The following is a 72,089-nucleotide window of genomic DNA, read 5'->3' on the forward strand; positions in this document are numbered from 1 at the left end:
AGTTAGTCCCTAAATTAAATTTATGTTGTCCAAAACCTACAGATGACATTTCCTTTATATCTAATAACAGTTCTATAAGAAATTATACATAGGCCTATACTTAAGATAAAATCCATTAATATTTCTTGCTGAATGCATATTTGCATTACTATTAAATGTTAAAAGTAACTATACAGTAGGGTCCCCTTGGATTAAGAAAAAAACCCAAGAAAATAGCAATTTAGATCAAATTTTTAAATTGTTAAGCTTCAGAAACAGGGGTTTTATATATATTTGCATAAAAATGCACATACAAAGATGAAAAAATAGAAAATTTTCCAATTTACAAAAGAAAGATAATATATATATATATGTATGTATAAAAGACAACAGCATATTCAATATATAAAAAAAATAAACTACACCCCAACAAATCAAACAACCAACCCTGGGATGGGACCGGGAATTAATAAAGTCACAGAAAGCCAACCAGTTCCTTCAGTTCACTTTCATTTAAACAAGATACATCCCTTTCATTCCTCATTGAAATTGGTTCCCTAATTTGCTCAACCTTGCGATCCACATTAGCTAAGTTGCATTCAGTGGCGTACCGTGGGTCACGGCATGGGGGGGGGGGGCACCAGCCAAAATTTTGAGTCACTTGATGAGCGCGCTCAGTTGCCAGGTATACTGACCTAATAAAGACATTTTAAGGACAATAGGAACATCTATCAAATGCAGAATTTCAGACAACCTTTCCAAATATCTATCCAGCTCCTCCTGATTTGCTAAATTCCAATCATAACACTTTTTGTTTGCTATTCTGGTTCACTAACGTCTGAGAATTCTGACACATACAGGTCCAACTGACATTTAACAGCAACATGATCTGATTAACGGTATCAATGCATTCATACACCAGCAAAGTTTTAACTAAGCTACCTGCTAACACAAAATGATCAATCAATGATTTGTGGTTACTATCTTTGCTACTGAAAGCAAAATCAAAATAACATAATTCATCCTGCGTACAAATGTGATAATCTGCAAAAAGTTTAAGAAACACCTTAATTGGAAGAGACATCCGTATTAAAATCCCCTCCAAAACAACCAAAATCAGGATTTACCTCATTCATTAAAATATCTATTAATTTCATTCAGTATTTGTTGGAATTCTACTAAATTTGCATTTTGGCATGTGTCATCACATGGCATATAAATACTACCCTACACCACACGTTTCTGATTTTCCAACATAACAATATCTGCACTTAGTCTCTTCGTATCCGATTCAGTTAATTTTAGCTAAACTTTTACATTTAAATCATGCTTCCATATTATAAATGTTCCACCGTAAGGTCTTCCAGCTGACTGTATTTCTTCTTTTATAGCTTTCACACCATGCTCCCCTCCTGCATTTTGTTAACTTATGTTGTTAAACCACCCAAATTGGGAATTATATAGACCATGCTCCTGAACTTACATAAAGTCACACTCTTTAGACAGTTCTCTTAAAAAGGGCAGTTTAGAATCATGGGCACACTGGCAGTTATAACTTGTTAGACGTGGTTGCTTTCGCCCAAAGTATCTAGTTAACTTATTTCACCATCCCTCATGCTCCAGTGTTTCACACACAATCCACAAGGCCAGATACTTTCCTGCATTACTTTGTCTTTTTCATCCACAGTCACTCTCAGTTTGTATGACTTGAAAGTAGCATTAACTTGCGACATGCACTTTATTCCAGCTAACTGAATTACTTTACCCTTTGCATACTTTATCATCTGATCATCAGTTGTACTGTTACCTAATCATGATGTAAAAAATCTCTCTTTGGCAGTAGTGTACCACTTTAAGCGTAGTGAGCTCATTTAATTTATATCAAGGCAGAGACAAGGTAAGAATATTTTTTATGATTTGGTAATGATGTATATATTGATGTATATATTTGTGTTATACTGACGTTCATGATCAAATAAGAAAGAATAAGAAAAGAAAAAAAGAAAAAGATCACGAAACAGATCACAGAGAAAGAAAAGGAAAAGATGCAAAAAAAGATCACAAAAGAAAAAAGAAAAAAAAATACAAAAAAAATCAAGGAGAAAAGAAACAGAAAACGAAAGAAGAAAAGAAAGAAAAAAAAGAGAGATCAAAGAATAAGAAAAAAAGGAAAGAAAAAGATATGATAAAAAAAGGAAAACAAATGAACCTTAAAGTATATTATATGATTAGGGTTACCTTATGTTGGGTTAAGTTGAGCTATACCTTCTGTTAAGTATATTTAGTTATGTTAAGTTGTATAAGAAATATGCACCTGTTGCACCCACAAATGTAATAACGCCCACAAATGTAATAACGCCCACAAATGTAATAACACTTTACCCACAAATGTAATAACGCCCACAAATGTAATAACACTTTACCCACAAATGTAATAATTTTTGATCGCCCACAAATGTAATAATGACTTTACCCACAAATGTAATAAATTTGAAGGGATTTTTGGCGAATCCGTTCTAAACTAAAATCCTATAGTAATGCGTTCATATAGCTCAAAAGTGCAGTCTTTTTTTCAGACCGGGTTAATAAAACATCAAAGTATAAATATAAATCCAAAGTCTTTTTTCCAGACCCGGTTGTTTAAAAAAATATAATAAAAGTCCAAAGTCGTTTTTTCCAGACCCGGTTGTTTAAAAAATTGTAATATAAGTCCAGTCTTTTTCCTGACCCAGTTATTTCAAAATTTATAATATAAGTCCAAACTAAGATACAATAATGATATTCCTGTGGAAAAAATGGGAATCGAGCTTAGTCTTTTCTCCAGACCCAGTTAATTAAAACTGGTGGAATTAATGTCTTTGTTGTTGTTTCAACTTATACGGTGTATAATGTGAATATATGCACTAAGAGTAAATTGAGAATCAAGCGTAGTCTTTTCTCCAGACCCGGTTACCTGTTATTTAAACATTATGAATAACAGTTTAAAAACAGTATAAAGACCCCATAATCTTATTAATGCTGGATATAGCGTAGTCTTTCAGCCCGACCATTTTTTTCTTAAAAAAAAAACGCTAATAGTAAGAATAAAAAAAAATCAAAGTCTAAGACCAAACAAACCTTCAACCTAAGAACCTGTTTTAAAAGAGGTTTAGAGTGTTGTCTTTATTCCAGACCTAAAACAGTTACAAAAAAAATCTTCTAACATAAGACCTTATATTCTTATTCTCGTGGAATAACACGAGTTTTAAAACGTACTCTTTTCTCCAGACCCGGCTATTAAAAAAAGTAACTGAAAAACTTCGAATCTAAGACCAAATTTCCAAAGTTTCACCCAGTAAAAATATGTCTTTTTTTAAATAATACTACTACCCCTACAAAACATTGTAATAACGCGTGGGTAAAGCAGACATCCTTTCTCCAGACTTGGTTACTATTTGAAAAATAAAATAGTTTTTACAAATATTCTAAAACGAATACCCAATAATCTAATTACTGTGGAACAACATGAAGACCGATTGTCGAAGATCGACTTTCCTCCAGACACAATTATTTTAGGAATAAAAAATCAATAAAACTCAACCCCCAACAACGAATCTAAGAACCAACAATCCTCCAAATTAATACCATGCATGTAGAAAAGCACATGTTTAGAGCGTTGTCTTTATTCCAGACCCGGTGATTTAAAAATGATTTAAACAATCCTAAAAACAAAAGACTAATATTCTTATTCTTGTGGAATAACGCGAGTATTATGCTTAGTCTTTCGTCTGGACCCGGTTATTTAAAAGATAAAGAAATATTGAAAAAAAATGACAGCTGAGACCAATCTTCAAAATTAAACCCACTTAAAATGCTTGGGCTTAGAGTGTTGTCTTTACCCCTCACCGACGTATATTATAACATTTGAAACGACCGGGTCTGAAAAAAAGACTTTGGACTTGCATTATAATTTTTGAATTAACCGGGTCTGGAAAAAAGACTTTGGACGTATATTATAATTTTGAAACAACCGGGTCTGGTAAAAAGACTTTGGATGTATATTATAATTTTGAAAAACCGGGTCTGGAAAAAGACTTTGAACTTTTGTGCTATATGAACGCATTACTATAGGATATTAGTTTAGAACGAATTCGCCAAAAATCACTTCAAATTTATTACATTTGTAGGTAAAGTCATTATTACTTTTGTGGGTAAAGTGCATTATTACATTTGTGGGTAAAGTGTTATTACATTTGTGGGCGTTATTACATTTGTGGGTAAAGTGTTATTACATTTGTGGGCGATCAAAAATTATTACATTTGTGGGTAAAGTGTTATTACATTTGTGGGCGTTATTACATTTGTGGGTAAAGTGTTATTACATTTGTGGGCGTTATTACATTTGTGGGCGATTATTACATTTGTGGGTGTAACAGCCCCCCACTTTTTTAGGGTGGTGGGAAGTATAGTGTCAGGGGATTAGGAGTAATTAAGCAGACAATAGACAACGTCACACGATCACCGGACCGGCGGGAATATTTGCACCCATAACCAATGCAGCACACAATACACACACATACCGGTACTCTAGCTAACTACATACGCCACTCAAGCAGATCACTTCATACCCAAACCCCCAGACAGGACAGACGTGTCGTGAGAGCAGTGCTTAAACATACAAGAGAATAAGGTAGGATCTTCTCCCGGTTTATATATGTGTATGACTGTTAGTGTTTCGGCCCCTCCACAATACCATTGTACGCAATACTGTTTGGGCCTGTGGCGGCTATTTTAGATATCAAAATACAGAAATGTTCTCATATATCACATAATAAATGATATATCTCTTAGTAATGATTTGCATATATTAAATCTCGATTTTCTGCAGTTTAGTGCTCATTTTTGTGAAATTAGTTTTTCCTATTCATATTGTACATAATACAATATACAAGGGCCTTTGGCGGCCATTTTGAATATCAGGAAAATGAATATTTTGTCAAAAATTAGTTTTTCAGAGAGTATTTCACTCCTGCTACACAATTTCATGCATTTCATGGCCAATGTGTGAACAATTTTAGGATTTTCATGGGTAATTTGCATATTTTGTCGGCCATATTGGATTTTGCCGATTTGCGGAAAATGCTCAAGGTTACACAAGTGGCATCATTCAGATTCGAAATCAGCACCCTCGAATTGACAAGAAACTATAAAAAAATATTGTATATATAAAAAACAAGGTTATGACTCTTCTATCCTGGACTATTAGTCTTTTGAGATATAGAGGGGATAATCCATTTAATACCTTATAAACTAGAACGCAATATTGATAATTAAATCTCGTATGTATGGATTACCACTTTAAACTATTAAGTAATTGAACGGTCGGGGTATAATAATCAGCGTTTAATATGAGGCGGGCATATTTATTTTGACATCTTTGTAATCCTAAAAAGTTTTTTTTGGTTGAAGACACCCAGATTTAACAATCAATCTTCCATGTTGGAAAATCCACATTAAATACATGGCATGAAATTGTAAAACTAGTATCAATCTTACATGAATGTGATGTTCTTACCTTTGCATGTCACAATTTTAGATAACTCAAAAAGCTCTCCGATAATTGACAAATTGCCAAAATGGTCGGTTCAAATGTAGAAACCTGGAAGTAGATCTTGTATCCAACATGGCGATAGTTAGCCACGAACTTCAACTAGTAACGTGTTGAATCTTTATGCACTCACAGATGAATCATTTGACACGGATCAATACCTACATTGTATTTTAGTAAAGAGTGGAATGGAAGGCACAGCTGCACTTCATGAATATAACGATGACGAAATTCAAATAGACTGCAAAATACAAGGTACTCGTCTATCAAGAAAGAAATACATGACATATTTGTGACGATTTTCTTTACCAGGCAGCTTCGCCAACAACAGTATGCTAGGCTCATTATCTTGTCTGCACTTTTCAGGCATTCTCCTTTGGATTATTTGACTGATTTAAATGAGCATGAATTTTCGTTGAAGATAATCCTTACTGTTTGATTGAACTCTGGCGTTAGTAGCTGAAATATTAGGCACCTTTCGCAAACCTCTACAACGCGAGATTATAGTCGGGTAACTAAAAAGTTAACGATTAATCATAGACTAGATTTTCTAGATTGATTGTACATTACAGTCAACACAATCAAACGTAGAAAACTGTTCTATAATCATTGCTAAGCTTTGCTTTACAGGCCCTATAGATCTTGCTTTTCGTTTGCAAAGCTCTTTCATACGATACCAGCATGCCATGTCATTTGCCTGCCTAAGCTCGCGGTGGGACTGTACCTGTATGATGGCTATGGACCCGGATATTTGGAATGCACTCAGAATGCAGTCAGAATTTTTTAGAATGCACTCCGAATTTCCAGGAATGTGCCAAGAATTTTCATTCTGACGGCATTCCGCCTCTAGTTTGATTAGGATATTAATTGAAATATTTATTTGTTATGAACAGATTTCCGATGTGACAGAATTCATTCCATGTCTGACTTAACTGCGATGGTGCTAATGCAAAATTTGATGTACAAAATAATAACTTCACGTCTTATTTAGACGGCATTACAAAGTCCAAAATGACTGAGTAGAATTGATTTTAGGGAATTTATCGAAGCTTTATTATAAGAGCTTAAACAATTATAAGAAATTACTATTAAGAAACAAGCTACAGGCTAAAACCCCATGCTTATTATGCGAGATTAGTGATGACTTACTTAACTATCCCATCCCAAACAAAATAGATAGGTATCGTGCAACGAATACAATATTAAAAATATATTTATGATATAAGATTTTTTTTAAAAGATGAAATAGTTACACAAGGAAATTGGATAACAAGTACAGTACCATTGGTAAAATGAATTAAGAAACAGCACAAAATTACACAATATTGAAAGTCGCTATCCTTTTTTTTCCGTAGTGATGAGTGTGTTTCTCAGTGGTTTCTTTTGCTTTTGATGCACCTTAGCATCAGCATTATTATGGAATCAAACACACATCTGCACCAACAAACAAAGAAACATGCATGGGTGCTTCAAACCACGACTCAAACTATGTTATCACACAGTACCATCACTACAATAGCAGGGGCTTGATTTGAATGGATTTTCATATCTACTGACACAGACAAAAGAATCATGTTCTGTATTAACCCTTCATGACTATTTCTGCTCGTTTTGCAGCTTTTCAATTCAGACCTCATCCAACACTTTTGAATCCTGCTCTTTTCGTGATGGCATGTTCATAACAAGCATGGTATCATTTTAAAGAAAATTAAATGATCTTTTGAATGATGTAAAATATGCATTGTGAAATATTGGGAATCAGGAGAAAAATAATGGCCAAACATGCTATCCAAGTAGAGATATTTTCATTGAACATACGAACGGGCAAGAATGGAAGGGGAAATAACTTTCAAACTTCGAGCCTGTAGTGATGAGGTACTTGTAGAAAAGCAAGACAACCTATTAACAAAAATCCCGGAATGGCGTTTGTCCCGCCCTCCTGTGTCTTTTTAATGCCCATTGTATAATTAGAAAAAAAAGGATATGCTAACAGCCGAGATGAAATCTATCGTTCTAGAAAGAATTGGAATAGTGTGGAATGGTTATTTACATATATACATATAGTGATGGATCCAAACAGGAACATCCTTAGAACGGGAGCAGCATTTTATGTTCCTCAGTAAAAAAATAAAGTATTTCAGGTTATCCAATGTAAGTGTCATGAGAGCGGAACTCTTGGCAATTTTAATGGCACTTGAGTGGTTAGACTCCTTTGATAAACCATGTTCAGTTGTTATTTTGTGCGACTCTTTGTCAGCACTGAATGTGATTGATCAATATTGCATAAAATGCACCATTGTTATTGAAATTTTATTTAAAATTCATAAACTCAGTTTGAAAGATATCTGTATTAATTTTGAATGAATTTCCTCACATTGTGATGTTTACCAAACACTATAAATGAACTTACATTGTCACGTATGACATTTTATAAAAGTGTCTGGCAAGCAGATTGGAATGCGTCTAGAAATGGTAAATTTTTATATGCTATTCACGATGGTTTTAAGCAGGCATAAGGAAGAGGTTTTTCTCGGAAAGAGGAATGCCTCCTTCATCAAATCACAGTAGGTAAGTGCAAATTAAACTATTATGTTTCAAATTAATCAGCACTCTTCCGGCCTCTGTGAGGTGTGCAAAGTATTTGAGACTATTGAACATTATATTTTATTTTGTTCAAAATATGTAAAGGAGAGACGCATTATGTTTGATGAAATTAAGATGAATGACCGGAATCTTAACGATTGTTAATTGATCCCGAATATACACGGGAACTACTTTGTTTTACATATGCCACTAACCGTTTCAACAATTAGGTGTGTGTCTTTTTTTCAAACACAAGACACGAAAGAAGGATTCATAATTCTTATTAATAACAAACTAAGAAAAGACAAGACGAAAGGATAAGAAGGACGTGAAGTTGTATATGATTTCACATTCGAATTGTTATTTGACGAAGATTTAATTTTTTTTTAAATAAATGTATCTAGTAGCCGATTGATTAGCTGGTGCCCTTTTCCACGAGCAATCATTAGCACGCACGATATCTAATTTCTATATTGTATTAAAGTGATATTTCTCGAAGATGTTTAATCTTGTAGGACCTACTAATGCAATAAGTGGATGTGTGACTAATCTATATTAATATATCATATAATCGTCACCAATTGTTTAACGTCGTATGGATCGCCTTTGCCGACCTGCTTACGAAAGTGACTGGCGCGTATAATCTGGAGAGACTGAAGAGCGCCATCATGTTCAACAACAACAAAAAAATCATTGACTTAATTCACAGCTTCGGTATTAGATGAGTAACGACGTCTGGCAGAGAATCATATCACTTGGCATTGCTAGTAAGGAGAAGACTCATCGTGGGAAGAAAGCTATTAGAAATCACTTCTTACCTGAGACTCGTAAGTAGTACAACACCATCAACTAACTTGCCAAACGAGAGAGATGACAACATTAACGACGGTGATGATGATGATGTCCTCAGTAATTATCCCATTGATGTTAAACGAAAGGGATAGAAAATTGCACACGTCAGTATATGTAGTTAATTGCCGAAAATTGATCATCTAGAAAAGCTTAGGCTCAAATAATTTGATATTCATTGAGAGTAATTTAGATGATTCCATTAGCAATTCCGATGTTGATTTGTATGGTTTTGTTATTGAGAGAAAAGATAGGAATAGGTAAGAGGGGAGGGGTATCAATGTTCATTGCTGACGAGCTCAATTACTGTCGAAGAGTGAACCTAGCATGCCTAGAGAGCTCACATATTGAATCTATATGGATTGAACTCAAGCTGCAAACGACAAATTCGATTTTCTATCGGCCCCCCACAATCCAATGTTGAATATCAGGACTTGATTGAGACAACAGTCTCACAAGCTATGAGTAATGGCAAAGAAGTTTATGTCTTAGAAGATCTTAATTACAATATGCTTGATGTTAGAAAGACTCGGTTTATAAGGCAACTGTGTATCCAACACAACCTTCAACAGGTAATTGAATCTCCTACAGCACGGATAACTGAAAAGAACCAAAGTCTTCTTGATATTGTGTTAACTGATATAACCCACTAAATATCAAAGAAAATAGAGAGGTATGGCAAAGAAAGTAGAGAGGTATGGCAAAGAAAGAGTGGTATCCTATGGGTTAAGCGACCACAGCTTTGTGTATGTAGTAAGGAAAGTTTATAGACCAATTTGCCTCATAGAATGAGCACTTTTCGGTCTTTCAAAAAGTTGGACGTAAATGCTTTTATTGGCTATCCGCAGGAGGTTGATTGGGAACCATTTCTACAAAGTTTTAATGTTGAAGACGCATGGCAAGTTTGGAAAGAACTGTTTTCAATGGTGTGTGACAAACATACTCCCCCGGGGTGGGGGGGAGGCACTCGACCAAAAAAGTGTTACGGGTGTGCCGCGGGCGAGACAACAAGCGGCCGCCTTGGAGCGGGCTTATTGTAAAAAGGAGGGTCCTCGGAACGGGCTTCTGAACTACAATTTTATGAAAACGGGGTCCTTGGAACGGATCGCCAGGGTGTGAGTACGTGCGTATGCACCCCTATGGAACGGGCATGCGTGCATGATGCAGCTAGAGCGGCCTCCGCCGGGTGCGCTCGCGCAGAGACGATGGTCGGACAGCGCTAGGCGGCCGCTTTTCACCAAATTGCAGCAGATCAATGCGACCGGAACGGCGTAACGGAAAATATGCGAAGCTTTGGAGCTGATTTCTTTCTTCTTTTTTTTTCTCGATAAGACAAAAATGCTATGCCTTGGAACGAAATTTGGGTGTAAAAATGGGGGACCCCTCCGCGGCACATGCCCACTATGCATTATATACTAAGTGCCCCCCGGTCATGCTCCTATTGTTTCCATGAGCATGATGAGAGCGAGGGGGCCAAAACCCCATGGGTAACAGATTATTTCGTACGCTATTCACAACAGAGAGACCATTTGAAAGAAAGGACAGAAAAAACTAGAATAGAGATACATGGAAACGATGCAGAAGTAAAGAAATCTTGTGAATAATTTGAGAAAGAAACTTAAGAAGAGTTACTATCAGGAACAGATAATGGAAAACAAGAATAATCCAAAGAAGCTATAGAAAATTCTCAGAACACTTACACTCTCTAAAAAGAAGACTAATGTCATTAGGAATGGTAATATTGATGGTACACAAGAAACCGATCAAGATGTTCGTGCAAAAAAATGCAATGAATTTTTCGCGACAGCTGGTATTAACTGTTTAGCTGGGATCGATCAAACATCAGCTCAAAGAAAGATGCTTAATCACTCACAGTCACAGTTCAAACTTGAACATTTTTATACGATACGAGATAACAGTGATGAATGTGAATAAAGCGACTGGCCTTGATCGCATTAGTATTAGATTACTGAAAACAGCATCCTCAGTCATATGCTGTCATCTTATGCACTTATTCAATCTTTCTATAGATTCTGGCAAAATACCTGTGGAATGGAAACATTCAAAAGTTACCCCTGTATACAAAGGAGGGGGAGGAAGGAATGACATGTCCAATTATAGACCAATTTCAATTACTCTCCAATAATAATGAAAAATGCTTGAAAAAGCAGTCAACAGTCAAATACTTAAATATCTCACGGATAATGACATTCTCACTAAAGAACAATCAGGTTTTCGAAAAGCACATTCAATGAACTCTGTATCATGTTCCATCAGTGATCATGGTGATCTCATATACAATGGAAATTGGACTGGAATGGTTTTGTTGATATGATTTTTTGCGAGAATAAATTTAATTTTCTTTCCTTTGTTTTCTTTACTACACGATATATGGGGACACTGCTCGCATATGACGTCACAAATAATGAAACATCATGTTGACATCTTTTAGAAGAGATGATGAGATGACAAGATCCCGGATCTCATCATGTTGACATCTTGTAGAAGAGATGATCAGATGACAAGATCCAGGATCTCGTCATATCGACATCTTTTAGAAGAAATGGTCAGATGACAATATCTTCGATCCATGATCATGTCATCTAATCACCTCTTCTTAAAGATGTAGACATGACGAGTTACGAGATCATGCCATCTGATCATCTCTTCCACTGGATATAGACATGATGAAATCCGAGATCTTGTCATCTCATCATCTCTTCTAAAAGATGTTGCCATGATGAGATCTGGGATCTTGTCATCTCGTCATCTCTTCTAAAAGATGTTGCCATGATGAGATCCGGGATCTTGTCATCTCATCATCTCTTCTAAAAGATGTGGACATGACGAGATCCTGATTCATGTCATCTCGTCATCTCTTTCAAAAGATGTTGACATGATGAGTTCCGGGATCTTGTCATCTCATCATCTCTTCTAAAAGATGTTGACATGATGAGATCCGGGATCTTGTCATCTCATCATCTCTTCTACAAGATGTCAACATGATGAGATCCGGGATATTGTCATCTCATCATCTCTTCTAAAAGATGTCAACATGATGAGATCCGGGATCTCGTCATCTTATCTTTTGCTATCAAGATGTCGACTTCCCGAGATAATTATCTCAACATCTAGGTGGCACTTTTAAGCTTCCATAGATTTCTGCCACCTTTACAAACAAATAGACAGTGCTCACTCAAGTGTACCATTCTGTCATCTGTTTTACTTTCATCGATAGATGAGACCCAAACCAAAAAATGGCAAAAGATTATCCATATTTTGCATCTTTTACAATTCCCAGGACCTTTTTTTTAGTGAAAACGTTTTATTGATACACACTGTATACCGCGGTTATAGAACTTTTCGAGCTAAGTGTCTGAATGTGCAGTCAATAATGCCGTACTGAAAGTCCTCTCGCATTTTCTTTATGCGCTGGTCCTTGCATGGAGACCCACCTTTTGATCAAAGTTTCAATCAGGGTTTGTGAACACCTATTCTCTATCCCCTTCCGTCTCGTTTGCTGAAACACAATGTATGCACATACTAAGAAATTTGAGCTTAACGTATTGATGATGGCTCCTATAAAAGAAATATTTGATCACGTTCCAAAGTCGAGGGACTCAGTAGCGGACCGTGACCTGGAGGAGACAAAGCATGGGGGGGGGGGGGGGGGTTCACTGCATTGTTTGTAAACAATGCAGTGCCCCCCAATGCTTTGTCTCCTCGGGGTCGCGGTTCGCCACTGTCCAGGGTATACAGCGGAATGAATAGTTTGTTTAACTTGAATCATTTTGATTTATGACAGTTTTAATTGCCAAAATGAAATCAACAACCTACAGGCTGGTGTTTAGAAAATATAAGATATTTATCCGATCCACTGGTAATGAATGTTGACCCGCTATTTTCATACTAACTATTATGATTTGTTTAAGGTCAATTTTAACACACTAGTCCATGGAGAACTTTTTACGCTCATGAATCCTATGTGTCTATTACTATGGTGACTCCATATTTGATAAAATACCAGCCAAAACTAATCAACAACAAATCTTATTCTCTGATATACATGTTTCAATCATAAAGTGGTGCAATAAACTGGACTCAATGATGGCTGTGAAATGCTATAACAGGTACAGAAATGTGAATAGTAGGACTATGTATGTAGGCTTGCCTTTGTAGACTAAGACATTTACATTCACTGTCACACTTTTTTCTAGACCCCCTTTGTGATCTTATTCATAATAGGTTATTGTGTGTATATGCCTTCAATGAGGAGGAGTTAGCGAAAGGCAAATTAAGGCACCCACTAGTGGTATTGGCAAAAAGCCAGAAAACATTGCTATGTATAGACATTGCTCTGTACGTGCGTCGTGGTCAAGTGTTTCTGACTCTCGCCTTTCAAACAAAGGGTCGTGGGTTCGAATCCTAGGCATGGCGTGTTTTGCTTCTGATCATCAAGAAATTTCGACCCAGGTGAGGTAAATGGGTACCGGCAGGAAGTCATTCATTCCTCATAAAGTTGTGCTCACCAGAATTGGAAGACTACATGTAGCTTAGCCGGGGTAATATAGGAGTGCCTTGAGCACCTAGCAAGATGGATAGATAGATGCTCTATACAAATCCTATATTATTATTATTATTTACTGTGAATAAGAGTGTGTGTGTGGGTAAGTTTGTTTTGTGTGATCGAGCGCCTTTGGAACGTTGATTATGATTTCGCCCCCCTAATCTGAAAAATCGAGAAGTGGGAGGGGGGTTGCCCACAATACCACTGTCTACATTGCTGCTTCCACTGATAAGGATGGTGGTTTTGGTGATTACAATTATTCACACAAGTTGTGATCACTATTCATCTGTACTTGTCGCGCCCGGGGTGGTATTCTGAGATCCATTTTATCTCAGATAAAATAAAATATTTTATCTCCGTTAAAATCAGGGAGATAAAATACCCTTGAAATCTCTCCAAATTGGTATTCTGTGAACAATTTTATCTTCATTTTATCTCTGTAAGACACACCTATTTTTGAATCAATATCCAATTAGAAACGCGCTTTTATAGCTCTCTCATATCATGCATATAGTCTCAACCAACGGAAATCCATTCAGCAAGGAGGTGTGGCGAAGGAGTGAGATTGCGTCAATTTATTGACCTCAATACGCTTGCACTATACGCTTGCGCGTCTTTACATAGATTTCTTTTAACAAATATGACAATACTCTCATCTTTATTTCGAAGTCTGTATCGCATCTTTTCAAGCATCATTTCAAAGACAATATAAGTCCAGAAAAGTTTTATGAAATGCTTCCTGATTGTACAGGAATAACTTTAAGGTGTTGTTCTCAATGAATATATCATTTTTCTTCATTTTCATGCCAACATTTGAAGTTAATTCACCTAGAAATATTGACGAAATCAACGTCGCAGAGATAAAATAGCCCCTACCCTCTATTAAATTTGTTTTATTTTTTCTTCAAAGTAACTTGTGCGCAAGCACATCACCCCCGTTGGAATGGCCAGATACGCGATGGGTATAGCTCTGTTGCGTTTATACGCTACATAAAATTTACATTTTTATCTGAGAGATAAAATGTCATCTCAGAATACCAATTTCATATTAAGAGATAAAATAAAATATTTTAAAGATAAATGGCCCCAGAATACGGCCCTGGGTCGTTTTAATAATATAGGATATTAATATTGCGCACATTTCCACCTTGTTAGGTGCTCAAGGCGCTCCTATATTACCCGGCTAAGCTAGGCGTTCACAGCGCACACAGCTTCTTAAGGAATTACTTCCTACCGGTCCTCATTTACCTCACCTGGGTCGAGTGCAGCACATCGTGGATAATAAAGCTGTTTGTAAATTAGCTTTCATAATGCTTTTTTCTTCCTGTTTTAGTACGATAGGAGTCCATGTTTTCCATTCCTTATAAAACCTTTTAAGTATTAATCAGTAGTACAATAATTGAATTTAGATACTTGTTAAACAGGCATTTTGCTCGACAAGAATCGGATTTCTAATTGACTAGTGGAATAAAATTATTGAGAATCCTGGTTAACGTCTTGGGTCACCAGTCATGTGCGAAATCTGGAGCTAACTTACGTAAAAATCCCATTTGCTTCGTGAAAAGCCCATTCATCTCTTTCCTTGAGAAACGAAGTCTCGACTCACATACCTGTACATGTCTGTACTTCCTTCATTTTTTGCAGGGCTACACCTTTTCGTTACCCGGTGTCTTTATAACAGCACCAGGAAATGGCGGTAAGGATGGTCCCCACGAAGATGATCACGAAACATAGGAAGACATTCGTGGTCATCTTCGTCATGTTTTGCACGTTCAGGAGCAGTGGCGATGACGACGTTTCCGTATCCATCACGCAAACGAGTGAAGAAACATGGCTGTCGAATACGCTAAATGGTATGTACTCATGCAACATAATATATTAACATATTAATTTTCCACTCAATGCAAATTTCCTTACCAAATAATTCATTCCCATAAACTCGTTGATCATGTCTTGACAAAATGGTCCCCTATTTTACGCTATAGGTAGGACACTCTGTTTAATCAATTTTTATTATCGTTTCTTACTAGAGCACTGTCAATTAGAATATAGTAAGATGTAATGTGAATAACATCCACCTGATCCATCATTCAATCATTTTAGTAACTTGTTATGATAGTGGATAGACCCAATATTTTGTTTCTTTATTTCATTCTGTACGATTCGTTTCACAATAAGAATAAGAATGTGCAGAGAATGCCCAATATTTTTTGTATACTTATTCATTCATTTGTAGTTTTATTTGTATACATGGTATCATTGTCTGTTACAAATCTACTTTCCAAAACCGGCCCTGTCCGCATATTATACAAAATGTTATGATCAAATCAGTAATATTTACGTAATTACTAGCACAATTATATATGCTTAATTATATATATTACATAATTGTGTATTTCATTCTGTTCACGTTATGTATTGTTTACAGAGTGTATATAGTCCCAATACGCAACATATATATTTCCTTCTTTAATATCCGTTTCACTTCATATTTAAAAAAATGTCGACACAAGCGCCGACATAACAGTGGTATCAAAATCTTAATTATTGAGCTATTACTAAGTAAAGTGAACATTTCATATGAGACGTTATTTGACACTTTGTGTTTATGCATACTGTATGAGTGGGTACGGCAGCCCACTCATCAATGTTAATGCTTCATTATAACTACTTCATATTGATTTCTATTGTTTCATTGCTCAATTGGTTAAATTCGCAAGACATTTATATATTTGTCATCAGTAATCGTATTCGACTTTATTGTTTTGTTTACATTTCAATGTGCGATGCTAATTGTTTATGCTTAAGGATGGAAATATAGTAGTATGCCTAGATTAAACGATTCTATGTTGAGAGAAAGGTTCGGTATATGATTAAATAGGCTTAAAGTGAAAATAGTCTACAATGAACCGGAAATACTGTAACAGTGCATGTATAATTATGATCAGGTGTTGCAAGAAATTAGATATCATAAAGTGATTGTAATCGTCTATTGGCAGGGAAGTATAGATAGCATAAATGTAGTCATATTTTTCACGGAAGAGAAAATTCCCCTACACTCTTTGCAGTAGTCGTTACACCTTCTTCATTTTATTACTGTGTGACGTTAAGTTTGTAGACCAGACCGATTGTTTCTTGAACGAAATCGAATATTTTTGAATTTATGAATAACCTTATCTTTTGCCTTGATACATATACATTAAACTAATAGGTTTTTTTTTAATTGTCAAATTGCATACGCAATCTGCCGACTGTTTATTGAGGTTTTTCATAGAACCAAATCAAACTTGAAAAGTGAAAGACATTCCAAAATAGTATTGCTCTGTACGTCAGTGTACATAAATTTGAGTTGAGCTTCCACTATGACATTGCAAATATGTACAGCGAGATATAACTCTGGATATATCAATGAATACATTCACCATGTTCACTCTAGCTGTAAAGATATAAACGACAGTGAATATGATTGAATACAATTATCAGAATAAGAGAGAAAGGGAATCACCGTGTACTAAGACAGACATGTTCTTGACGTGTATGAGCAATATGGTTTACCGAGCTGTATTATTACACACTCCCTACTTTTTATAGCAAATTCTGAGCATCCCAGGAAAAGATCGTTATTCAATTTCTAGATTTCTTTTCCCTCTTCCTTTTTTTGAACTTCTTTTAAAACTTATAAGGAACGATAACTTTAATACTAAATAGGTTCATTATTGCGGATTGAAATAATCGCTAGAAGGTATTCATTTGTCTCGCAATCTACGTGTACTATGATCAACTAGGAAATTCGTGATCACTCTCGCAAAAAGTGTTCACTGTTCATTTCCAGCGATTGATGCATTTATTGCTACGTCCCCCATACTCTTGTTAATTTATAATGGATGCTTAATTGAGTTTACATCATTGCATCCAAATTGGCTTGTATGGCATTTATATTTACTCAATTTATGGCAAGGCAAGAGGATATAGAGTGCTGTGTAGTGGTGCGTGGCTGGACTATAATATTTCTTGGAAGGCTCATTAGATCAGTCTACCAACGTTCCACACACACCCACATTCCCAAGCATACATATCCTCTTTCACACACACCCACACACCTCCTCCTTCATGCAGATCCCCAAACACACCATGACGGAAATACATATTCACGAAAGCATACACACTTTTTTTAACAAATACACCTAGTTACAAATAATGCGTAAAAGAATTTCCATTTATTTGAATGCAGGATAAAAGAGCACAGGTGTCGTAGCCGGGGATCGAGCCCCGGACTTTCCATGAATAGCCAGGCGCCTTAGACCACTCGGCCACGGCACCTTCACACACACGCGCACACCCTCCCATACACACACACCACCACCACCACCACCACGCCCATCCACTTTTCGCACATCTCCCAGATACACCTACTCTTTCATACATACACATGCACCTACACACAAACTCACACATCCTCATTCGAAAACACATCCACTCTTGCATGAGCCCTTATACGTACAAACCCTATCACCCCCACACATCTCCAAAACACGCAAACACACTGTAAAAACTGACACCAATTGGTGTTAATAGAGGACCACACCCTGAGGTTTTAAAATTAAACCCTAGAGATTAAACGTAACACCAAAGAGTGTAAATGTAACAGCAAAATGTGTTGTTATAACACATATAGGTGTAAGACTAACAACACCAATTTAACACCGGTGTAAAATAACTGGTGTGGTCCTCTATGTACACCGGTTAGCACCACAGTTTTTGCTGTGAATGATATTAAAATGATGGCAATGAAGATATCTAGGATGATTGATAATACTGAACGATAGATCACAAACTTAAGTGTTTGGTGTTACAATAGACGATAAACTACTTTGGCATGACAAATGATGACTATGTTTGTAAAAAAAGAAGAATGTGCTGCTCTCGCCATAATGAAAAGAGCAATAACATTTATTAACATAACGACGGCTAATTTGATTTATGACTATATCATCCAAAGTCAAATGGACTCTTGTTTGGTTTTAAAGTATGGGGTGTACGATTAATTGCCCAAGCAAATCAAATATTAACAGGTCAGAAACGGGCAACCAGAATAATGCTTAAAGGTAGGGTCCTTACCCCATCTGAACAATATTGTTCAAAGATCTAAAATGGTTATCCTATACCCTAAGAGTAATGTATTTTAGATGTATGTTTGTATTCAAAAGTCTAATGTATAATTTAGGCCTATGTTCTAATTGTTTTAAATATTAATGTAAATTCGTATCCCGAAAACATAACGTAAATACCGGATCTGCCATCAACCTACAATGATGTCCAAAAATGGAATATCGAATATTAGAAATGCTCATTCATTATCTCCTCAATATCAATGTTTAATATCACTTCATTTAAAAACTCTAACCACCCTCTTGAGTTTCACAAAAAACAAAGCAAAAGCATGTACGAGGTTTACGTCCGGCCCACTGTCAATGGTTCTTGTGTTTTATTTAATTTAATGATTCCAAATTGGTATATTTTTTTCTATTCATGTATACATAATAATGTTTTATGTTGTGTATGTTATCTTATATACTGTATATACTGTTAGAAAATTCATCCTTAAACTAAAAGAAGTTCCTGCAGCAGAGTCTCGAGAACACCTGTAATCTTACCAGATTGCGTAATCTTACAGGAAATTGGTATTTGGTGTGTGTAATCCTACAAATTTCCTTAAATAAAACACTCTTTTCCCCTTTTTCTAACAGACCTGATCTGTTAAATTGCAGAAAAATTCCTGTTTCATGAATTTAAAGAATGATTCTGGTATTGCTTTCTGCAAAATCTTCTTTTATTTTTCTGTAAAAGCAGGTTTCATTTATACTGTATATACTCGTTTTTATGCTCTTAGGGTAACTTTTAATATCTGCTTTTATACTGAAAAGGCACCCTATAAAAATATTGTATGAATGAATATGTAAATTAAAACAGTCTTGATGATGACGGCTGCGATTGATTAACTGTTGGTGCTAAAGGAAACGTAAATATTTTTATACTAAATGAGACTGTTAATGATTAGGTTTGTGGGGATTCATCTCCTAATCATTATACACTAATCGCCAGTGTTGCTACCATGTATATTTTCATTAAAATTTGTATCATCACAGTTATTACTGTCATTATCGTTATATCATAGGCACACCATCGTCATCATTTTCATCATCATCATCATAAGCGTCGTCGTACACACTCATATTTATCACCATCAGTATCATCACCATCATCATCGCCACCACCATCATCACCATCATCATCATTATCACCATCATCATCACCGGTCACTCTCACATGCCCTCTGTCGTCATAATCATTTACCTTTGTTATCCTTTTTTTAGAACCTGAAATACTGCGATTCAAGAAAGAAATGTCTCTCCCTCTCCCCAAAAACGTCATCCAGGACATTCACTCGTTTCTTCACGTCGACGCCTCGTACAAAGCACTAACTTTAAGTATGTAACATCTTTTTTGATAATCACTTTTAAAATCTATCACAAAATTTTGTATCGAAAAGGTAAAAAAAATCTTGGTTTTACCTTAAAGTCCATGTCTGGCCCGATAAATTTGTTTAAACTTTATTACGCCTCTGCGATCGATTCCAGAGATTTTTGTCAAGGACCTTCATAATGTGATTATAAATAAAAGATTTGTTTCATTGGAATCATAAATAATAATTTCCCATCAAACGGGTGTACAAACTGAAACTCGCATGAAAAAAATTACTCCCTTTCACAATTCATCCCTCTAAAATGTATCTTTGGCCCTTGTGGATACAAAATTAATTAATTTTGGTCGCCCTTGTAATCGTTGATAAATTCTGTTTACTCTTACAATGATTGTAAGGAATGCTCATAGACAAGAAGTTGGAATTTAAAGTCAAAATTTCCACTCCAACCGAAATATGTTTGTAAAGATGGCCTGTTATAACACTAAACTAAAAGTTTTGATTGTAAACCTTTCATAACTCATACACCATTTGGTATAACTTGAATTATAATTCAAGACAGTTTAATCTTCTATATAAAAGGAAAACAATTTATCTACGGGGCCATGGTGATGATTGTAGATGAGCAGGAAGCGCTGAGTAGCCGACGAAGTTCAAGCGACGAAGCAAGCGAAGCGGATTGTAAACGAGATCAATAGCAGCTGATTATCGATATGATTGTCCACCAGCTGAGCGCGCCCATTTATTGGCTTCGGTCACCCACCAAGATGGCCTGTTATAACACCGTAAACTAAAAGTTTTAAATGTAAGATTTTCATAACTCATATACCATTTGGTATAACTTGAATTATAATTCAAGACAGTATAATCTTCTAGAAAGGAAACAAATGAAATGAAAGGTCTGATGATCTTAAACATAATGAGCATGGAAACTGATTTTAAATGGACCCTCACCTCCTGAATGTGGTATATAAATTGCTTACTCATTTTTTTTGGTGGGGGGCATTCGCGTGATGCTCTTTACTGACTATCCTCGAGTTATTGTTCACTTGCCATTAAATTATGAAAAAGTGAAGGGAAAAAATGTCCAACCCTCCCCCCATCCTGGCTCCGCCCCATTTACGAGTGACCGATTCCATTGTATAAATCTTCTCGACCACTCGAACTGTCAGTTCCGCCTCAAAATTAATATTAAAATCCAAAGAAATCTATTTGGCACAAAGTCACGATTATCCACAAAGGGTGTGGAGTTAACAATTAAAAAAAAATAATGAATTATCAATAAATGGATAAATGAATACAAAAATACGAACATACCTTGTCATGAATGATACTTAAGAAAAAAAAACAATATGTAGATTGATTACCTAACGAGCGGAAAACACCATTGATGCAACCGAATGACCAATATGATCGAAAATAGAATTATCACTATAATTAGATATTGGTAATAGCTGAAGCCATGCACTTGTAAAGTGTTATTTCCTTTTCTCTCCATTTTGCATGTTTTGGTTTCTACTTGATCAGGTGATAAAAAATGTGCTTTCCCAGCCAACATAGATTCAGGCGGTAAGAAAATACGATTATTCTATATGCACCTTAATAATTTTTCTCCTTCATATGTCGTTCCCTCGATCACTCTCCTCTCTTGGTGATTTCAAGTTCAGTGTTGACTTTTTGGTGTTGGTGTTAGGTCCATTTTTACACGATTGCAATTCATAACACCAAACATAGAATGAAGATAGTCCAGAAAAGTCAATAATGTGATGACAATAATGTGATCTGGATCAGTTTGACAAACTCTGAATAAGTTTTGGAGCTAAAGGAAGATGATCCATACTTCAACACCAAAACCAAGGCCATCACCGGACTTGAAATCACCCTCTGTCTCTGTCTGCTTTTGTCTGTTTGTCTGAATGTCTCCTCATGTCTAATCAGGTTTGTTTTTCGTACACAGCAAAAACTGTCGTGTTAACCGGTGTACATAGAGGGCCACACCAGTTATGTTACACTGGTGTTAAATTGGTGGTGTTAGTTTTACACCTATAGGTATTATTACAACACCTATAGTTGTTACATTTACACTCCTTGGTGTTATGTTCCATCTCTAGAGTGTTATTTTAACACCTCATGGTGTATTCCTCTATTAGCACCAATTGGTGTCAGTTTTAACACCACAGTTTTTACAGTGTACCACCTGCGTAACGCATACATTCGTAATCCCGAAGCTTCGTTATTCCGACGTTTCTCGAGTCCGAAAACGAAATGAGATCCGTAATTCCGAAGGTTCGTTAGTCCGAAAACAAAGTGAGATTCGTAATTCCGAAGATTCGTTAATCCGAAAACAAAATGAGGTTCGTAATTCCGAAGGTTCGTCAGTCGGAAAACGTAATGATTAATGAACGTTATTTCGTTTTCGGACTAACGAACCTTATTTTGTTTTTGGATTAACGAACCTTCGGAACAACGAACCTTATTTCGTATTCGGACTAAGGAACCTTCGGAACATCGAACCTTATTTCCTTTTCGGATTATCGAACCTTCGGAATAACGAACCTTCGGAATAACGCCACAAATGTTCGGATTAACGAACCCTTTTACGTTTTCGGATTAACGAACATCGAGGTATAGGCAATTTACGTGTTTCGGAATTACTAACCTTCGGAATAAAGAACTTTCGGAATTACGAATTGTAACCCCTGCGTAATGTGTCTTTCCTTTAACACTTTCTACACAAGTCATGTTCTGCGATATAGCATGATCAGTAGTCTGCAGGCATAGACTTTTTGTTTCACAATTTTCATAGTGCATAATGCAGAGTCTGAAGTAGTGAGACTAACTGTGATTGGCTCTAACAAGGACACGGGCAGGGAGTTGGCGTCTAGTCTTCACTCTAGACACTGTATTGGTTAAAGTGTCAAATATTACTCTGTGCCTGCATGCAAACTAGTTAAAATGTGGGCGGATTGGTGTGTGTTTGTGTGTGTGTGCATACTGTGTAATTTTCCCATTCCTTTTGAAATGTTGGGAAACAACAGAATTATGGAAAACTTTTACAAATAATCTCAAAGCAAAAATCACTAAGGTTCATTGAATAAATCTGAAAATATGATAACTTCATTATTTTTTAATCTGATATTAATATATGAAAATAATAATTGCATTGCATTACCAAAAATAGTAAACAATAACGTAAACATTATATGGAAAATAATATATACGAATGATATGAATTTACGCAGAAGAGAACAATTATATAAATTAAAATCAAATTTAGATCATAATTCTCAGCATGGAATAATCCTAATAATAATTTCATCTTAGTAATACCATGGACCTACTTCTCAGAGTTGTAGGGTACATGGTATTACTAAGATGTTCAAAAAGCTGTTTGCTTAAATTTATGCAGCAATTATGAAGAACCAATACAACGAAAAAAGTTTGTTTTTTCAAATCTTTAATCATCAATCGCATCACTGAAATTCCCAATGCTTATATCTGGTTAATCATTTATACTTTTACATCACAAGCTGTTTCATAAATCTGTCTGATATTATGCAGGAATTATGAAACACTGAATGTAGGCAGATATTTTGTTCAGATGATTAATTAGACTTGTGTCAAATGTGATATGAAGACCTACTTTTTACCTCACGTAGGCACCGTGATTTAAAAAATCACAATTCGAATGAATTCTAATTCTAATATTGGTTATGCAGAGAAAAAAACATTACAATTAATAAAAATTCCACCCAACAAATTTAATTTTCATTATCTTAGGTTCGGACTACTCACCCAATATTACGGGATCCGAGTTCCTCCAAACAGAACGGGTGATCTTCAAAGAGCACAGATCGATAGCCCAAAGACTGACTCGCCAAGCTAATGTCCAGTTGAGACAGATTCTGGATGTGGAGAAGTCCATTGAACTTGATAATAGAAACAGCGAGTTGGATGCGGAATCGGATCGACCAAATAGAATGGGAATGAAGATCGACTCGAACCTCTATTTCCCAGGGGGGCACTGGATCCCCCTAAACTGCACACCAAAATGGAAGGTAGGTGTCCTCCTTTGCACACGTTTGTGTTGGAAGCATAAGCGTAAATATTGGTTTAAACGGATTGAGACAATTTGTGATTTAATTATCCAATTAAATTTGTCGGAGTCTTATTTATTTAGGTGAAACTTGTCTTTATCGTTGAAATCGTAATTCTAATTTTCTATCGTGTCAGAAAAGTCGATCAGCCCTTCCGAGTCACTCTCAGACCAGTCTGGACATTCCGGAGTGAATTTCAGTGCCCCCTATCCAATACACCAATGGCCTGGGATGTCGGTGACTTGTCTTTCTTCGGTTGGGGAGGGGGGGGGGGCACTAGATCGGATTTGGAAAAGGGTAGGGGTGTGTGAGTGGCCCTCCAAACAGAAACCAGATCGGAAATTACTTATGAAACTCGGTTTAAGATCTATACAATTTGCACGCGGGCCCTTAGCAAATGGGGGTGCTTGTGAACTGGAATTTAACGTGAAATGAGGGGTTTTGAGAACGGGTTGGCCAATGGAAAACGGTAGAAATGTTATACTTCGGAATGGGTTATAAGGCTTGAAAAGGGGATCGATCTCAAGGGCCGCCCATGTCCATACTCTGTCATTATAGTGCCGCCGATTTTTCTTCCCGAACTTTTTAAGACGTCATTATGCACCACTGATAATGAAAAGCACTTCTTATCACTAGTGGTCGTCGATCGCAAGTATGACCTCGCGATCTATTTGCGATCACCGACTCCATGTATAACAATGATACTTGTAGCAAGTGACGATTCCGTATGAATGACATGTTACTGATCGCAAGATGCAATCTATCCTAAGAGGCAATAACCTATAAGGGATGTGTTATTGATCACCAGTACTAATTGGTAGTAATATCCATCGAAATTGGCGATGACGTTTGTAAGCGCCTCTACAGATATCCCCACCGTTCTTAACAGTTCCTTTCAAAATGATATGTAACATAAATTCCTCCTCACCTTTACCATTTCTTACCCAAAAAGAGACCCTGGCACATCTAATTGAATGAAATTACTTTGAATTGTCATTATTATGAAATGCCATTTTGAATTGTGTTTTGATTATCTTTTCTTGGAATTGTTTTATCAACAGGTTGCAATCATCATTCCGTATCGCAATCGAGCCTACAATCTCAATGTCTTTCTGAGGAACCTGGTACCCTTCTTGAGGAATCAACAACTGGAGTTCGGAATATTTATTGCAGAGCAGGTAATACGAATGCCTACAATCAATTATATATAATTCATTTAATGATGATGCTAACGATGACGATGGTGATGGTAGTCGTGATGTCTATGACGATGATGGTGATGATAATGAGTGGCATTAGCGTACCTAAGGGGGCAGACTGCCCCCCCTGACGAGTCACAACACATGCAAGGGACGTATCCCTGCCCCCCCCTGACGAGTCAAAACTGATGCCTGACGAGCCACAAGTGGTCCCCTCCTTTGAACTTGAAGACCTTTTTTTTGTCAATTTTCTTTCTGGTGCGAAATGCCCTTTACTTGTGGTGATGACGATCCAGATAATGGTGGTGGTGATGATGATGATAAATGACGATGATGATAATGGTAGTGGTGTTGATTATGATGATGGATACGATGGATGTATTGATGGTGCTGCTGATGATAGTGAGGATAATGCTTTTTAAAGCATTGTTCATTTACTTCTAAGGCACTCGTCTTATATAGGCTTCTTAAAATTACACAGTTGGTGGAAAAAAATTATGTGTTACATAATCATAACATTAATGATTACGACAATGCTTCCCTTTTAATTCATTATTCATTTAAGGTCAACCGTTAGTTATGACTATTCTGCTTGATTCCAATTTAGGGATCGTCAGAAGCAATGAATCGAGGTTTAATGAAGAATATCGGATATCAAATGGCGCAGCTTAGTGGTACAAAGTGGGACTGTTACATATTCCACGACATTGACTATGTTCCTATGAATATTACCAACTACTACGGTTGCGACGACCATCCAAAACATTACGCTACCAGGCTTGAAGAATTCGCTTTTGGGTAAGATCCTATAAGGTTTCAGCGATTCTTTGTATCAATAAGTAGCTACCATTGTTAATATTTGTACTCTTTTCGATGTTGTGATATTTATATTTCATTTCAATAATAGATTTACGAACTAATATTTCAGAAGGTCATGTGATAAGGCCCATTTTCCGTGAGTCCTAAGCAATACGAGAAAAAAATATGTAGAGTGTGAGCATGGGTGTCGATCGGTATTCTTGGTTGGGGGGGATGATTGACACAAATTTTCTTGTGGATGGGGATATTTCAACATTACCCCCACTAAAATCACAAGTTAGGACATTTGGGAGTGGTTGATATGCATGGTGTTCTTGGAAATTCCTTCATTGTTGTAGTGTACTATACTTGTATAATTTTTTTGAAAATCCAATTTGTGTTACAAGTAAGCCTATTCTAAACTCATACCGAGAAAAAGATGACAAAAATTGACTGGACCATGTACATAGTGATCTGTTTATTGAGCATGATGTATACACAGGGGCGTCGATCCATTTTTCAGATGGGGGGGGGCAAAATTATGAATCAACGTTCCAAAGGCGCTCGATCACAAAATACGAACTCACCCACACACCCCCACACACATAGGCCTATATATATATATATATATATATATATATAACTCATGAGAAAGAGACACATATCTCACCTTCACCAACAATGCGAGCGCGAAGCGCGAGCTAAATTTTTTTAGTATGTCATGAAAACAGGAAAAATGTACCTGTTTAGGTTTGTTTGTAGTAACTCATGAGGAGGGTCGATACATGTATCTCACTAGAGAGCGAGCTGAAATTTCTTTATATTCTGACCTGAAAGCTTGATATTCTAAGCATTTTTGGTACCAATCATGATTAAGATGGGTATCGAGAAGAACAATAGATGCGAGCGCGAGCTGAAATTTTCAATATTTTGATCTGGAAAAAAGGACACTTTAATGGAAGATATATATCCAACAAAAGATTATTGCAAAATCAAAGTTCTTTTGAGGTCTAGAATTGAAAACGGGACATTATATTCACCTATCATGAAAAGTATGGGGTTTTGGTATATGATGCGAGCGCGAAGCGCGAGCTGAAAATTTTTATATTCCAATCTGAAAAGCAGACATTTTGAGTACGATTTTAAATAAAAATCGAGTTGGTATCTCAATCTCGCTTGCTGATTTCAGTGTAGCATTACAATCTTATTTTATTTTTTAGTTGCACATGCGGAATTATTGGGGGGGGGCAAAAAGATATGTTTGCCCCCAGTATTTTCATTGATGGGGCGATCGCCCCCTGCCCCCCCCCCACCTAGGATCGACGCCTCTGTGTATACAACTTCTCTCTTAAATCTAACCTGACTGGCAATATCTTTATTCTTCTTAATGCATGATGATAAAATGCAGATTCGGACCAATTAAGACTAGCACAAATAACAACCTGTGTGGCTTCTCGTGCGCTATCGGGCTTACCGTAATTCCTTTATCTTGCCACCCTTTTACTCCCGTTTATTTTTCCACCCTTTTGAATTAATGATTTATTTGAATTAATTTATTCACCACTGGTGGGATGGAACACCCTATCAACAAAATTTGATTTTCGTTGGGGTCCTTTTATGTCATGTGTTAAAGAATATCAGATACATAAACATTTCATTCTTTTTCATCTTGAACCTCCACCCATCTGTTTAATAGTCCTGAAAAAGAATGTTTTTATTTAATAACAATATACACAAATTGCGAGGGAAACAAACTGATTGATGGCATACTATAATCATCATGATCAAACTTCTCATTTTTTCATCATCATTATTATAATTTTTCTACCCTAAATTATTGGGGGGGATGATAATACAGGCCATCCCCCCACTTGAAATATTGGGGGGGATATATCCCCCCCATCCCCCCCGTGATCGACACCCATGAGTGTGAGGGTGTCAGCAGGGACGCTTAAAGCTAGATATTTTCACATCAAAAGGCCAGGCTATCACCCTCGTCAAACCCGAGTATCAATACATTCGTTGTAAATATTATTGGGTATTGCAGAGACTCTTGCCGAACACCTTCAAAATAATGTGAATGTTAAACCACCTTTAACAAAATACCTTTGGGATGAACAGTCATATCAAAGATACAAGTGGAAAAGAAGGTTTTAATTCTCAGTTCCAATTAATTTTCATGGGGTACTCTAATAGTCAATTTAGTAAAAATCAATGAATAGTACTGAAATGCTACAAAAAGTGAATTAGATGAAATGCATCATATGCAGTGAATATAAAACCAAACCAAAATTATTTTCATTAGGATAGTCTTGAAGCGTGAAGATCAAACTCTATAATGTTAAGTTGAATACATCATTCAGTGTATATTGTATATTTCATTTCATCTCTGTTATCTACATAACTATTATTTGTCTTGTCACCATAGCAACCCATACCTTGAACATTTTGGAGGCGTCGTGGGATTAACTGGGGAACAGTTTGAAGAGATTAATGGCTACTCCAACATGTATTGGGGATGGGGTGGCGAAGACACTGATTTGTATAAGAGGGTCAAGTCTGTCGAGTTAAACATTACCAAATCAGAGGAGGGATACTATCGTGATTTATGGCATAAAAAGAAAACACAGACGGAGAAATGTGTACGTAGGTAGGTAACAGTTTTATTATTGTAATCATTATTATTATAAATATTATTATCATCATTATTAATTTAATTTATTTGTTTATTTGACCAAATCACAATACAATGGAGCAGTGCTACATGTTGGTCAGGGGCCTTTGATAAAAGCATAATATTTATATAATATTGACTAGCCTTGAGGGGAACATCAAATATACTGCCAGCAAATGAATCATATTGGCCCGAGTCTTTAGACGAGGGCAATATGGGTCACTTAAGGGCAATATATTTGATGTTCCCCGTAAGAAGAGCTAGTCAATATTTTTATTATCATCCAAATCAGATATCTAGAATAAAAATCATGATAATGGTGATATTTCTTTTAAAAATAGAGTTCTATTGTGTCGGTCTAGGCTCTGCACTTTACCATTATGACGTACTTGCAAGCGCTCTGAACCAGCGTTGTCTCTATCATGACGTATATTGTTGGTGCGTGGATCCTTATGAAGCGTATCTCTTTATACGCATCCTAAAATGCCCGGATGTGAGACCAGGGAAAATACAAAGGTATATTCTGCATCGTCTCTGCATGCAAAGTAAATACGCGCGCGCATTGAGACCGAGGAAAACAATATACCTATACCCTTCCCGATATTCAGAAAATGTAGGGCAATACGGTTTTGTAAATGACCAGCTCAGATGTCTGATACGGGTGATAATAATATATAGCTGTTGCTCGGAAGAATATCATCCCTAAATGTAGCACTGCGTAGGCCTACTACTAGCTGTATATCAAATATACAAAACACACCAATTATATATCTATATAAAATCTAACTCAGTATTTATTGAAATTTCTATAAAAGAATAATTAAAGTGCTTAAACTGATTGGTGTTTTTAAATATGACTGGAGAATGATCGAAAATTAATAATTACAAAGTTGGTCTAATGGTCATTTATATGTAAATGGTATCATGTTAGTTAATTCTTAATACTACGAAGATAAAAATGTTTCCCATTTCAAAGCTGGCATGAAGCACGCGTTGTTTTCCTAAAGGTCACCTTGAAGATGCTATATCTCCTTCAGGGCCCCCATGTGGATGTCCAGAAAACTGTTAGATGTTGTTTTGCCTTTTTACACCTTTAGAAAAAGAACACTTGATCTTTATAAGAAATCACGTCAGACAAAAAAATATCAGGATGGATTTGGGGGAAGAGGCACAGAGCATTATTTGAAATATTTCATTGGGGAACTACTTCGCCGGTCTAATGCAATGTTAGTATTTTGTGTTTAATACTGAAGCATATTGTTAGTACAAATAGTGTAGGTCTACAGGCCAAACTTAACTAACACAATGCGATAATTATGATAAAGTGATGATCATTGTACATGGAACCCGGGGGCAGTTAAATATATTACTGTACACACGCGTAACAAAACAAAAACGCGTTTAAAGGGGTGGGCTTTTTCAGTTTTGAACGCAGGCCGCGTGTTCACTCGTTAGGGTATCACAAACACCGATTTTTAAGAAAAAGGAGTATAGTTTTGAAAAAGTGGTCATGGTCAATCGCAAGGTCATATGTATTTTAGATTTTTTTCCCAAGCTTTTTGTATAAAACTAGCCAAACGTGTTTACGATATACTTTTTTTCCCAAAGCTATTTCCTCGGGGTTATATTTTGGCGACAACTTGTTTAGGGGCCAAAATGTGTATACAGCGCGCAAAAAACTTGTTTAGGGGTTATTTTGCACGCAGAGATAAACTCGTTTAGGGGGTGTTTGGAAATAATTTAGGTACGCGTGTGTACAGCTATACATTTGACTTTCCTCCCCCCCCCTGGGAATAATGTGTTTGGTATATATTAACGCAATTGCCATTAAAGAAATTTCTGTCTTAATCCTTTTGTATAAAATTAGACAATTATAAGTAATTATTGAATGGTTAGAATAGTAACATTTTAGTTCGCCTAATCCCCACTTATCTCTTTCTGTTATCATCTCTATTACAGACGCTGTCTTAAAGATAACGCAGTTGGCAGGATGGGAATTGACGGCCTTTCGAAAATCCGTTATGAAAATTCCGCAAACATCTCCTTCTCCACACTCTACACACTAATAAGCGTTGATGTGCAACGAAGCGGCTGGAATCATAACTTCACAAAATGTCGCCTATTCGTCGGGAAAAGAAGCAATCACCTGTTCGCTATCGCATTCATCGTGTGCTATTCGGCTATCATGATTGTAATTTTCGCCTGCTCCATTTTTGGTCTAGCTTTGCGAGATATGAACAGTAAAGAAGACGATAATGAAAAATTGATAAATATAGGAAAGGAAAAGGGGACAGGAGAAAAGGACACCTATAAATTGCACCACCATTATTTTGATGACTTCAAGTTGAAAAATGTATGATTTGAACAAAGATCTGACATTTCAAAGATTATGCATTGTTACCATTATACCTTGAAATGAAGCCCATATAATTTGTTGTGCCTAAAATACTCTTTACCTACTTGTTCAGTATACACTTCTAAGGAAGTTTATATATTTTTACCTTACAACCGGGGACGTCCGTGGTCTAGCGCTAACCGTGTCAATCAGTCCTTCACCCGGGGGGCCACTTCCATTTACGAGTGGATACCATGCGCGACCATGGGGTCTCGAAAAGCACCCTAAACACGTATTTTCCATATTCTGAAAATGCGCCCCTTAACAAGTATTGGCGTGTGATACCCAACCTTAACAAGTATTGTGAACAAAAGGATACTCTTGGCAAGTATTCCCTGAAATGAACCCCTAAACAAGTACAGGAATATTTCATTGTTATGTCACTGTTCCCTCGGTCGTCGGTTTTACTTATACACATCATTTAGTTTAGTACGACCCCACCTTCCGCACCTCGTGCAAATCGGACTCTAAACACTCTAAACACGTAATGTTGGGGCAAAAAGGACATCCTTTATAAAACATTTTAATTTTGTTTTATCATCCCCGCAAATTTAACCCTAAACGCGTACCTTTTCTAGCGAAATAGACACCCATTTTTCATTATTTTTTGTGTTTTTGACACCCTTATCACGTTACGTAGGTAACGTGCCCTATCGTGAAAAAGACATCCTTTTTACGTGTTTTTTTTTGGTCGCGCATGGTATCCACTCGTCAAAGTAAGTACCCCCCCCCCCTCCCGGGGTCCCTCATCTCATTTCAGACCGTTTCATATCAGACTCAAGATTGTTAAAAAGTTCCCATTAATAAACTCATGTTGTGTGTGTGGGTGTGTGTGGCGCGATAGAAATCGTCCCCGGTTGTCGAAATTACGCCCGGTTAGTGGATTGAATTCACTGGTCTGTATACTCTGATTTTATGATAAGTGATTAAGGGGATGATGGTCCGGCTGTAGATATTTTTATCTTAATAAATAGAGTAAAATTCACAAAGCGAAATGCTGAAAAGTTGATCAAAATCGGATAACAAATAACAAAGTTATTGAATTTTAAACATTTGCATTATTCCAGTAAAACAGTTCTAGGCATGTCTCATGGACATTCTTTAGGTGGGCTGATGATGTCATATCCCCATTTGTTCATTTGTATTTTATTACATGATATTAGATTTATTTAGAATTTCTCTACCAAGCATCAAAACAATTGGATTGACAACTGATTAAGTGCCTTAGTTATTTATTGCCGCAACTTATTTCATAATAACGGAGACACTTCATTTAAACCTGTATGAAAAATGAAACAACATGATTTCATTTAATAACATAAAAAGGGAAGTGGGGATGTGACATCATCAGCCCACCAAATGAATATTCATGACAATGTGCATATAACTGTTTTAAAAATATTTATGAATTTCAAAATTCAATAACTTCGTTATTTGTTATCTTATTTTGATGAAATTTTCAGCGTTTTGCTCTGTGAATTGTACTCTATTCGTATAGATACAAATATTTTCAACCCGGACCATCCCTTTAAATTCAAAGATTTTGAGTGCATGAGGTCGCAAACACAAGTCCCCACTTTGACGATTAATGATAAGTGAGTTCCCCCCGATTTTCAACACTACAAGATGATGTGGGTGTGTGTGTGAGAGAGTGTGGGTTTGTATGTTGAAAAAAAAATACTATGTCTATTTATGAATATCTCATTTTTTTATCATTTAATTATCGGTGCATTACTTTAGCTTTTAGAGTTGTAATGAATCCCAAATGTAAACAAACAAAACTTTTAAAACAGTGACACTATTTTAAATTATGACACTATTTTAAATTATGACACTATTTTAGATTTTGACATATTGAGACAATGTATATTACGATAGAATATGGTAGATTATGATTATAATTACGAATTCGGGATGATAGAAATGCCAATGACTGTGACTTTCTTACCTGCCCAGTAGATACGCTCATGTTGTATAATCTACTGGAAAAGAAACCATACGATGGCAGAAGTTTATGTCAAAATGATGACTGTACGTGATGGTTTAATTTATTAGTCATTTTAATAATGCAATATACACTGTCATCTTAAGCTCTAGCTTAACTTCATTATTTTAGTGGGCCAATTAAGTCTTTTGTTAAATTATAGGTCGGACAATTGAGTAAGGAAACTTTCAGTGGAGGCTTGATTTTCAGCATTATCTCTGGTCAGGATTTAAGTAATTCCTGACACCACAATCGATAAGGAAGTGTTCGCAAATATTGATCCATTATGTGACAAGATTAGATATCAATTTTATAATGTATATTTTTTAATATGATGAAAATTGTCGAATGAACATAAAATAAAGTTGTTGCTATTCGTTTCTAACCACAGATTTAGGTAATAGAGAAGTCATACTCGAGTTGGGAATACTAGTATTAGAATAGTTATTAGGCCTGCGAACATATTAGAGGCATCTTTAATTTGCGTTTTAATTGTATATATATTCGGGCAGTGTCACATGTCTATAGGAATCTAAAATTGGTTTTTATAGCAGTCGATTGGTGTCTATCTTGCCTATGTGTAAATGTATGTTAATGAATGTAAATTTTTGTCAGGTGATGACGTCACCCGTTTTGATAAATATTTCTATGAAAGGCATGGATTCACTATTATTTAATACTATTCTACATGATGAAAGCTACATTGAATCGTCCAAACCGCCATTTAAAGCCTCTGTCTAACAAGCACATTGATACGGTGATATCTTGGATATGGATCCCAATGAAATGATTGGCTAATATATAGGCTGCAGTATCACATGACCAGTAGCTTATTCTAGCTTACAGACACATTTTGTAATGACCATTCTGTACTCGGTTCATTGACCGACCGGTCATGGTTTTGGGATAGGGATGGTTTATCAAAATTAAGTAAATAGAATCCAAATCACCATTCATAAAACACATAATACACATAAATTTGCTTGTGCGTTAGAATAATTACCCTCAGGTGTATATTTGCAACTTTCCAAACGCACTCGGCTTTGTTTCGGGCGTGGCCTGTTCCAAAGATACGTCGTGCATGCAATTATTGCTCATTCCCTTGATCATCATGTGTATTATCTGTTTACTGGGTTGATGAGATCAAAATTTTGTGTACGCATAGGGCCATGAGGAATGTATAATGAATGATTACAGATCGAGCCCTATGACGTCACAGCCCCGATCACAGAAGCTCATTTGCATATGGTAACATGATTAATGAAAACTTGCAACATGTTTAATAATTAAAGATTTGTGCGTGTAGTTTCGTAAAATTCTACAAAGTCTTTCTACTTCTCTGATAATTTTCCCTTGAGTAAATTAAAAAAAATCTCGATTAGAAGTAAATTTCAAACGTATTCAAATATGTTAATGAAAGAGTTCCTGATCCCGGAATTTTTGATAAAGCAGTCTTAAACCTAATATTATGATGGATATATATTTTCTCAAATGTTATAAATATTTATATTACCAATATCCTAAGGATAATAAGGGCCCCTAGTTGCCTTCAAATATTTATATTTCCTGGTGAAATAATATTTGTACCAAATTTTACACACAAACCTTTTCCGTTTTACTCAAAAGGTTTAGTCGTTGGGACCAGCATACAGCATTGCCTTATCTGCTTAATGGTCGATCTTTTAGAAGACACCCCCCCCCCCCTCACTGTCTTCCTCGGAGCATATAGGTCCATGCTCGGATGACCGAGAGCGGCTAAACGTCACACAATAAACTGTACGGTGGCTTTTATTACTGTTTCAAGAACTTCACAATATTAAATGTAAAATACATGATGATAATGACATTTAAAGCGGGTTTTCAATATTTCTGTTATTAGTAACTATAACCATAGTTTTTGTGATCATGCCTTTATACGGTCTTTTCGCTCAACGACGTGAAAATGTGTTGTCAAACATGTAATCTCCGTCTAACGACGAAGGTCAATTGAGAATATATATGAAGAAGTGTTTGTTTAAAATTGGTGAACCTTAATAGCAGTACCATGACAAGTTTCAGAGCGGACGAAAACTTGTAATTATGTCGTTTTCCCAGAATCAAGGACTAAACTGCACTGCAAAAACTCTGGTGCTGATTTAACACCAGCCCGGAGTCCATAAGAGACACTGGTTTGGTGTTGGTCTAACACCAGATTGGTGTTTATACAACACCAATTAATATTCAAACAACATCGGTTTGATTCCAAAGTGAAGTTGTTTCAATACTTCTCTGGTGTGGACATATAATAGATTCCGGGCTGGTGTTAACTCAACACCGGAGTTGTGTGTTGTTTATTAGATTCACCGATTTTCCACAAAGCCTTCTTCGTTGTACATTTCACAATATATTTGAAATGTTCTTGAATCCTCCATATGTTGCTACACTCTAAATACAAATCAGTCAAAAATGACTAGTTAATAGGGTCAGCTGGGTGCAACTGTTATTCTAGTCATATTTGACTATTTTCTAGTCATATTGTACTAAAAAAGAGTTATTTCTGACTAGAACATATGTCAGAAATGTGAATATTAGTGATTGCCATATCAGTTGTTCCCAGCTGACTACTGGTCTAGTCAATTTGACTGATTTGTTTTAAGAGTGTATATAATGCGAAAACTCTTTAAAGGCCAAGTCCACCCCAGAAAAGGGTTGATTTGAATAAATACAGAAAAATCAAGCATGAATAACGCTGAAAACTTCATCAAAATCGGATTTCAAATAAGAAAGTTATGACATTTTAAAATTCCGCTTATTTTTCACAAAAGAGTTCTATGCTCAACTCGGAGATATGCAAATAAGAGAGTCGATGATGTCACTCACTCACCATTTCTTTTGTTTTTTATTGTTTGACTGTTACAATATTTCAATTTTTACGAATTTGACAATTAGGACCCGCTTGCTTGAACCACAACATTTTTAAATAATGGAATTCCATGTCATCAGGGAGGAAAGACGAGAAAATCAAAATATTTCATATAATAAAATACAAAAGAAATAGTGAGTGAGTGATGTCATCAGTCCCATCATTTGCATACCTACCAGGATGTGCACATGTTTTGTGAAATTAAGCGAAACTTTAAAATGTCATAAATTTCTTATTTTACATCCGATTTTGATGAAATTTTCGAGTTTTGCTTGTTGGATTTTTTTCCTTTTATTCAAATCATTTTTTTTTTGGGGGGGGTGGACTTGTCTTTTAAGAATTTCTCTTGAATGTCGAATTGTATCGTGTAAGTGTCGTTTACGTTCATCGAAGCAACTGAAAAAGGGCAGCTTTTGATATGTTTCACTGAATTTCACCTTGCTTAAATGAATGCAATACGATGTGAATAAACCTACACATTTTTAGTTAGCAATTGTTTGTATTTTATTATACGTAATAAAATATTCTGAAAATGTAAAAAAATTATGTGTGATTAATAGTTTCATATGTTACATATACGAAGTATTGTAAAAGCAATTACATTCATTTATTTAGTTATTTCCTCTTTAAGGATATTTATAGCTTAGAATGATCAAAAAGAACATTCCACAACGTGTTTGTAAATAGCCTTTGTTATGCAGGCTTCTGCCTATTGAAAGGCCAAGAAGTATTGTTATTTCTGAATAGAGATTGTTTTACAATAGACAATGTTAACAATAGACTTATATTGGTAGTGCATATAAACAATAGGCTTAGCTATTTTGTTGACACATGTTAATTTCACTGAGGTCATTCAAGAGTCTTCCAGAATGTGATTACTCCAGAAAGAAGGAGAATGTACTTTTTAAAAGACAATACCAAAAGCTTCTATAATAGTGAATACTAGAAGTCTCTAGAATAGTTGTAATTAGTATACAAGGTGGCAGTTTCTTCAAGGATCATCATCATATCATACCAGATCACTTCATAAGATCATATCAGATCAGAACTCAGAGTTTCACGCCAGACTTTATGTCAGAGCAGACTTTATTTCCACCTGGAATAATTATCTTCTGTGGAATTATTTGCACACCATCAATGAACTGTTTGCAGTTATTTTGAGAGAGGAATTCTCAGTTCTCATCGAGATCATCAACCTGTTTAATGAACACTTTTCAACCCATGGATTGCTGAAATTGACTGTTAATCATCAACATCGTCTTCACGGACATTTCAACTCATTACAGTGACTCTTGTTATTCATCGTGCTTCAACATCAGTTTCATCATCGCCATCATTGTGAACTTTTACTTTTCGCCAGCCAACTTGGACTTTAATCTGGATACTATCATTTGGAATACCGTAATTGCCAGAACTGATTTCAAGAGACGTAAGACCATTATCATCATGATCATTTATGATTTGTTTGTGTACTATGCTTAATTATTTCCTGTAATGAAAAAAGGAAATCAATTTCAAATTATTTTATTGTTTTCGTTGCAGTATCGTAACACATGTATCGCCTGTTTTCTTTGCAAGTCAGCACTGTTCTAGATGACTGGCGTAAATCATTGCTTCACACCTTTTGTTCGGGGGGGGGGGGGGGTGTTGCACCCACAAATGTAATAACGCCCACAAATGTAATAAAACTTTACCCACAAATGTAATAACGCCTACAAATGTAATAACACTTTACCCACAAATGTAATAATTTCACCCACAAATCTAATAATGCACTTTACCCACAAATGTAATAATTTTTGATCGCCCACAAATGTTATGAATTTGAAGGGCTTTTTGGCAAATCCGCTCTAAACTAAAATCCTATAGTAATGCGTTCGTATAGCACAAAGTGCAAAGTCAATTCAATTCAATTCAATTTTATTTATTTTCATATATTTTTATATACTAAATAGGTTCATTATTGCGGATTGAAATAATCGCTAGAGGGTATTCATTTGTCTCGCAATCTACTATGGTCAACAAGGAAATTCGTGATCACTCTCGCAAAAAGTGTTCACTGGCTTTCTAGGAAATTTGTGATCACTCTCGCAAAAAGTGTTCACTAGCTTACAAGTTCACGAGCTTTCGAGTGCCGCTGCAACTCTTTATCAAGTGACAGAGATTGTCCGATATCGTACTCTATTTATACTAGTCTCCAAGACCGTACGCACAAACGCGAGAACAATAGGTGGGCACTGATCCGTTGTGTGATTGGTCAGGAGTTATGCAAATAAGCCGGGGGTATATGCAAATACGCCGTGGGTCGGCAATATGCAAATGAGACCAAAATTGGCGGGCTCGCTAGTTTCCCGTGGGCGGGGGTTGACTAGCTGAGCGGTCCTTCGATTGGGGCCGGGAACGATCGGGTCGGCGTGCACTGCCAGGTAAGGGGGTATTGTGCTGTCGGATGGTTCGCATCCAGAAATCGGGGATGTCGATCCCGCTGTCTCTGTTGAAGTTGTTAGGACAAAGACGTATACTAATAGCCTCCTTAATCCTGCGTGTATACCAATGTCTTTCTTTGGCAATGCAATGTACACCCTCCCAATCTGGGTGGTGTTGCTTCTCCCAAGCATGTTCTGCCACCGCGGATGTGTCGGTTCGCTGTAACCGAACATCGCGCTTGTGTTCAGAAATGCGTTCAACTATCGGTCGGGCTGTCTCTCCGATGTAAGACCCGTTACATCCCTGGCAAGGAATGTTGTATACTACGCCATCACGTCTGTGATCAGGGATAGGGTCTTTGGGGCGTACAAGCTGTTTGCGTAAGGTGGTGTCCGAGCGGAAAACCGTTCGGATACCGTGACCTTCTAATCGGCGTTTAAGTTGGTATACACGCAGAATTAATAGACATGCACCTATTGCTTTCTACAATGACAAAAGCAAATGAGAGAATAGCTTGTGAGGAGGTGACTGGATTGAAAGTGAAGGCTTACTACAACTCCGAGAAGGCAATTAGTCTTCCTCCAAGCTATACAATAGACTTCATACCAGCAGATCGACATCATATTCCTACTCCTGACACAGCGAGATCCTTCAAACATTTGTCCAGGATTACTGATATGATTGCTCCTCTTCAGGATGTTGAAATTGGACTCTTGATCGGCTACGACTGTGCCATGGCTTTAGCTCCTCGTGCTGTCATCCACTCTCCTGATGAAAGAGAGCCCTATGCAGTCCAGACAGACCTTGGTTGGAGCATTGTTGGGACAGTGAACGCTGGACATGTTGATAGTCACAATGATTCTATTTGTGTGAGTCATCTTACGACTTTACGAATTGTACCTGAGGGGGTACAGTTGAAGTGTCATTGCTCGGAAGCGATCCTCATGCATCCAGTCACTACGAAGGAAGAGATTGCCCATCTTCATGCTTTCCAACTTCCCGAGGCTGATTTCACTCCCGATAAGAAGCAGGAACCGTATTCACCGAATGACTTGAAGTTTGTTAGGCTTATGGAAAGGGAGATTCCGGAAGAAGCTACTGTCGTTCCTAAAGATCCTGAAGTGAACAGCAACACTCATGTCTCAGTAAAAGAGGTAGATGAGCTCGAGTTAGGACGATTTGATCATCTCTCTAGATGGTATCGAGCAAAGAGAGCTGTGGCGAACTGTCTCCATCTGAAATCATACTTACAGAGATGCTGCCATGCAAGACGAGATGGGAAAGATGTCAAGCAGAGAAGGAAATCATGAGACTGATTCAGAGGAGGACATTTGATGAAGTGAAATCATCAGGGATCAGCAAGTCTCACATCGAACGAGAAAGAAGGCGTCATTACAAGGAGACCAGTCGCTTGTATCCTCTTGACCCATTTATAGATGATGATGATGGCATCCTTAGAGTTGGAGGACGTTTGAGGAGATCTGACCTCTCATTTGAAAGCAAACATCCTGTCATCCTCCCTCAAACTCACCTGACCATCTCAATCGTATTTCAGCGTCATAATGAATTCTGGTGTCGATGGAAGAAGAAGTTTCTTTGTCACCTTCAGTCGCGACAGAAGTGGATCAAGCCACATCGCATCATGAAAATAGGAGATGTATTGATTATTAAAGACGATATCGCTCCTCGCAATGTTTGGCCTCTTGGAAGAATCGTTGAACTATATCAATCAAAGGATGACTACATTCGTAAGGTTAGGGTCATGGTAGGAGACAGAAAATTAGACAATGTGGAAGAACGAAGTAACCCAGTGACTTACCTTGATCATCCCATCCACAAGCTAGTTCTTCATCTTCCGAGTGAAGACCAGGAATAATTCCCAGCCAAGGAGCCAACGTGACTCATTAAGAAAGACTAAAATGCTCATACAGAATCTGATAATTTTCAAGTTAATTTGATGATTCGATCTGGACTATAATTCACCAAAACTTTCTTTGAGAACTCTGGAGCACAGTCTGAACTCTAGACTAATCATAAGATATGAATACATCAATCGTGGGTTATGGAAACAGAAATTGACTGTGTTAAAAATTTGAAGTAAAACTTAGATTTTACTGTCATTTTAAACATTCTGGGTCTGATTTAAGACTATGCTGCTTCGTAAATTTCAGACAATGAGTCTGATTATTGCAGAATAGTTGCTTGATCATGTTTTTTCATACACATTCATAAAAACGTTTACCAAAATTCAATTCGATCGAACATACATTGGTCTGGAAATTAGACTAATTCTCGTCATTTTCATTCAGAAGAAAATTAACAATTTTTATTGCATACTGTCAAAGTTTTATAAAAATGCAAAGTGGAGAACAAGAAACCATGTTTGTTTTCAGTTGTATTTAAACTTATCAAAGATGACTTTGTGTGTATTTTAGAATATTTCAATATTTTCATATGTATAATGAGCAGGAAGAACGCATAAGTATATATCATAGAATGTTGAAATCTTCCAAGGAAGAGTGTTGAATTATCTAAAACATCTAAAGTTTTGACTGAATTCAAGTTGAATTCATCTGAGCTATGGTACACTATGCAATTCGTCTTTCTATTATATTGATGCAGATTATATACACGTATCTCACATGCATCGAGGTCTGAATCTATATATATGAAGTCTGAAGTTGAGATTATAAAATTTAAAAAGACGTTTGTCTTCCCTTTTGGCAGAAGCCTTTTTTGGTTTAGATAAATATTCCATGAAAATAGAGGAAAGGTACAAATATTGGAGGTTAAGTTCGTATTCTACCAAAATGATTTGTTTCTTGATTATGAATACTTATTGATTTCTTGAAGTAGTCAAATTGTGTGAACTTGATGTTTTTATCTATATACAAACAAAAAAAAGGTGAAAGGCAGAAAAATAGTAAATTGATGTTTTTGTTTTAGATTGAAAGCCTTTCGAGTACTACGACACTTTCGAATTGGATTTACGCTTGTAAATTATTGTCAAAATTCAAGATGACATTTTGCGATATCAATATTTCATTATCATGTTTTGAAAGATGTAGTTTGAGTTTCTCATCATTTGTATATGGTACTTAGTGTATCATCTTATGGTTGATGGTATAGTTTTACAGCCAAGGAATGTGATTTCGTGAAAATTTTCTAGGAAACGTTCATGTATACTTAGTCTAGTAGCGTAAATTTATCTTTTAGAAGTATACATGTATGTATTCTATAAAGTACTTAAATTTAGATTTATTCATTGCAGATGTTTTCTTGAGGAAATTAATGCCTAATTTAAAGGAGCCATGTGATGAAAGTACATCTGAATTGATAAATAAGCGCACCAAAATTAGCGCAGAAGTGATTTAGCACTTTTTGTATATATACTTTCACTATTGCACTACCTGATTAACATATTTGTATCTAGCACTCCCTTAGTCAATGTGTACACTTACATAGCACCATGACAGTGCATTTGATTTTTGGACATTGGGTTGTGTGAGGGACCAGGATTTTGCCCTTCAAAATCACAAACATCCTGGCTCAGAAGACATTCAATTTACTTGAGAAAGCAAGCAAAGAGGTTAGTTGATGTTTTATTTGATATATTTTTAATTATGGTCTAAGCATAAAGTGAGATTTTAGAGATCTTTTTCTTGGTTCATAATGACAAATGATAATGTGTATGTAGTATGTATAATGTATGTACAAACTATAGCAGGCTCATCGATCCCATTCATAATCAAATAAGACTCAAGAAACTACATTTTGTACTACATTTATTATACATGTATGATATATCAAGGATGATTGTTGATTTGTACTTTTATTATAATTGTATTGAGATCAAAGCTGAATGTTTGTAGTTTGAAACCTTTAATGAGTAAACAATCATATGTATAGTGGAGAGAATTTGGAATCTAGTTTATATTAGACTATTTAGGTCTTCCAAAGATTGATGTTGCTCTAGTGATATTTAAGATGTTTCATTTTGCTGGTATTTATGATTCCTTTTTCTTTATCATTGACTCCACAGTTTTCACGGATTAAAGATATCAATCAGATTAAAGGAACGAATTGGTTTGAAAGAAGGATTAAAAGTACCAATTGGATTCAAAGGATTAAAACGACCAATTGGATTGATTGTATGGATTTGATATCAGATTAATCGATTAAACAACGAAATCCTGTAGAGGCCTTTGTTACGCTTGTCTTTTGTTGTCGACCTCACTACAGCCACATCCTCTTTCATCTGATATTATTTAGGTTATTTATTATTCACGCATGGGTGAGCAAAACAATTTGAAGAAAGGATACCAAAAACTCATTTGGCGGGGGGTATCTGGGTTTCAAAGAGAAAACCACATTTCTGAAAAGTTCGATATCGGCTCTTTAATTTGGTGCCTCAATTACAGAAAATGGTCAAGAAATAAAATAGTTCTGGTCATTTGAAATAAGGCTTGTATTTCCATAATTTCATGAGATAAACGTGTTTTCACCGGTTTCCTACAGAAGCCTCCGCATGGTGAACAAAAGATTTAATGCGTGGCTGATCGTCAACAAAACGGAGTGTCGAGTGAGTTTGAAAGCCAGCCTGGAGAACCTCTTCATTTTATGAAATTATTGAAATTCAAGCCTTATTTTAAATGACCAGAACTTTGTTATTTCTTGACCATTTTCTGTAATTTAGGTATCAAATTAAAGAGCAGTTATTAAACTTTTCAAAAATGTGGTTTTCTTTTTGAAACCCAGATACCCCCCGCCAAATGAGTTTTTGATATCCTTCCTTCAAATTGTATTTGCTCACTCATGCGTGAATGAAAAATAACCTAAGTAATATCAGATGAAAGAGGAGATTCTAAGCTTTAAATTGGTAGGTCATTTGTCTATTTTATTTATGATTAAGTAATGATAAATGATCGCCAAATCTCGGTTTTCGTTTTTTCTGGAACGCACTGTATAGTACAGCCAATTTTATTTTCTTGCTATGATTTCGAGAAGAAAGAGTAGGCTTTGCTCTTTCAGCTACATAATGAAGTGTTGGTAAATCGAATCTCCTTCAGGCCGCTGTATATGTTACCCCACAAAATATTGGCTTTTGTTGAAAAGTCACCATTTGGAGTCCCCATTGAAGCAAAAAAGGCGTCTCTGATATATAGTTCTGCCACTTTTATTGCCTTGAATCCACTTTGAGAGGAAACAATAGGCTTTGCTCAATCAGCTACATAATTTTGTTCTGGCAAATAAAAGCCTACCCCTTCTGGGGGCTGTCGAAATCAGCCCCCTCACCCCTTTGTGTTATTGCCTATTTATTGGAAATTCACCATTTTTGAGCCCCCATAGTTCTGCCACTTTTACTGCCTTGAAACCAATTAAGGAGGAAGGAATATGCTTTGCTCTATAAAGAAGCGCTGGCACATTGAAGCTTACCCATCTGGGCCGCTGTCAAATCACCCCACCCCTCTTGCATCATTGCCTAATTATTTGAAAATTCATAATTTTTGAGCCCCTATTGAGGCGATATGTACTTCTGCTGTATAAAACACCCGATTTCTCTTTCTTGAAACCACTTGGAGAGGAAAGAGTAGATACCCCTTTTTCAGCTATATATAATGAATTGCTGCCATATCGAAGCCTGACCCACTTCAGGGGACTTTAGATATTACCCCACCTTTTTTTACGATTTTTGCCAATTCATTGGAAAACTCGCCATTTTGGAGCCCCCATTGAGGCAAAAACATGTTTCTAGTATATAGAAGAGCCACTTCTTTATATGTAGCTGTTAGAGGAAAGCCTACTCTTTCCTCTCCAAGTAGTTTCAAGGTGGTAATAGTGGCAGAACTATATATCAGAACCGCCTTTTTGCCTCAATGGGGGCTCCAAAATGGTGAATTTTTCAATAAATAAGCAATAATGAAAAAGAGGTGGGGGTGATTTCAACAGCCCTCGAACCTCGAATGGAGATAGGCTTTTATTTATGAGCATGTCTTTATGTGTAGCTGTTAAAGCTAATCCTATTCTTTTTCTTTCCAGGTTTTTTCAAGGGTGAAAAACTGCAAAAAACATCAGAAATGACTTTCCGCCTCAATGGGGGCTCCAAAGTGGTGATTTTTTTCAATAAATAAGCAATAATGCAAAAGGATAGATTATTTTGACAGCCTCCTGTAGAGGGTAGGCTTTTATTTGCCTGCAGTTCTTTATATGTGGCTGATGAAGCAAAACCTATTATTTCCTCCCTAAGTGGATTCAAGGCAGTAACGGTAGCAGAACTATATATCGGGAACGCCTTTTTGCCCAAAAGGGGGCTCCAAAATGGTGAATTTTCCAATAAATAGGCAATAATGCAAAATGGATTGGGTGATTTTAACAGCCTCTCGGAGGGGGTAGGCTTTTATTTGCCTGCACTTCTTTATATGTGGCTGATAAAGCGAAACCTATTATTTCCTCCCTAAGTGGATTCAAGGCAGTAAAAGTGGCAGAACTATATATCAGAAACGTCTTTTTGCCTAAATGGGGGCTTCAAAATGGTGAATTTTTCAGTAAATATGGTATAAGGCAAATGGATGGGGTAATTTCAACAGCTTCCCGGAGGGGCTGGGCTTTTCTTTGCCAGCACTTGTTTATATGTAGCTGATAGAGCAAGGCCTACTCTTTCCTCAGCAAGTCATTGTAAGAAAATGCAATTGGCTTTACTATATAGTAGAAACGCACTTTTGCCTCAATGGGCGATTCAAAATGGTGTAATTTCCAATAAATATACAATATACATGATATAGAGGGGGAGGAGTTGACTTAGACAGCCCCTGAGAGGGATGGGTTTCGATGTGCCAGCGCTTCTTAATAATATGTAGCTGAGAGAGCAAAACCTACGCTTTTCTCTCCAAGTAATTGCAAGAAAATAAAATTGGCTGTATGATATAGAGACACCCTTATGCCTCTGCCTCAATGGGTGATCCAAAATGGTGAAATTTTCAATAAATAGGCAATATACATGATATAGAGGGGGGGGGGGGATGACTTAGACAGCCCCTGACAGGGCTAGGGTTCGATGTGCTAGTAGATATTTATGTAGCTGGTAGAACTATAACTCTACTCTCAAAGCAATAAAACACTTTAAAGAACAAACGCTTCTTTGCCTCAATGTTGGACCCAAAACGTTGAATTTCCAAATAAATTGGCAACAATAGCAAAAGGGGGAGGGGTGACTTCCCCAGATGTGTAGCTGGTAGAACAAAGCTTACACTTTCCCTCTCCAAGTGGTTTCAAAGTAATTAAAGTGGCTGTACTGTACTGTATAGCAGAAATGCTTTTTGCCTCAATAGGTGCTTAAAAAATGGTGATTTTCCGATAAATAGGCAATATACAAAAACATGATATAGACAAGGGGAAAGAGGGGGGGGGGGGGGGGGGGGGGGGCTTTGACACCCCCACCCTATGAGAGTGTTAGGCCTTGATGTGCCAACATTTTGTTTAATGTAGCCGATAGAGAAATGCCTTTTGTTAACTATCCAAGTGATTAACGAGCGGAGATAATATTGCATTTAACTTTTACTATACATTGTACATCTTACACATGTTATACGTGTTAGTCTATGGAAATGCATACAAAAAGCGACATTTCTGAAATTGAAGTATTCAAGTTGATACCTCATAGATTTGCTAGGTAAAATGATACAGAGTCGGAATTTCATTCACATGATAATAGTATATCAATTAAGTTTTCTGGAACATTTCAAGGTAATTGATTCATTTTTCTTAGAATTATGTAAAATCATGTATTTGCTAAATTTTCAATTTTTGGGAAAAAATTACAAAAAATGCAGTTTTCTACTTAAAATCTCAGCCAAATGACCTACTTATCCCGTATAAATGATACCAATTTGTGGGTAATTTATTTGTCTTTCATATGACACTAATTTTGTGGCAATGAATTGCCCATGTCAAAATCTATGTACAAAAATTCAAATGTTCTGAAAATTTGGCGGCCTTTTTGAAAAAAGCGCCCTCACGGGTTAATTTTCAGGATACAGCCTGGTTATCTCATATATTCATATTTAGCGTAAGAAACTGGTCTAGAAGCACTATATGAAAATTTCTCTTTTTTCGTGTGCCACCTTGCTCAATTATAACCCGGACTAAAAGGGAATGGTTGGAGCATTAGGCTCCATCTGTACAGTCTTTGGTTCTTTGTTTTGAATTTCTCCAAAAACACAAGAGGATTGTGGTCTGTATAGACTGTAATCTCTCCATTGGTTACATACACCTCAAACTGCTGAAGGGCTAGTACGAGACTCAGGGCCTCTTTTTGAAACCGATTGAGTTTCTTAGAGAAATAGCACACTGGTTTTTCGATGCCTTCTTCATCTTCTTGGAGCAATACTGCTCCTACTCCAACATCACATTCATCAATTGCTACTTTGAATGGCTTTGTGAAGTTTGGAGCTGCCAAAACAGGCTCATTCACCAAAATGGCCTTTAATTTCTCAAATAATCTCTGACATTCGTCAGACCAAACATACTTCACTTTTGCCTTCAGCAGGTTTGTCAGAGGACTAACCACTGTACTGTAATTTGGAACAAATTTCCTGTAGAAGCCACTCATACCTAAGAATCTGAGCAATTCTTTCTTAGTTGTGGGAATTGGGAAGTCTAAGATCTTGGCTTGCCCTTGACCAACCACATGACCAAGATATGTGACCTTTGCCTTGGCAAATTCACTCTTCATCAGATTCATTACTAGATTGGCTTTGTCCAGCCTGTCAAACAGTGCTCGCAAATGATTCAGATGATCATTCCAAGTATCACTGTATACTAGGATGTCGTCAAGTCCGGCAATCTCTTGATTTGCCGACCTTTGGAAGGTTGCTGGTGCATTTTTTATTCCAAAAGGCATGACTTTGCATTGAAACAAGCCTTCAGGTGTGACAAAGGCTGATATCTCTTTGGCTCGGCCAGTCGGTGGCACTTGCCAATATCCTTTAAGCAAGTCTATCTTTGTGATAAAGGCAGAATTTCCAACCCTATCAATACAATCTTCCAACCTAGGGATTGGATACGAGTCAGTCTTTTTTAGTTACTGCATTTAAATTCCGGTAATCAATGCAAAATCTCTGAGAGCCGTCTGGCTTTGGAACCATTACAATGGGAGAACTCCAACTACTCTGACTCGGTTCGATTATGTCATTATCTAACATAAACTGTATTTCCTTATTCACCATTTCCAACTTGCTGGGATTGAGCCAATAAGGATTCTGTTTGATCGGTCTTGCATCAGCTACGTCTACATCAGGTACAGTTAAAGGTGTACGACTTGTTTTGTCTTTACACACATTTTCATATTCTCTTAACAGGCCAGATATATCATTTCTCTGATCTTCAGACAGGTGTTTTAATGCCTCATCCATATTTCCTAACATCTCTGAGTTAGACAACTTTACACCCCATGGTTCGTTCTTAGATACATCTGTATATAACAATTCATTATCTGTCTTTCCATAGCATTCTTCTTCATTAACATCTACATGCTTTTCTTCTTCTTTAACCTGTGTTATACCTATTGGCTGACTAGCCTCTCGTTCAAAGTATTCTTTCAACATGTTTACATGACAAACTCTTTGAGACTTTCTTCGATCAGGGGTACTGATCACATAGTTGACATCATTCAGTTTTTGTTTGACTATGTAGGGACCACTAAACCTAGCTTTCAAGGGCTCACCTTGCAAAGGCAACAACACTAACACTTTGCATAGGCGGATCCAGGGGGGGGCCCGAGGGGCCCGGGCCCCCCCTATTGGCGGAGCAAAAAAAAGAAAAAAAAGGGGAAAAGAAAGGAAAAAAGAAAAGGAAGGGAAAAGAGAGAAAAGAAGAAAGGCAAACATAAGAGGAGGAACATGATTGAATAAAATAACATGAGGGGAAGACTTTGAAAATAATTTTTTGAAAAATCTATTTGTTAGGATATAAAATTTTCGCTCGCGCTTCGCGCTCTTTTGTCTTTTAGGGGATTTGCACATCTTGCTCAATATGGAGCTTGAAATATCAAACTTTGAAGTCAATATACAAAACATATTTCAGCTGGGAAATTGAACTTTCATTATTTGTTTGATTTACAAATTGATTTTAAAAAAGTGCTCTGTAAAATGTCTGTGTTATGGTCTGAATATTATCATTTTCTGCTTGCGCTGCGCGCTCGCAAAATTTGATTTGTCAGGTACCTATTATTTTCCTGTATTCCATAAAGTTCTCAAAAAGTTCCCTATTCAGGTCAGATTGTCAAAACGTATCAGCTAGCGCTGCAATGCACGCTAGCATTTTGATTAGTGAGTTATGTATATCCCAATATTAATTCTAAATCAAACTACTTTGATGACAGTTTATCAAAAATTTCGGCTTGCAATTTCCGCTCGCATTGATAGATATCATGCATCTTATGCATAATTCCAAAAGTGCTTTAAATTTCTAGTTTTCAGGAAATAATATTAACAGATTTCGCGCTCTCATGCTTAGAAAGAGAAATAGGAAGATAGTCATCATTTTCTTATGATGACATAATGCCCTTATAGAATGTCCCGGTCCTATGTAAAAACTCAAAGTAATAATAATAAAATACATCAGCTCTTTTTTAACTGTGATCCATCACAATTCACAATTTTCCCACAAAGGGTTTGCAATACAGAGCTTAAATTTACCTTTTAGATCGGAATATCATATATTTTTAGTTCGCGCTTTGCGCTCGCTTTATTGATTTTCATGATAAGAAAGGTACTTAGAATACCCAAATTCTAGGTCGAAATCTAAAACACACGTTCAGATACGCAGATTGTTCTCTATTTAAATCATTGTGCAGTTTCAGATCACAATATCAAAAAGTGTCTGCTCGCGGATAAATAACTTATCCTTTTCATGATTTACAAAACATGAATAGAGTGTCCAGAATTTTTTCCGCTCGCACTTCGTGCTCGCATCAATAAAGTTTAGTTTATATACTTAGAGTCCTTTCAAGATTACAAAAAGTGCTTAGCATTTCCATTATTCAGGTAAAAAGGTCAAAATTTTTCAGCTCGCGCTTCGCGCTCGCAATATTTGAATGTTGAAATATGTAACGTCTTCATGGCTAAATGCAAGCAGTCCATAACAGGTACAATTTCGACAGTTCAAAACGTATACAAAAATTTTCTGCTCGCGCTCTGCGCTCGCATTATTAATGTATGGAAGATCCCTGCTTATATACTCATCCTTTTCATGATTTACAAAACTAATTGAATAGAGTGTCTTGTTCAGTAGGTCTAAATCTCGAATTTTTTTGCTCACGCTTCGTGCTCGCATGTTCAATTATATACATATTCTGTTAAGTTACAAAACGTGCTAAGAATTTCCATTCCTTAGGTAAAAATGTCAAAAAATTTCGGCTCGCGCTTCGCGCTCGCATTATTTGATTTTTAAAAATGTGCAACGTCTTCATGGCTAATTGTAAGCAAGTATTTAACAGTACCTTTTCCATCACTTCATTTCTGCTCACTCTTTACGTTCGTAGTAATTATTAACTTGCATACACATCTTTTTTTTTCAGGAAAACAAACATTTCCCAGAATGTTCACAATTTTAGGAAAAAGTACATAAGATTTCCAAAAAATAGCTCGCGCTTCGCGCTCGCATTATATAAATAAGGGTTATGGTATTATACATTTATGTTTCATAAGAATAAAGCTAAAAAGTGACCATTAGGACTACCCCTTCAAAGAAACAAAAAATCCCGGCAAAAATCATATTCGAGCGGCCGATCGGGGAAAATATGGCTGAAAAAATTCCGGGCCCCCCCCCCCCCCTATTGCCGAAGGCTGGATCCGCCCCTGCTTTGTCTCCAGGCTTGAAACTTCGGTCTTTTGCATTTTTGTCAGCTTGAGCTTTCATTTTTCCCTGCGACTCTTTCAAGTGTTCCTTAGCCACATCACAAGCTTTTGAGAGCCTTTCTCTAAACTTTGACACATAGTCTAGAAGGTTTACATCATCATCCTGAGCTCTAGGGGACCCCTAACCTCATGACCATAGACCAATTCAAATGGACTGAAACCTGTGGACTCATTAGGGGAATCCCTAGTTGCAAACAGTAGGAATGAGATCCCTTTATCCCAGTCATCGGGATAGTCTTCACAATAAGCCCTAATCATGGTCTTCAAAGTCTGATGATAGCGCTCTAACGCTCCTTGGGACTGCGGGTGATAAGCAGAGGACTTGATCTGCTTTATTCCCAACTCCTTCATAACTTGCTGAAATATTCCTGACATGAAATTTGACCCTTGGTCAGACTAAATTTCCTTAGGCAAACCATACCGAGTGAAAAACTGCACTAACACCTGTAACACTGTCTTGGCAGTGATACTCCTCAAGGGTATCGCCTCTGGAAAACGTGTAGACAAGTCTATAATCGTCAGGAGAAATCTGTGACCCGACCTCGTTCTGGGTAAGGGTCCGACACAATCAACAAGAACCCTAGTAAAAGGTTCATCAAATGCAGGAATGGGTATCAATGGAGCAGGCTTGATAGAAGGCTGTGCCTTACCAATAATCTGACATGTATGACATGTCTTACAGAAATGCACAACATCTTTGTGCATCTTAGGCCAATAGAAATGCCTCATAATTTCATCTTGTGTCTTCCGAACACCAATCTTCATCAGCTGGTCTCCGGGGAGGTCTCCATTTCCTCATCAAAATGTCATCCTTGACATAAAAGCACTCAGGAACCTTATCAGCCTCAGAACATGTTTTCTGTGACAAGCTTTTTAATTCTGGGTCTGCCTGTTGTGCCTGTACAAGGGAGGATTTACTAAACAAACTATCATTGTTAGCAACAGAGCCTTTAACACTATCCCCATTCAAATCCTTGAAAAAGGTTTCAGCTAACCAGACATCAGTACTCTCCTCTACATCAGCAGATTCCGCATCATCCTTTTCAGCTCTACGAGTCTGAGACCTAGTAACAACACAATCCGGGAAAATCCCTGGAAAATCTTCCTGCAACAATTCATTTTCAGCTACCTCAACGGGCTTCTCCGAAACCACTTGAGATGCAACAACTCTATCTCCAGCCAAGTCGTTACCTAACAAGAAATCAACACCTTCCATGGGTAATTCTGGAACGACACCAACAGTCACAGGACCACTAACTAGGTCACACCTTAAGTCGACCTTATGCAAAGGAACCGACATGAAATTTGGGCCAATACCTTGAATTAAGACTTTGGCATTCTCTGAACTCTCCGGGTGAAGAGCCAAATCCCCTGGCACCATCAGGGACTGTGCAGCCCCTGTATTCCTACGGATTACACTGACCTACCAGCAGCACCAGTCAAGCAAGGGGATACTTCACCATCATACAAAAAGCTTCTAAAGGTTTCATCAACCTGCTTGACTTTATCAGCAAATACCAGAGAAACACTCTCAACATCTCGATTGGGCTCTGATGGGAAAAACTCCATCGAGGGAACACTTGTTTGTTTGACAAAACCCATGTCGTTCTTAACCTCGGTTGGCATTCCAACCAATTTCCAACATGATTCTTTCAAATGTCCCGATTTATGACAATGAGAACAATTTTTGGAACTACGACTCTCAGACCTTTTGGTTGATTCTGTGCCCCCCACTAGCCTGATTCTTGTTAGTGTCTTTGTCCTTGCTTGCATATTTTCCCTCACTAGGTTTATTGTGGGATTCAAATGACCCTTTTCCTTTCTTTTTTCCAATAATTCTTGAAAGGAGGACTATCTCCACTTCCCTTATGTGTGACCTCAAATTCATCAGCCACTATGGCTGCTTTACTGACTTCAGTAACTCGATGGTCATCTAAGTGAGATTTAATGCCAAAAGGAAGACTCTTTTTTAATTCTTCTAGGAGGACAACTTCCCTAAAGTGAACAAAATCTTTGTCAAATTTCAGTGATCTATACCACTTATCGAACATAATCTCTTGTTCCCTAGCAAATTCAACATATGTCTGGCCTGATTGTCTTTGCATGTTCCTAAATTTATGTCTGTACGCTTCTGGTACCAACTCATGTGCATTGAGAATTGTTTCTTTTACTGTAGCATAGTCGCATGATTGCATTTCAGAGAGTGAAGAATAGACTTTTGCAGCCTTTCCAACAAAAACACTTTGGAGGAGAAGAGTCCAGTATTCCTCGGGCCAATTCAGTCTCTTGGCCACTTTTTCAAATGACACAAAATATGTATCAACTCCCTCTTCATCAAATTTTGGCACAAGGCAAATGTTTTTCGCCACATCAAAGCCTTGGGGAGATTTATCTTTAACAGAGTTAGTATTAGTACTTGCATGAGCTAACTCCATTTCTTTCAACTTTAACTGGTACTCCAATCTCATTTTCTTCATTTCAATGTTTTCTCTGATTCTTTCCTTTTCAAGGTTTTCTTTGATTCTCTCCTTTTCAACGTTGATTTTCTCTTTTTCCAATTCAATGTTTGCCAGTTCAATCTGTGCATCCTCTGACATATTGATAGAAGTTTCAGGCTCCTCTGTAAGCTTCATGTGACTAGCTAACAAGTCAATTATTTCTGCCTTCTTTAAACCTGGGGCTAGAGATACACCCAAATGATCACAAACTGTTATTATATCATCTTTCTTCAGTGACTTCAAATGATCATATGACAATTCTGTCATTGCAAGAAATTCTTCAACATCAAATGTAGCCATAGTGCAATATACAAAAATACAAGCAAGTAATTAACACATTAAAATATATTCTAGAACTTTCCAAAAATTTCCAAAATGTTTTCAATTCAAATTGGCTTTAGTTTCAAATTGACTTTCGTCTCAAATTGGCTTCTGTTTCCCAATTGGGGTTCGATTTCAAATTGGCTTTCGTTTCCTGGAAAACTGGTTTTAATTTTAAATTGAATTGTTTTTTTTGTGCAAATTGGCTTTCGTTTCCCGGACAAGTCCCCAAAATTATTTGTTACAATACTGCAACAAATAACAAAGAAGATTTGAAATTTAATTTCCTTTTTTTTATTACAGGAAATTGATCATGTACTTAAACAAAATAAAAACAAATAATCTTACATCAATCTCTTGAAGTGTCTGATGTACAATCCAGGGTTATAGTTCACTGTTATGATAGTCCAATATATATTCCAGGTAGGCTTGGAAGATTCCTTATTAATGATGGCGATGATGAAACTGATGTTAAAGAACGATGAATAATAAGAGTCACTGTAATGAGTTGAAGTGTCCGTGAAGACGATGTTGATGATGATTAACAGGCAATTTCCGCAATCCATGGGTTGAAGAGTGTTCACTAAAACAGGTTGATGATCTCGATGAGAACTGATAAAACCTCTCTCAAAATAACTGCAAACAGTTCATTGATGGCGGGCAAATAATTCCACAGAAGATAAATATTTCAGGTGGAAATAAACTCTGACATAAAGTCTGGCGTGAAACTCTTAGCTCCGATCTGATCTGGTATTATGTGATCTCATATAATGTGATGATGTCCTTCAAGAATCTGCCAGCTTTATGTATACCCATTTCAACTATTCTAGATCCTTCTAGTAATCACTATTCTAGAGGCTTCTAGCATTGTTTTTAAAAAAACATTCTCCTTTCAGGAGCAGTCAAATTCCAGAAGACTCTTAAATGACCTCATTGAAATCAACAACATTGCTAATTCTACTGTTTGGCAGTCTCTATTCACAAATAACAATACAACTTCTTGGCCTTTAAATAGGCAAGGCCTGTATAACAAAAAGTTTTTACAAAGACATTCTACAATGTTCTTTATCATTCTTGGCTATCCTTAAAGAGGAAATAACTAATAGATGAATGTAATTGCTTTTACAATTCTTCTTATATATAACACACTCTACCCACCCACACTTGTAATCCACGTCTCTGGACTTCACCTCAAACCTTCATCTTCGCCCGCACCTTTGACCCATCTTATTAACCCACACTTGTAATTCACATTTCCTATCCACACCTAAAACCATTATCTCTCACCCACACTTATAACCAACCGTACACATCCACACTTCTAATCTAACTATATCTATACCATCTTTATCCACCCACACTTCCAAAGCACACCTCTTTCATGACCACAATTCAAACGTTTATATCCATCCACGCTTATAGCGCACCTTTCCCATCCACACTTCTCATACACATTTCCTATCCTCCTACCCACACCTCAAAACTTCATCTCCCAACGCCTGTAAGTCACCTTTCGCAATCACACTTTAATCTATCTCTCCTACCCACACCTCAAAACCTCATCTTCACCCATACTTTCAACTCACTTTACCCATGACCAATAATTTAACCCACTTTACCCACCCACACTTCTAATCCACATCTCGTTTCGACACTTCAAAACTCAATATCCACCCACACATCTAACCCATTATTTTACCCACCAACATTTCTAATCCACATTTTGTATCTACAGCCTAAATCTTCAACTCCTACCACACTTATAACCCACTTTGCCAACCTAAAATTCTCATTCACACCTCTTAACTACACTTCAACACTTCATCTCTACCCACTTTACCCACCCGTACTTCTATTCTACATTTTCCTTATCCTTCTATCCACTCATCGAAGCCTCATCTCATCCCACACCTGTAAGCCATTTTACGCAATCACACTTTCACAATACCTACCCACACCTCAAAACTTAATCCTCACCCACACTTATAACCCACTTTACCCACCAATTTCTAATCCACAGCTTAAACACTTATCTCCTACCATATTTATAGCATAATTTACCCGCCCATCCACACTTCTCATCCACATCTCCTATCCACACCTCAAACCTTCATCTTCACCCACACTCATAATAATAATAGAAATATGGATATATATTTACCCAGGGAAACCATTTAAGTATCGAAAACTGTCCTCCCAGTGGGCCCTGCTATAATTATTACCCCGGCTTTATCTGGGCTGCCTATGCGCTCAAAGCATTCAAGGAATTTCTTCCTACCAGATACCCATTCACCTTACCTGGGTCGAGTGCAGCACAGTGTGGATAAATTTCTTGCTGAAAGAAAATTACGCCATGGCTGGGATATGGGATATAACCAATTTAATCCCCACACCTCTAATCCACGTCTCATACCAACATCTCAAACCTTCAAATATACTATGTTTTTTATTATTTGCAGATATCTGGCAGCAATATTGATTTTCGGTTTAGAGATATAAATTTTCAACTTAAAAATATTATTTTTTTGTAAAATAACCATTGATTTCACATTTTCTTCTATCTGTTAACGATAGCTTAATAGGTAAAACAAAATATTAAACAGCCTTTGAATCGTTATTTTCCTTCTAGATTCTTTTCCAGCGAAACATTTATAAATGGTATATAAAGTATAATTAAGAACTATATCTACATCATTTTTTTTCTCTTGATCTAAATTAAATTTCTGATAATATAAGACATGGCTGGAAATGAAAATTTGGCAAAATATATTTCTGTACATTTTCTTTCCAAAATATTATCATTATGTTACAAAAAAAAACATATGACTGCAATCACCTTTTTGATCACAGTAAAACATTTGTCATTTTCTTTTACTTTCCATTTAAAAAGTTTAGCCTGTGTTCCCAAATATTATACCTGAACTTAAAATCAAAATTGACCAATACATTGTCCTACACAAACATTTTTAAACTTAAATAACCAAACATCTATCCAAACTTGTAAACAATCAAATACTAAAGTATTACACCAAAATTCATGTGCTCTAGATTCTTCAGTTTTTACTTGGGTCAATTCATAGTATATTTTCCTAACTGTCAATTTACTTAATGAAATAATACTATCAACCAATCTAATATCGTTATATACATTAACATTGGATCTAAATTCTGAATACTTCTTTTGTAATAAACTTGTACTAGAAAAAAGACATGTTGCCACATAACTGAATAGCTTGTCGTATACGAGTATACTGACTGTACCACCTTCCATCCTTAACTACTATTTTAGCGCTAATCTTAACTACAAGTAGAAAACCCGTATCATTCATTACGTCCCCCACAAACAAAATATCAGAGTTTATCCAATTTATATAATGTAACATTTTCCCTTTGTATAAGATATCTTTATTAAGCCAAATCATTTCTTTGTGATGATTATGCTGTATATCTGCTTGAATATTCTTTGAATAGATATACCTTTTTAATAAGAAAAACATTGATATCAAACTATAATAGAAATAAGTCATCCTGTTTCCAAAAAAACATTTGTTCTTAATATTATATTTTCAATTCATAATAACTTTTATACCACCCAGTTGCTGAAACCAGTAATCAAACATACATTTACATCCAGCGTTTAACTCATCACTCAAATATTTACAAAGCAAAAATTAATTCAAAGACGCAACTTTTGTTTCAACCTCTAACATATTTAGGCCAACCTTCCTCTATTGTGCTTACTACATTAGTCCGTTTAACTTTCCATAAGAAAAAAAAAAATTATTGAGCTCCTTTATTATTTCTTTAAGACAAGAAAAAAATTGTGTTGTATACATTATTTTCGACGTAATCAACGATTTTAATATTAAAATATTCCCTCTTAACGTAAGGTTTCTCTGTTTCCATATTAGTAACAACTGTTTAATTTTTAATTTTCTTTGTTCAGACCAATTCCTTTCTAGACTTAAATGCTTCTTTTTTACAAAAATAAATACCAAGAGACTTAACATAAACGTCCTCCTATAATATATTTCCAATAGTATTTGTCGGATTGTTGTTTCTCAGCCAAATAGATTTTCTTTTGTTTTCATTTAAATGAATTCCAGAATATGTTTCAAAGTCTCTAATGATATTAATAGCTTTATTGCCGGATATAACTGTCCTAACAAACAATGTTATATCATCTGCTAACTGCAGTATCTTAAAAGTATTCTTAACAAGATAAAAAGAGTGAATGTCAGTCAGTTAGTTATATGCAATTGTGAAGACTTAAAAAACGAATTATATGTTGCTTGGCATATGCAAGCATCAAACAGATAACTTGAAATTACATTATAATAACTTCAAAATTCCTCAACTTCACAATGTAAGATTTTGAAGCGTTTATATGGATGACCATTAGTCTTGGAACTTTCATACTAAACAAGTCTCTAATAAAGTTGCCAAAAAGATAAGGATAATATCTAAACTTAAACGGATATTCCAGGCTGAAGATAACAACATTTGAACAGATAGAGAAAAATCAGACAATCAATCAATACAATTTCCGTTATTAGATATATATCTGAAATTTCCATCTGTTATGTTTAGGATTTGTATTTTCCTTTTGTATCGTATATGCTTGTATTTGTTTTGTTTTATGTTATACAGGGTCCCAAAGTACAGTCCCCACCTTTTTTCCCATCATCACCATCATCATCATAATCACCAACAGCAAATTCTATTTCACATTCATCCTTTTCTAGTTTTTTTAAACTTCATCCTCTCTTCATCTCATCACCAACTTGCTGTCACGACACAGAAAATTTACACACAAATCACATGTCATACCAATAATCTTAAGTTTTTGGTAATATTAAATATTCCTCCTGAGTAATGACATGGACATTTTTTCTATTTTCAATACAAACAATATATCATCTGATAATAACTATTACTCAACTGAAGATTTTACTTCTAGATTTAGAGACATGGAACATAAATTCAGTTTGCTTCATATTAATGCTCGAAGTTTGAACAAAAATTTTGAGTCATTGGAATCATTACTTTTCACTTTAAACAATTTCAAATTTTCCATTATTGGTGTCACGGAAACATGGCTTCACAATACTTCACCTAACATATTCAGTTTGCAAAACTATAATCTCATTAGGCGTGACCGGGAAGAACAAAGAGGAGGAGGTGTAGCATTTTACATCAGTGAACATTTACAATTCAAAGTAAGGAAAGAATTATCATTAAAACAGAGTGAAACTTTATTCATAGAAATCACGAAGCCAAAAAGCAAAAATATAATTATTGGATTGATTTATAGACCCCCTCATGATAAAGTAAATTTATTTTGTGAAGACCTTGAAACATGCCTTCATACTATTAGAAAAGAAGAGAAACAAATATATTTAATGGGAGATTTTAACATCAACCTGTTATCCCAAAATAATGAACACGATTTATTCCTACACACAATGCATTCATTTGGCTATTATCCCCATATAGATAAACCGACCAGAATTGATAACCATTCATCAACACTTATCGACAACATTTTTTCAAATATATTAAACAGAGATATTACCAGCGGATTGTTAATATCTGATATATCGGATCATTTGCCGGTTTTTTCATTTTGCGATAACGATATTCCAAAAGAAAAAATACTCAAATCGACAATGTATAGAAATGAATCTCAAAATAACATTGAATCGTTTAAAAGGGATCTTGCAATTGAAGAATGGTTGGATGTATTTCATGAGTCTAATCCAAACATTGCTTACACAAATTTTAACAATAAATTGCAGACATTTTACGAGAAAAATTTTCCCCTGACATCACAGGTCAAAAGAAACAAGGCAAAAATGCCATGGATTTCTCAAGGAATTTTAAGATCCATACGTACCCGAAATAAACTTTACAAGGCATTTTTAAAGAACCCTTCTATTCAAAACAAAAATAAATACAAAACTTATAGAAATAGACTAACCAATACAATTCGAGCTTCTCGCAAATTATATTATTCCGAGAAGCTTTACAAAGTCAAATCAAACATGAAAGCAACATGGGAGATTATAAATGATTTGATTGGTAAGAAACCCAAAACATTACCCAAAGATAATTTCACAGCTTATAATCTTGCAATAAATTCAGAAGATGTAGCTGATACCTTTAATTCTTTTTTTGTTAACTTAGGACCCTCCTTGGCAAACAAACTTGACAGAACTGATGAAAATTTTGGAAAATTTCTTCCCACACCCATTAACTCTTCTTTATTCTTTAACCCAACAAATGTTCAGGAATTAATTGAAATAACAAAAAATCTAAAATCAAGCAAATCACAGGGGATTGATAGAATTAGTACTTCCCTTCTTAAGCAGATCATACACTATATTGCCTCTCCTTTGTGTCATATTTTCAATCTCTCAATTAGCACTGGAATATATCCTGATTCCCTAAAAATTGCAAAGATAAATCCTGTTTTTAAAAAAGACAATCCGCATGAAATAACAAATTACAGGCCTATTTCTATTCTTCCCAGCATTTCCAAAATATTAGAGAAGATTATTTACAATAGACTTTATAAGTTTCTAGATACTTTTCATTTTCTAAATTCTAACCAATATGGATTCAGGAAAGGACATTCGACTGATCAGGCGTTAATACAAATATATGATAAAATTACAAATGCAATGGCAAATAAAGAACATATAATAGGCGTATTCATGGACTTAAGCAAAGCCTTTGACACTCTTGACCACCAGATAAAACTTGAAAATTATGGAATTCGCGGAATTACACTATCTTGGTTTAAGAGTTATTTGTCCAATAGAAAACAATATGTAATTCACAATAATATTTCTTCTGATTTTCAGTTAATACAATGCGGAGTTCCACAAGGATCAATCCTAGGCCCCTTGCTCTTTTTAATATATATTAATGATTTGACTTCTGTAACACCTTTATTATCATTTGTATTATTTGCAGATGACACCAACATTTTTTGTTCACATAATAGCTTAAAAACTTTAGTAGATATAATTAACCGTGAGTTACCAAAACTATCTTTGTGGTTTAAGTGTAATAAGCTTTCACTCAATATAGACAAAACAAACTTTATATATTTCAAGCATACAAACTTACATGGTCATGATGGTAACGAATTCCCTTATAATATAAACATAGACAATATTCCTCTCAAAAGGAAAAGAGAAACAAAGTTTTTAGGTGTCACAATAGATGAAAATTTAAATTGGAATGAACATGTACGTTGTATAACTACTAGTATTTCTAGATACACAATACATATATTGGTATACTTTACAAAATGAAGAATATAATTCCACATACAACTCTTTTCATACTATACAATTCATTAATAATGCCTTATATATCGTATTGCAACATAGTTTGGGCAACATGTGCAAAAACTAAAATTAATACAATATACTTATTACAGAAAAAAGCAATTCGAATCTGTACTGATTCTCAATATTTATCACACACAAATCCATTATTCCATAAACTAAAGACTCTAACAGTATTTGACATAAATACTCTTCAAAGCTTACTACTTATGTTTAAGTACGTAAATAACATGCTCCCACCGTCATTCCACAATTTTTATACTCTGAATACATCTATTCATTCATACCCTACCCGTAACTCTTCAAATTTCCATTTAATTAACCCCAAATTGCTTATTGCGCAGAGATCCATAAGACACCATGGTCCAGATTTGTGGAACTCTCTACCAGAGCCTGTCAAACAATGTTCGTCTCTTCACTCATTTAAAGCAAACGTTAAATCTATGTTATTATCAGAATACTTGAAGTAAAATTTCTGTGTCGTATCCTTTTTATCGTCAATTTATTCCTCCTTCGTTTTAGTCATTACCAATATCTTCATCTTGACCATCATCATCTCCATGGCCTTCATCATCATCATCATCAACATCATCATCATATCACCATCACCCTCAGCTATTTGAAAGAATATGCCCATTCTGCTTTATCAATGTTATAAATGTATTAATTCAATTAGTATAAGTTTGGGATTGTCATTTTTTTTCAAGCAATCTGCTTATGATGACAATCCTTCTCCTGCAAATTGTTAACATCATATAGTCAATCATTTTTGTCTGGAATTATCTTTTTAGTAATCTTTATTTACAATTTATGCCAAAAATGCTAACATATTATGTTTATTATGTTATGAAAAATGTATTATACAAATGTTATGGATGCAGAAGAAAACAATAAATCAAATCAAATCAAATCAAATCAAAACCGTGTACAAAAACGTCAAAATTACCATAGGATTGTGATTTTTGCATGGTAAGCCCCCCCCCCACACACACACTTTGAAAACCGTTCCGCGGCCCATGTAACACCAACCCACATTTCTAATCCACATTTCATATCCACACCTAGAAGCGTCATCTTCACCCACACTTATAACCAACTATATCCACTTACACTCCTAATCTCACCGACCAGTGGTGTACCGTGGGTCACGGCATTGAGGGGGGGGGGGGGCAACAAAAATATTGAATCACTTGTGAGAACGTGAAGCGCGCTCAGTTGCAAGAAGTAATTGACCTTATAGAGGCATTTTAAGGACAGTGCCATTTATACGGATATGTATCTCTCTGATCAAATAATGCGAGCGCGGAGACCTAAAAAAGGGACATTATAAGCAAATTTTGGTAATCATGATACGTACCTGTCTCGGAAAAGAAACAATGTGAGCGCAATGCGTGAGCTGAAACTTTTGTATATATTGACCCCCACTAACAAGGACATTTTAAGGACTATATTTGAGGAATCCATTTAGAGTATACATATCTCACCAAAGTCATCTAATGCGAGTGTCAAGCGCTTGCTGATTATGTTAGAATTGGAGCGAAAGGCAGAAACACTTTTTGAAGTCATTGATTACACGCGCAACTCAATATTGCCAAGCGCGCGCATAAAATTTTGGAAATTCAGATCTAAAGAGGTGCATTCTAAGGCTTGTTTGTAGGAAATCACTGAGACCATACATATTTCACCCACCAAGTGATGTAAGCGCAAAGCGCGAATTGAAAATTTCTGATATTCAGATCAGAAAAGGACATTTTAAGGACTGATTTTAGGAATTCATGAATAGCAGACATATTTCACTAATCCCCTAATGCGAAAGTAAGCACGGACAGGAAATGTTTTCTATTAAGACCTTAGAGTGGGACAATCCATTTAAGTAGCCATGACAAAGAAACATTTGTCCCTACATAAAACAATAATATCCTGCAGTGCGAGAATTGACTTGAAAACGGGTTCTTTTAAAAAAATAGGATTATATATCTCGTTAAACAGACAATGCGAGCAGCAGGAAAAATAAAGATATAGGCACTGAGGAAATTATGTTTCATAAAGTTATAAAAAAACTAATTCTTATGTATTATGAAATAACATAATTACAATATAATACAACTTTATAATGAATAATAATTTTTCTTTCCCTTTAACGTTTTTCTTCCTTTCTCCATATTTTCTCCTTTACCCCGTCTTTTTTTTTTTGGGGGGGCAAGAGCAAAAATTTTCCCGGTCATATCACGGTATGAACATGCGTAATGGTGTAGTGAGGCGACGATTCTGAGAGGGGTGGACATTGCGTGTCGGGCAGAATTTCTCTTTAAAGAAAGTTGCGAGCGAGCGAAGCAAGCGAGCAAAAACTTTGGCAGTTTTAGTACAAAAATCAAATTTTGGGATAGATTTTGACATGATATTCAGAAAATAATATATTTAATTCTTTTCTCTTTCCATTCCTTTTTTGTGGTCTGTACCCCACTTTGAACTTTGCGGCAGTAACGTGAAAAGTACAAAAAAGAGGGCACAATATGGCGCATGTGCTAAAAAGCTGCTTATTATAAGTCCCGAGCGAGCGAAGCGAGCGAGCGAGAAAAAAAAAATCACCATTTCATGAGAATCTAACTTTGAGATATTTTTTTACATTATATTCAGTAAAGAAAATCATATCCTTCACTTTTCCTTTGCTTTTCTTTCCTCCTTTTTTCTTACTCTTGGTTGTAGAACATTAGGGGCCATGGCCCAACCCTTTCCTACTCATATACGGCAGTGCAATGCAGTTGGGGTCTTCATATCTTGATATTGTGGAGGAGCCTTGGTGTAGTGGTTCTGACTCTCGCCTTGTAAACAGAGGGTCGTGTGATCGAATCCCGCCACGGTCTGGCGCCCTTTGCCAAGGCGTTAATCCACAGTTTGCCACTGTCCACCCAGGTGCTAAATGGGTACCCGGTAGGATGTCAAAGCCATTGTGGCTTGTTCAGTACTGTCTGCGCCTCATCGGCAACTGACTGGAATACTCCCCAGGGAGTGGAGAAAGTGCACTCGTTGTGTGCGGGATTGACTGATTGAATCCGATGACCAAGGTAATAATATATCTGTAAAGCGCTTAGACACGTCGTACCGATGTATAAAGCACTATATAAAAAACTGATTATTATTATTATATCAAAGCTATTTAAACCTCGCAGATTGCCGATATTTTCAGGGGGACAAAACAGAGCAATATGGGAAAATTTGTAGCAAGTCGCCAGCGAGTAAAGCGAGCTGCAAAAAAAGTGCCTATTGAAATTGAATTCTAATTATGTGATAGATTTTTCCATTATCTTAAGCAAATAACTCTTTCATTGCTACCATTAATTTCATTATACGTTGTCTCCTATAATTATTTCCTCTTGGATGTGGAACCAAGACCCCCACGCCTATATGCCAGTGATTGAATGTAAAGCTTAATGTAGGAAGGGTCTCTACAGGGGGGGGGTGCGTTATAGAGCCATTTGAATGTTATAGATCAGGGGTTCTCAAACTTTTTTCTTTGAAGGGCCAAATGAGACTCCAAGTAAACCTGAAAGGGCCAGGGTGAAGTGGATACTCAGAAAAAAATGTGCGCGAAGCGCAAGGACCCTTGCGGTCGGGGTCCTAGATGCTCTCTTGAGCAATCTGGTCCTTTTTTGGAGCATTTAATCCACAAATTTATAACAGTTTCATATGGAACGCAGGCAAAATTAGAAAAGATTTCAAAATACAGCGAGGGTCTAGATTGTAGTACTTTGTTAAAAGGAATCTAGATTGTACATATACATACCTGGTAATGGGGAGACAGGTAATATCTTGAAATCAATATTTTTTGTGGTCAAAGTAGATTAAATAACAGAGCATGTATGTTGTAGACTATAACAAAGATGTAATAGTCTCATATAGTCACTTTCAATATGGGAAAAGTTACACTGTCTGTCAGCAACAAGATCCAAATATGATGAGAACAGCGCTGACGGTCATCTAATATAGATCGAACAGACCAAAAAAGACTCCACTAAACTTTGTTTAAAAGTCAAATTTATTTGACTGTTATTACTTTTTTACGGTTAGGTCTTCATGGATACACAATGTTATCATATTGAGTTATATTTCATATTGTGACTTAAAAGTGATTCGAAACCCAGCAGAGTCTCGCGGGCCGGATTGAGAAGTTCCGCGGGTCGTAGTTTGAGAACCCCTGAACTAGATGTCTTGAATAAAATTAATTATTTGGTAATTCTTTTTAATGTAGCAAAGTCATTATAAGGCGCCCCTCGGATAGCAGCTCTCATTGATCAATTTTTGAATATGTCGCCCAGTATGCAGAGAATGCATTCACCATGGATACAATTTAATGCACTAGCGGACGTCAACGGCCTTTAATTGTTTTGCATGTTCACATGGTAACGTTTGTAAACAATCTGATGAAGAAAAATTGAATCAAGTTGAATCATAATTTCAGATGCATCTCAATCATTTGACCAGCAAACAAGTCATCCAGTTTCCTTTTTGCTATCAGGTTCAGTAAGTGTTAAAGTTTTCCCCTAGGGCTACGTTAGTTATGTTATTCCTGTCTGCAGGGCTGATAGTGTCTGCCTTTTAGTTAGTTGTTTTGGAAAACTGTTCATCTCATTTATTCATTAATTTCATTTGTTTGTGGAGATAAATGTACACGTAATTATTACTAATACATGTTACATTTTCTATAATTTCATGATAATAATATCAAACAGTTAGCGCATATCACAATTATGAATAATGTCTCTAAGCGCTTCCAAAGGGCTTGGATATTATTACCCCAGCTGTAGCTTGGCAGCCGTAATTACTACGATTACAGCACACGCATTTCAAAGAATAAATTCCTGGCAGGTACCCATTCACCTCACCTGGGATGAGTGCAGCACAATGTGGATAAATTTCTTGCTGAAGGAAATTACGCCATGGCTGGGACTTGAATTTGAATATCTCGCCCAGTATGCATTGAATGTATTCACCATGGATACAATTTAATGCACCAACGGAGGTTAACGGCCTTTAATTGTTTTGCATGTTCACATGGTAACGTTTGTAAACAATCTCATGAAGAAAAATTGAGTCAAGTTGAATCATAATTTCAGATCCATCTCAATCATTCGACCTGCAAACAAGTCATCCAGTTGCCTTTTTGCTATCACGTTCGGTAAGTGTTAGTTTTCCCCTAGGGCTACCTTAGTTATGTTATTCCTGTCTGCAGGACTGATAGTGTCTGCCTTTTGGTTAGTTGTTTTGGAAAACTGTTCATCTCATTTATAATAATAATAATACCAACATGCTTATATAGCGCATATCACTGCCAAATGCGTCCCTATGCGCTGTTGAAGGAGACAGAAAAGGCAAAGAAAAGATGAGGAATTTGCTGGAAATTGTGGCACTAACTCATTCAAAAGTCTTTTTGAATAAATATGTCTTCAAAGTGGATTTAAACTTGGGTGGAGAAGAGTTATTTACATGTGATGGGGTGGTATTCCAAAGTGAAGGGGCAGCATGGGCAAAGGATCGTTCTCCATAAAACTTGGTGTGAACACTAGGACATTTTAAAAGATCTTTCTGAGCTGATCGAAGATTACGAGAGGGCACATACTTAACTAAGCAATCAATAAGATATTTTGGAGCCATTGCATGGATGCATTGATAAGTTACAAGCAGTACTTTAAACATTACACGTGACTGGACTGGGAGCCAATGTAGTAATTTTAAGACAGGTGTGATGTGGGAATGTTTTTTAGTACGGGTGACTAGTCGTGCTGCAGAGTTTTGAATTACTTGTAATCTGTTAATTTGGGAATCGGGCATCCTATAGAGTAAACTGTTGCAGTAATCTAAATGACATATTACAAGAGCTTGGACAAGCTGCTTCGTAGTCTTTGCATCTAAGAATTGACGAACCCTACCAAGTTTACATAGAGCAAAAGACGCTGATTTACATTTTGCAGAAACAAACTTGTTCATGACCATATTTTCATCAAATATCACACCTAGGTTTCTGGCTGTTGACGTGGGCATAATTGATGATTTATCAAACTGAACAACTGGAAGTTTCATACTTCTGCGAAAACGAGAAGAGAGATGTAAAATCTCCGTTTTCTGATCATTCAATTTCAGACCGTTCGCTGTAGACCACTGTTTGATCTCCTTTACACATTTTTCTACTTGGGAGATTGCATCATCAATGTTACATGGATTAAAAGAAACATATACTTGCATGTCATCAGCATAACACATCCCAGACAATCCATTACATGCTATCACATCATATAGAGGAGATGAGAACATGGTAAATAACAGCGGACCTACCACTAAACCTTGGGGTACGCCTATATAAGGCTCGTTAACTGAAGACTCTAACCCGTTAATTACTACTCTCTGTTTTCTTTGAGTCAAATATGATTCAAACCACTTATGAGCAAGACCCGTAATGCCAAACCTCACTTTCAATCTCTGCAATAATACATCATGTTTAATTGTATCGAATGCTGAAGAAAAATCGAGCAGTACAAGAATGGTTTCATTTCCCTTATCTAAGGAAGAGTGGATGTCGTTTGATACTTTCAACAGAGCTGTTTCACAACTATGAAATGGGCGATATGCAGACTGAATTGGAGAGTGCAGATCATTATCTGATAGATAATTCTGAATCTGTAGCACTGCAGCTCTTTCAATAGTTTTACCTAGAAATGCCAAGTTTGCAACAGGTCGATAATTCTTCAGCTCCTCTTGGTCTAATTTAGGGCTCTTTAAAAGAGGGAGCACTGTAGCATTTTTAAGACTTTCTGAAAATAGCCCTTCACTAAATGATTGGTTAATAATTCTTGTTACAAAAGGAACAAGTTTAGGAGTACACTTCTTCACAAGAGTTGTAGGTATTGGGTCTAATTTACAAGTTGCTGAAGTTGACTTTTTGATAATAGTCTCAACTTCATTGAAATTCATTTCCTTAAATCTAGAGAAACCACAATCGCTACAAGGGTGTTCAGGAGTTGCAACCTGTTCAACATACACATCAGACAAACTATCAGAAATTTGTTTTACTTTAGTTACAAAGAAATTTTGAAAACGTTCTGGCAATGAAATACAATCAGGATTAGATTTAGGAAGAGTAAGATCAGGCTTAGACCTAAACAGTTTCTCAAACTTCTGAAACAGTTCGCGTGGATTGCAGTTCTCAAATTGTCTCTGATGATATTTTTTCTTTCTTGTAGTAAGCAATTTCTTATAATCACATGAAGCCTTCATGAAGATTTGATGATGGATCTCTAATCTGGTTGAACGCCATTTCCGTTCTAGCTGTCTGAGTTCCTGCTTCTTTTTATGAATATCTTCATTAAACCATGGTGCATGGGTACGAGGGAGGACTGAGCGAGTGAGCAAAGGTGCATGTTCGTCAAGCAACTCATGAAGCACGATGTCATAGAGCTGTACCTGCTGTTCCAAATCCTCGATGGAAGATGTCAACAGTTTTGAATGACGAATGCTCTCGCGAAACTCATCAAGATTCAAGTTGTGAATTTTCCTGAATTTAACTTCAGTTCTCCGTTGCTTGGGCTTTTCAATCATCAGAGAACAAAGAATTGCTGAGTGATCAGAGGGCAGATAGCTAGTCACATCCAGCTCAGAGATGAAATTCGTAGTTTCACGTGACTGCAGAAGATCCAGCGTATGTCCACTCCTGTGCGTTGGGAGAGTGACATGTTGTTTCAAATTGACTGAACTAATGATTTCAAGAAACCGGGCTGCTTCTTTGTTAAAAGGATTGTCAACATGAAAGTTAAAATCCCCTGTCAACATTAACTGGTTAGGATAAACAGCTATCCGCTCAAGAAATGAAGAGAACTCATCAAAGAAGATCTGAGATGTTAAACAACCTGTTCCAGTTCTTTGAGGGCGATAGACCACTACTAGGCGAAGAGAGGACCTTCCCTTTACTCCAATAAGAAGATCAATATATTCAAACGATGTATACTGTTTCATGTCGTAACTATGGACTTTAAAAGTTTCCTTGATGCAAACTCCTACTCCACCACCTGACCGACCTTTGCGTGGAGTATGATGGAAGTCATAGTTCTGAAGACAACCCAAAATATCAGTCATAGTACTACCATCCACCATTAAATGATAAAGGCGTCAATCACAATAATCTTTATGGTTCATATTTTAATGACAATGTACCTCTACACAGAGCTGGCCGGATAAGGACCGATGACAAAGATTCGCATATGTAACATATACAACACTGCCCGACAGAGGGCAGCAATCCACAATGGCGATCCTTAAAATTTCCTGATAGCCATGTCTCCGTTAGTGCAAGGATGTTGATGTGGTTACTGATGACAAATTCACATATTGAAGACGATTTAGAGTTTACAGACCTTGCATTCCAAAGTGCAAAACGACAGGTAGAAGAATTATCAAAAGTGGCGATGTAATGATCTGGAGAAGGGGAATGATGTTCTGAAGAATAGGAGGCCTGATTACGGGTAACACGCTTCTTTCCACCTTTTCTTCCCCTCTTTGTTGGACGTCTCTTTGATATGCCCAGTTTATTAATGATGGCCCACGTTGTAGCATCAAGGCGGCGGTGTAAACAGGGAATGGCGAGGAGTGTAATCCTATCATATTTAATTCTTTTCGTCGATACATTCTGTGTAGCTGCAGCATGAAGAGAGCCATCGCTGGATGTACTTTCATTGGTCTGTTGTAAAGGTCCTGGGTTGGTTTGAACATCACCACACTGCACAATGTTGAATGTAGAATCAGAGTTACTGTAATAGAGAACCCTTTTCCCAATGAACTTCACTTTGACAATGGAGTGATCAAAATGCTTCTCGAAGCACACAAAAGACTGAAGATCTAATAGGCTTTCTTCTCTGTCAGCCTGGGTGGAGCAGAAAGGGATAACCAAGGCAACAATGAACAAGACATGAATGGATGACATTGTCCTTCAAGTAAGATAGCTGTGAACAATGAAGCTATTGTGAAAAGTACTGCAATGTCCAAGCAATGGAGTCTACTCAGTTTCAGAATCCAATCAAACTGAGATCAAGGTTTCCAAAAATATACCAAGAATGAAGCAATTTTACAATTTTAAATCAGTCCAGCGGAATCAGTAACAATTCCAAAGAAGTCCAGTAGTATATAAAATAAGAATAAATCACAATTTCCAGCAAAATAGGTGAAAGTTGAAGAGAGGCTGCCAAGCAGCTGTTAGGCGCTTGGCGTAATATTATTCATTATTCAATAATATCATTTGTTTAGGGAGATACATGTACCTGTAATTATTACTAATACATGTTACATTTTCTATAATTTCATAATAATAATGTCAAACAGTTAGCGCATATCACAATAATGAATAATGTCTCTAAGCACTTCCAAAGGACTTGGATATTATTACCCCAGCTGTAGCTTGGCAGCCGTAATTAGTATGATTACAGCGCACACGCATTTCAAAGAATAAATTCCTGACACCTCACCGGGGTTGAGTGCAGCACAATGTGGATAAATTTCTTGCTGAAGGAAATTAAGCCATGGCTGGGATTTGAATTTGTCCTGCAAGTTGAGAGTTTTGCATATTTTTTTATCTTTGCAGTTTTTATTCGTCATAAAAACAATCAAAGTCTACAAAACATATCGTTGCACTTCAATCAAACAGAACATTGTATAAGTACATACAACATAACCTTATTTACAAGCAACTTGTACCCTAGTCCTGCTGACAGGACGATCAATTAAACCGAAGAAGAAAAGGGGTACGCGTAATACCCATCGGTCCACTGTCGTCATGGCGGCATCGCCGGGGTATAGCGCACCCCCCCCAAAAAAGAAGACATTTTCATGTATTAACATGACCGAAAGTATGACATAAAAACACCACTACAACATAAACAGAAGCTAAAACAAACTCACAAAAAGACGATTAACACAAAACATTAATCTACAGTGGTTACAATTTATGCAATGGAAAAATACTTGTTAATGTTTTGCCATTTTACATTGTGTTTATTGAGGGTTTTTTTTTGTGGAAATGATTTCCTCAGTAACTTTATAAGATGTAAATTGTATTGCATATTGCATTTACATACTAGGTCATGATAGCAATTACAGGTAGGGGAAGGCGGGGTAAGTTGAGCAAAGGGGCAAGTTGAGCCACCACCCCCAGGCTAATAATAAATGAGTCAGACATTATGGTGGTGTCATGTATTGATGACCCATTGCATAACCCTCAACCCCAGCACATTGTTTTCAACTTTTAAACAAAAAGTACTTTTTCAGAGGGAAAAATACAAATTTCTGCCAAAAAAAGAAAAAAAAACTGCAATAGGTAGGTGTTTTTTTTACCCACACACGTCTTTACATATATTATAGAAATGTGAACAATATTATTAGTCTAGGTATGTATTCTCATTCTTGTCATAGTCTTTTACATGATGAATGCATAAGGAATGTGTGGATGTGAAAATATCGCAATAAGTTCGGAATGGCTTAATTTAAGCCAAATCAACATGGGGCATGTTGAGCCATGGTAATTCTTATTGTGGTTTATAATTAAAACTTAGAAAACGTAAAAAGCCATTGATATGCACGCAGAAAGGAGCAAATTCACACGACAGTTCTATTAGTTTTAGAAGATGTTATACCATGGTCACATTTGTTCTACGGCGGCCGTACGGCGAGTCGAAAACAGCCGTTTTAACACTTTTTTGTAACAGCTACATATAGGTGGTTTGAATAAAACTTAATAAAACGACTGTTTTCGACTCGCCGTACGGCCGCCGTAGAACAAATGTGACCATGGTATTAGTATTTTGTAGAGAATTAGCAAGTGAAAAGACTTCAAATGAAAACATGACATCCTGGTTCTTCCCAAATTTCACATTTTCTGCAAGATTCGAGCATCTTTTTCATATATTTACTGGACTATAATAATATATCTGTAAAGCGCTTAGACACGACGTGCCGATGTATTAAGCGCTATAGAAAAACGGATCATTATTATTATATCAAAGCTATTTAAACCTCGCAGATTGTCGGTATTTTTAATTTACACAACACATTTATTCAGCCCAGTTGCGTAATGAACCAAATATTTTGAGGGGGACAAACAAAGCAATGTGTGGAAATTTGTAACAAGTCGCCAGCGAGTAAAGCGGGCTGCAAAAAAGTGCCTATTGAAATTGAATTCTAATTATGTGATAGATCTTTTCCATTACATTCAGCAAATAACTCATTTCATTGTTTCCATTAATTTCATTATACGTTGTCTCCTATAATTATTTCCTCTTTGGTGTGGAACCAAGACCCCCGCGGTTATATGCCAGTGATTGAATGTAAAGCTTAATGTAGGAAGGGTCCCTACAGGGGAGGGGGGGGGGGGCTGCGTTATAGAGCCATTTGAATATAGATGAAGAGCCCCTACTGCGTGGGGTCTGGGGCAAAGGCCCG

The 72,089-nt window shown here is 36.4% G+C and overlaps 1 protein-coding gene and 1 long non-coding RNA gene across 2 annotated transcripts; both read left to right on the forward strand.

The window, feature by feature from the left end:
- Positions 1 to 4,472: 4,472 nt before the first annotated feature.
- LOC121420243 (beta-1,4-galactosyltransferase 5-like) lies at positions 4,473 to 31,442 on the forward strand. Its single transcript, XM_041614814.1, has 9 exons — positions 4,473 to 4,648; positions 15,210 to 15,418; positions 19,940 to 20,053; positions 21,574 to 21,615; positions 23,827 to 24,104; positions 25,205 to 25,321; positions 25,950 to 26,140; positions 28,569 to 28,790; positions 30,774 to 31,442. The coding sequence occupies exons 2-9, from the start codon at positions 15,256 to 15,258 to the stop codon at positions 31,171 to 31,173; spliced, it is 1,527 nt and encodes a 508-aa protein (XP_041470748.1). The 5' UTR covers positions 4,473 to 4,648; positions 15,210 to 15,255; the 3' UTR covers positions 31,174 to 31,442.
- A 7,201-nt stretch (positions 31,443 to 38,643) lies between these two features.
- On the forward strand, positions 38,644 to 41,439 carry LOC121420772. Its single transcript, XR_005970829.1, has 3 exons — positions 38,644 to 38,966; positions 40,916 to 40,917; positions 41,428 to 41,439. It is a non-coding gene; the product is annotated as an uncharacterized LOC121420772 (long non-coding RNA).
- Positions 41,440 to 72,089: the final 30,650 nt, after the last annotated feature.

The sequence above is a fragment of the Lytechinus variegatus genome, chromosome 8 (genome assembly GCF_018143015.1).
Source record: "Lytechinus variegatus isolate NC3 chromosome 8, Lvar_3.0, whole genome shotgun sequence".
In the NCBI taxonomy this organism is placed as follows: domain Eukaryota; kingdom Metazoa; phylum Echinodermata; class Echinoidea; order Temnopleuroida; family Toxopneustidae; genus Lytechinus; species Lytechinus variegatus.

Excerpts from the sequence above, each read along its gene's own strand:
- LOC121420243 (XM_041614814.1), top strand. The coding sequence starts at position 15,256 with ATGGCGGTAAGGATGGTCCCCACGAAGATGATCACGAAACATAGGAAG. Across the intron at positions 20,054-21,573 it reads GTACAAAGCACTAACTTTAA|GTGATAAAAAATGTGCTTTC; the intron begins GTATGTAACATC and ends CTACTTGATCAG. Across the intron at positions 24,105-25,204 it reads ACTGCACACCAAAATGGAAG|GTTGCAATCATCATTCCGTA; the intron begins GTAGGTGTCCTC and ends TTTTATCAACAG.